General features: G+C 32.8%; 3 protein-coding genes across 6 annotated transcripts in view; 1 reads left to right on the forward strand and 2 right to left on the reverse strand.

Annotated features, from left to right (window-relative positions):
* Positions 1 to 8699: 8699 nt before the first annotated feature.
* LOC8286584 (5-methyltetrahydropteroyltriglutamate--homocysteine methyltransferase) lies at positions 8700 to 14513 on the reverse strand. Its single transcript, XM_002515806.4, has 12 exons — positions 14321 to 14513; positions 13081 to 13434; positions 12902 to 12989; positions 12406 to 12533; positions 11121 to 11512; positions 10880 to 11043; positions 10660 to 10740; positions 10396 to 10562; positions 10183 to 10288; positions 9834 to 10084; positions 9550 to 9751; positions 8700 to 9285 (listed from the first exon to the last, which is right to left on the reverse strand). Exons 1-12 carry the CDS (start codon positions 14464 to 14466, stop codon positions 8917 to 8919), a joined length of 2448 nt encoding a protein of 815 aa, XP_002515852.1. The 5' UTR covers positions 14467 to 14513; the 3' UTR covers positions 8700 to 8916.
* A 44027-nt stretch (positions 14514 to 58540) lies between these two features.
* LOC8286585 (importin subunit beta-1) lies at positions 58541 to 63667 on the forward strand. Of its 3 annotated transcripts, none has more exons than XM_015717286.2 (3): positions 58541 to 58763; positions 59862 to 62285; positions 62390 to 63667. In XM_015717286.2, the coding sequence occupies exons 2-3, from the start codon at positions 59869 to 59871 to the stop codon at positions 62586 to 62588; spliced, it is 2616 nt and encodes an 871-aa protein (XP_015572772.2). In that variant the 5' UTR covers positions 58541 to 58763; positions 59862 to 59868; the 3' UTR covers positions 62589 to 63667. The 3 variants fall into 3 exon arrangements, with proteins under 3 accessions (XP_015572772.2, XP_048234106.1, XP_048234105.1); XM_048378149.1 differs by lacking the exon at positions 58541 to 58763 and adding an exon at positions 58866 to 58884; XM_048378148.1 differs by lacking the exon at positions 58541 to 58763 and adding an exon at positions 58912 to 59627.
* A 1062-nt stretch (positions 63668 to 64729) lies between these two features.
* Positions 64730 to 72089, reverse strand: part of LOC8286586 (molybdopterin biosynthesis protein CNX1) — a 10236-nt gene continuing 2876 nt past the window's right edge. For both annotated transcript variants that reach the window (XM_025156772.2, XM_002515808.4), the window contains exons 6-13: positions 71371 to 71598; positions 71064 to 71251; positions 70834 to 70938; positions 70384 to 70692; positions 68754 to 68911; positions 68534 to 68640; positions 65653 to 65709; positions 64730 to 65175 (exon numbers count right to left, since the gene is read on the reverse strand). In XM_025156772.2, coding sequence (XP_025012540.2) covers positions 64957 to 65175; positions 65653 to 65709; positions 68534 to 68640; positions 68754 to 68911; positions 70384 to 70692; positions 70834 to 70938; positions 71064 to 71251; positions 71371 to 71598 — 1371 coding nt within the window. In that variant the 3' untranslated portion in view covers positions 64730 to 64956. The remainder of the gene's footprint in view (positions 65176 to 65652; positions 65710 to 68533; positions 68641 to 68753; positions 68912 to 70383; positions 70693 to 70833; positions 70939 to 71063; positions 71252 to 71370; positions 71599 to 72089) is intronic.

Below are 72089 nucleotides of genomic sequence, written 5' to 3' on the forward strand. Positions count from 1 at the left end.
AACTCATCCCCCTCCAGATGTGAGATCTTTACTGCACCCTTGGGCAGAATCTTCTTTACTAAGTACGAGCCTTCCTAGTTTGGCCTAAACTTCCCTTTCAAATCGACTGCAGTAGGTCTTGTATGATTGAATACTAGATCACTAGCTCTTATCTTTTCTAACTTTACTTTCTTATTGAATGACCTGGCTCTCCTTTTTTAATGTAATTGCATGTGGTACAGGGCTTTCATTCTTTTCTCATCAACCAAAGTCAATTACTAGTATGTTTGCTTATTCATTGGTACTCTGGTGTTTCAGCCTCTAATATAATTCTCAAAGATTTCAACTCTAACTCAACTAGCAAAACTGCTTCAGTCCTAATAAACTTTGGAGTATGGTGTTTGCCTAGTCGATGTTTGCTTGGTTGTCCGATATCTCCAAAGTGCAAACAGTAAAAGAAATTACCAGTCCTTGTAACATTGTCGAGAGTATATTCTTCAGGTTCTTGTTGGTTGCTTCTACTGCTCCATTTTCTTGAGGTCTATACGAAGAAGACCTGTGATGCTCAATCTTGCATATCACTGGCAGATTCATTGTCTCACCCATGAACTGTACTACATTATTCATCATGACATGATGTGGGACACCGTATCTACAGATCAAGTTCCTTTCTATAAATATGGCCATTTTCCTTGCCCCATGGTGACGAATGACTTGGCTTCAACCCATTCCGAGAAGTAGTCAATTGCTACAACTATGAACCTATGACCATTCAAAGGAGGTTTTATTTCTCCAATGATGTCGATCCCCCAAGCTGCAAAAGGCCAAGGACACATTAAGTTGTGCAGCTCGGTTGGAGGTACGTGACTCAGGTGGCTTTATAGTTGGCATTCACGACATTTCCTTACCAACGCTATGCAACCTTTTTCCATTGTTAACCAGTAATAACCTTGTCGCATGATCTTCTTAGTTAACACTATGTCGTTTATATGAGGCCTGCATACTCCTTTATGCATTTTCTCCATCACTACTTGAGCTTATGCTTTAGTCACACATTGAAGTCGTACAGCCAATATCATTCTTCTATGTAGGACTCCCTCGTGGCTGAAGTAGTTCCTGGCTTGAATCTGTAGTGCGTATCTTTCCTTAGCGATTACTTCATCTAAATACTCCCTACTTTCTATGAACTTTTTCAGATCGTAGAACCATGGCTTCTCTTTTGGTCCCATTTGAACTTACATTATCTGATCTCCTTGATAACAAGGCATACCCGATTTCACGATCACCAAAGGCAACATTGAAATCCATGAAGGATTGACCCACATAGACGACAAATTAACTAGCGCATCTGCCATCTAATTCTCATCCTGAGGCAAGTGTACAAAGGAACACTTAGAGAAGTTGCACACTAAAGCTCTGAGATAATTGATGTACGACTTCAATCTCTCTTATTTTACTTCCCATTCCTCGAACGCTTGTTGGATTTACTAGCATAGAGTCCCCATAGACCATCAAATGCTTAGTTCCTGCTACCACAGCCGCTTCTAATCCAAATAAACATGCTTCATACTTTGTCATGTTATCGGTCACTTTAAAGTCTAATCTTTTGGCCATTGGTAGCATCTCCCCTTCTGGCATGATCAAAGCTACTCCCAATCCTGCCCCTCTTGCATTCACAGTTCTATCAAAGTACATCTTCCATTCCTGAATCATGATTGCCCCAAAAATCTCATTAAAAAACTCTAGATCCCAAGGCTCGTCTCCTTCGATAGCATTTTGAGCTAGAAACTAAGCTACAGCCCTACCCTTGACTACCTTCTTAGTGATGTACTTAATATAGAATTCTGTCAGGAGCACTAACCATATAGTCAGCTTCCCTATAAGAGATGGAGCTTCAAATAAGTATTTTAGAGGTTCTATTTTTAAAATTGCTTACACCTTATAAGACTAAAAGTAGTGCCTCAACTTCCTTGTAGCGCACATCATGACCATGCATGTCTTTTCCACGAGGTTATACTTTAACTCGTAAGGCAGCAACTTCTTACGAAGATAATAGACCGCATGCTTTACATTGTTGGGTTCGCACTGTGCTACCATTTCCCCCATGACTTCCTCTTCTAAAGCTAATTATAGGATCAACAGCTTGTCATCCTTAGTGGCTTGAGTACCGACAGCTTCATTAGGCACTCTTTGATTCTATTAAAGGTCCTCTAACAGTGTTTATCTTACACAACGAACTGATGTTTTCTTAAAAGCTTAAAGATAAGAGCATAGACTATTATGAGCTTGGAAATGAACCTATTGATATATTGTAATCATCCTAGGAAACCTTTGACTTCTTTCTCTATCTTTGGCATCAACATCTCTTGAATAGCCTTGACCTTGTCTAGATCGATCTCTATGGCTCGCTGACTTACTATGTGCCCTAACAGCTTCCTTGATGTAACCCTAAATGTGCTCTTCTTTTGGTTAAGTCTCAAGTTCTACATTCCATTTATCTTAAGAACTTATCAAGAGCTTGAAAGTGTGCTTCCCTTGTTTCAGACTTTACCATCATGTCATCAACGTACATCTCAACCTCCTTGTGCATCATGTCGTGAAACAAGATAGTGGTTACTATCTAATAAGTTGCCCCCACATTCTTTAGTCTAAAAGGCATAACCTTATAGCAGTACATTCCCCACTCAGTGATGAATGATGTCTTCAGCTTGTCCACTATTGTCATCATGATCTGATTGTACATAAAGAACCCGTCTATAAAGGAGTACATCGCATTCGAAGCAGTACTTTCGACTATTACATCTATATGGTGAAGAGAAAACTTGTCCTTTAGGCATGCCTTATTCAAGTCCCGATAATCTATGCAAATTCAGACCTTACCATCCTTCTTTAGGACTGGAACAATATTTTCCAACCATTTGGGGTAGTCAACCACCTCGAGAAAAATTGGCCTTAACCTACTTGGCAACCTCTTCTCGTATTTTCTCTGCTATTCTAGCCTTAATTTTCTCATCTTCTACTTGACCGGCTTGATATGCATATGAGTTAGGATATGGTGCTCTGTTATTTTTCTGTTTAGACCTAGCATGTTGTCATAGGACCAAACAAATACTGCTTTTCTTTTTTCTATTATTTTCTCAAATTATTTCCTCCCTTCAAGAGTTATATCATGAGCTATCAAAATGTTTCTTGGATTTGCATATGTGCCTAAATTAAATGAATCAATTTGTATGGAATTGATGTCAAATATGCACATATTATGGTTATCAAAATGCACACTAGCATCAAAAAAGACATCACACAATTAAGCAAAATTATTTATGTCATTGATTTTAAAGAGAAAAGAAACATCATCCTCATAATTGTCAGACTTTATTACATCATCATCATAAGAAGCATCAATGATATTATTTTTTTATAAGAGCAGCCAGTTCCTATTAGCTTATCTTCTCTAGTTGAGAGGCAAACTCTTCTAGCTTTAGTTCTTTTATCTTAATGGTGACCTTCTCTCGGACTTCCTTGATACTTAGCTCGACCATCCTATCGACAATTAGGTTCTTAAAAATCTTGAACTCTGTTACCTCAGTCCCAACTACACTAATAGGTTCGGGCTTCCTAGAGTAAGGCTTGTACTCTTGGACGAACACGTCTTTTAAAATCTTGCCCTTCAATTTGCCCTCATTTTTTTCTTTAGAATATCCCAAACCTCGTCGAGTCATCTGACCTTTGAAGTCTGGCAGCTTTGCAATACTCTACTGATTCTTTTCCAGCCCCATTCTAGGCATGAAGTTCATTCTCTTGAACAAGCTGGCTACTTTAGAATCCATGTATTCCTTATAAAGAATCGCCACTTGGGATCCAATTAGGACTGAGCATGGATCTCGGTGATTCCCGTCCGAACCGAATAACCGTACCGAAAAGTACCAGAACCGAAAAAACCAAAAGTTTTTATAACCGAATTGAACCGATCCGAATTTTGTTACTATTACGGTATGGTACCGGTTCTTTAGTAAAAACTGCATCGTACGAACCGATCCGTCTTGTACCGATCCCGGACCAAACCGTAGAACCGAATTTTTACATATATTTATAAATAATTATTTATATTATATAAATAATACATATATTAAAAAAATAATACATATACTCTATAAAAAATTATTTTATATTTATCATTTATATAATTCAAGCAATTGTTATCAAAATACAAAAATAATACATATTAAAAATAACTATAATATTATAATATACTTTATACTCTATAAAAATATAAATTATATATATTAATATGTCACATAGTATATTGATACTAGTAATCTAGTATACATACTATAATACTAGATTTAAAATTTATTTACTATCTAGAAATTTTTGACAAGTTAATTAAAAATTACTTAATTTAATAAAAAGTTATATAAATTAGTAAAAATTATAAAAGATATTATTATATAAATATAATATTATTTACACTATATTTATTAATAAATTAATTTTTAATTATATAATATTTTTATTTTAAGAATAATAATATTAATTATACTAAAAGTATTAATTTATATAAATATTAAAATTAAGAAATAAATATTTTAAAAATAATTTTTATATTATTATACTAATAAAACTTAAAAATTAAATATTTAGAAATAATTAATTTATTAACTTTTAAAATATTATAAATTAATATTAAAATATAAAAAATATTAAATTATATTTATAAATTTAGTTTTTTTTGAAAATGATCAAACAAAACTTGAGAAAAATTGTCAAAACATCTTTTAACAATATACAAGTTCTTTACTTCCTACAACAACGGAAGTCCTCATTTGTTGTCAAGATTGGCTTATAAGTTCAAATAAACCTATCCAACTAGAAGAATCAATAGAGGATATTGAAAGCATAGAGTCAGGTAACATTTCTTTACTTCTTACATATGTTTGTTTATTGTTGATGCTGTTAAGTCTTATTGACGTAATTTTTTACTTTTATTGTAGAAATTATTCAAGATCCTGAGATTGATAAGTCCCTTATGCCAAGATTAAATGTGGAGTGTTAATTTTGAGAGGAGGTAATAACATTCCTTTGCTAATTTTGGACATGTATTTTAGTGCTACATAAAGTTTGTAAATTTATTTATTTTAATGATTGCCATCTATAAAATATTTTTATGCTAGCAGTAATATATATTTTAATGGTTTGTATTTGAATATTGAATGAATTATTGTATTTGTAAGTGATTGAATTGCGAAACAGGTTGTTCAAGAATGTGATTGCAATTTTAATTCAGATTTTCATGCTACTTTTTTTAGGTTGGTAATCATATTTTCTCTAAATGTATTTGATTAAAGATGAGATTAAAGTTGTATTTTTTAAATTTTTTAGAACCGAAAATAGCACCGAACCGAACTGTATTGAACCGTAAAATTGGTACAATACGGTATTGAATCCTTTTATGTTTGGTACGGTACTGGTACCTTCAATTTTAAAATAACCGAGGTTTGGTATGGTACTGGTGATTTATAAATAACCGAATTGGACCGATCCGTGCTCAGCCCTAGATCCAATAGGGGCATCTATCTCTTTCACAGCTTTTTGGATTGCTGAGACAACCTTACTACCTTCGACGTTGATGGTGACAATCTCACCTTCATGCGGGAATTTCACTCTCTGATATACCGTAGAAGGGACTCCTCCTAGGGTATGGAACCATGGCCTTCCTAATAACAGTGCAAAAGTTACAGGGATGTCCAGAACGGTGAAATCTACTACCTAAGATTCAATAGGATCCATCTTAACCAGTGTTGAAAAGGTCCTTTCCACATCTCTTTTCGCCTCATCATAGGCCCTTATAACCATGTCTGATGGTTTTAGGTCCTTTATAGTCATCTCCAATTTAGGGAGTATGTGAGAAGGACACACGTTGATAGCTGACCCGTCATCTACCATCACACATAGGGTTCTCTTCCCTTTTACTCTACTGCTATGTACAAGGCCTTATTGTGGTCTCTTCCCTCAAGCGGTAGGCCTTCATCTAAGAAGGTGATCATCCCAATGGTCTTGTTAGTTACCGTTTTGATCATTTTCTCAGAGTAGCTATTGTGCTAACACTTATACCAAATAAGGTTTAAATCAGGGCCCTTCTGTGGTCCGATGAATGCATCAACAATTCCCTAACGTCGGCTGTCTTTTTTTCCTTCCTCTAACCTTTTAGCAATATGACATCCTTGTCTTCAGGTGCTTACTTCTCTTGCTTCAGCTCTTGTACCCCGACTTCCTTACCCTTACCCGTTAGCTCAATTTTGGAATCATTGTCTGCTCAGATGTCCTTGGCCTCAGCGTCTTGGACTTCACATTCATCCTTGGAGCTATACCAGATATCGATAGCCATGACTAACTTTTTTTCTCCTTCTTTCTAAACCTCCAGAAGACAAGGCTCACAAGTGGCTTGATTGTCATATGATTTCCAACCACTTGGCACAATATCCTTAATTCGAATATCGGCTGAGGGTGGCCTCGAATATCGGACCTTGAAGTCCTATTTTTTCGGGGGCTGCCCAAGCAGGTTTCACACTCATACTAAGGAAATTACTTAACCTCCTGTTCTCTAGAGTCGATTAAGTCTTGCACCTTGTGCCTGAGATAGTTGCAGTGGTCCGTCATATGCCCGAAGGATTAATAATACTCATAATACTGAGCATTGTGAGGCTTAGGACTATTTTTTAGCGATTGGAGCTTAAGATTCCCACTCCATTTTAAGTGTCAGAACACCATGGATAGTTGTGCCCCCAGCTCGATGAAGGTTCTTTATGGGCTATCTGGTATGGCTTCTAGCTCAGGTTAGGGTAGGTCTACGAAAAATTTCATAATCTCCTCTTCCTTGAAATCAGGGTTGATCAAGGACACTTGGTTTGTGGGTGGTGTGTTATTGTAGTTTGGCAAGGGGTTTCTTCTAGTGTTAGGTTGGTCAGGGTCAGTAAGCTTTCTGGCATCAATAAGGTCCTAGATTTCGTGTTTTAGCCAAATGCAGTTGTTAGGGGTGCTTGGTGGAATTTACAGTAGGGTTGGGTTTATGTCCGTGGTGTGTTTGGCTTCGGTGGGTTCATTACGGTGGTAGGTTGGAACATGTCATTCTGAACTAATCTCTCAAAAATCTTAGAGAGAGGTTGCTTGAAGTTGGAGAACTTCCTTAGTTATTGCACTGCACTTACATCCAGTGTCCTACTCCCTCCAACATGGTAGTTTGCTCTTTACCAGTTCTCACGGTTTGTCTTTTATCATTCTGTATCTCCTTAACCTATAGCCTATCATCGTATGGATCCATAAAGGTTTTAGGATTCATCATCTGCAACCTTTTAACCCATCATGGAAGAACGTTTTGGACCACCATACGAACTTGGTCCTTTTTAGAGAGCTTGTTCTTCATCACTCTCGCCTTATTCCTCATATGATTAGGAAATCAGAGAAAGACTCATTTGGCTTCTCTTTAATGGATTCAAGATCCCTGATTGATACTTCGAAATGAGTGTTATAGTCATACTGCTTGATAAAAGAATTACATAAATCATGCATTCAGCTTTGGCGAATTTTTCCAGATCATAGTACCATTTGACGACGGATCCTTTAAGTGACAACACAAACAGCTTGACAATCTAGGTCATGTTCAGCTGAGTAGTTCCCATGATAGTTACATACTACTTTAGATGAACCATTGAGTCACCAGTCCCGTTGAACTTGTTCATCTTGGGCATTTTGAGCTTCATAGGCAGCTTATCTTCTCTCATCAAGCTCTTCAAAATCATAGATTAGGTCCAAACCTTTGAATTCCAACATACCTTGCATTTTGTCAAGCCGGGGGCTCAGACCACTCATAGCTTTGTTGGTGGCAAGGGCAGTCTCCCTCTTAGCCTGGTATAGCATGAATTCATCGAATTCCCAAAAATTCCGAGGCGTTCCCCTTATAACTAGGTCCTTAGCATTAGCATTGGTCAGTAGCAACCGCAGCCTCAACGACAACCACACAGAATAGGGAGTTAACCCATGAATGGGAGCAAAGCAGATGACCATCAGGATCCCACTCTTTGAGCATAAGTAAGATAGTATTAACACACCAAGACTCTTACACTATCATCCTAATTTTATCAAGAATCTCTTGGAAAGAGAAAACAAAAAGGTTTTGGACATTCTATAAACCGACCTAGAATCTTTCCAAAAAGGAACAAAAAGGTATTTGGACATTCTACGAATTGGCCTAGAACTTTGGAGGATTCATTTGAGATTCCAAGGCAACATTTCCTTATCCAAAAGGAGGTTACCTACCAACTTGAGTTTATTTAACTCCGCTCCTACTTTAGGTTTAGTAAAGAGCTGAAGGGAATGTTCTTCACAATCCATATCCCTAGTATTATTAAGGAGCTCATTAATTTCCTGCTCCATTGATGCTTAGAGAGAGGAAGAAAGAAATTCAAGAGAAAAGTGAATAGAAAGAGGAAGAGGCAAAAGAAGAAGGCAAGGAGAGGAAATGGTCAAAGATTAATAGGGAACGCTAAATGAATTCAGAGACTTGTAGCATCTCTATCTTTTTAGAGATGTCCAAATCTACTTTCTCTTTTTCTCTTTATTATTATTATTATTATTATTCTTTTTCTTCGCCTAAAACAAGTTAATCAAACGAGCATTAGCATTCAATTCTTCAAGAGATTTTCCATTAGAAGCACAATAGGATATGAATGAAGAACATAAAATGGCTTCAAGAGCATAAAATTGAAGGGCAAAATCCGCATACAGCAGCAGATCCAGATACATAATATAATCACTCCCTACTAAAAAGAAAAAAAAAAATAACAACATTACTCATCTCACAAAAGGCCCTCTTATTGTTCGAGCTTTAATACATAATATCCCCTTCTCAATTTATGTGATCTTTGGAACACTCATATTGGCTCACTTGGCACTTGCAAGCTGAGTGCGGAGAATTTTGGTAGCAGCTACCATGTTGCTCAGTGCCGGTTTCACTTCAGAGTATTTACGGGTCTTCAGACCACAATCAGGGTTCACCCAGAGGATGTTGCTTTCCAGGACTGCAAGCATCTTATTGATGCGATCAGCGATTTCTTCTGTAGATGGGATCCTGGGTGAGTGGATGTCATAGACACCGGGGCCAATGCCTGCACCATATTTCACTCCCTCACGGAAGACTGAAAGAAGCTTCTCGTCTGATCTCGAGTTCTCAATGGTAATCACATCAGCATCCATGTTAATAATTGAGTGGATGATGTCATTGAAATTTGAGTAGCACATGTGGGTGTGAATCTGTCCAAGACATCAACAAGTTTAATATCATGCATGACGTTGAGTGTAATTATTCAGTATACATCCAGCCACAAAATGCCACAAGACAAATAGTTCCACTACTCCCACACACCAAACACAAAAAGATGAACCAATTGACACCAAAGTCAATGGATCATGCAGATATTTTCCCTTATCACGTATTTCTAAGAAAAATTATTTCAAACAAGACATGACGTGATTTTCTACTCAAGGACAAAGAGTTAGAAGGAAAGATGGACGAACCTGGGTTGTATCTTCGACTCCACAGTTAGTAATCCTGAAAGAGTGAACAGCCCAGTCCAAATAGAAAGCATGTTCTGACTTTCTAAGGGGCAAACCCTCTCTCAATGCAGCCTCATCAATCTGGATTACGGTGATCCCAGCCTTCTCAAGATCTTCAACCTCATCCTTGATGGCCAAAGCAATTTGATAGCATGTCTCGTGTCTTTAAATAACACAAAGAAATGTCAGAAACTATATAAAGTCAGCAATGAGTATTGTGATATCAGTTGCATTTTCTTTCTCACCTGGGTTGGTCATTTCTAACGAAGGACCAGTTGAGAATGGTAACGGGGCCAGTAAGCATTCCCTTCATGGGTCGGCTAGTCATGCTTTGAGCCATTGATGACCAGAAGACAGTCATGGCCTTGGGGCGACTTACATCACCATAGATGATAGGAGGCTTGACACAACGAGAACCGTATGACTGCACCCATCCATTTGCAGTGAAGGCAAAACCAGATAATTGCTCACCAAAGTACTCAACCATATCATTCCTCTGCATAGCAATGCAATATTGACAACCAATAAAATTTGGCAAGTGTGAAAGTAAAAAATAAAAGGAAACGAGCTATTTTCTTCAGGGGGATAGCATACTTCTGGTTCACCATGCACTAGAACATCAATGTCAAGCTCTTCCTGGATCTTCACAACTTTGCTAATTTCCTCTTTGATGGCTTTGACATAATCATCCTCGGAGATCCTGTATTTTGGTGTTTAAATGGAAAAAACAGAAAAAAGAAACATACTCAGTGAGCTAAACATAACTTAAACTTGATTTCACAATCTGAGCACTAACTATAATCTCACTTCTTAGCCTTGTATTCACGACGCACTCTCCTAAGATCAAGAGTCTGAGGGAAAGACCCAATTGTGGTTGTGGGAAGAATTGGAAGGTTCAACTTCTTCTGCTGAGCATCAAGCCTAGCACTCACATTTGTGGCTCGCCGATGGTCAGAACCCTTTAATGCAGCAGCCTGAGCAAGAAGGAGCAATAATCCAGAGTGAGTACAAATTAAAAAAACACAATAAGTCACTCATAAGACTAGATACAATTTCACAGAGATGACTTACAGCCTGCTGAACAGCCTCATTTGTCACTCTTGGGGAGGATTTTCTTGAAGCGTGAGCTAATGCATTGGAAGAGAAGAAGGCCTACATGTACAAGAAAAATGCAGAGAAGAATAAAACTGATTTAATTAGTCGTCTAAGAAATTTTATTTAAGAAATTTCTAATTACTGATGATAAACCACTTGATGAACAAGAATAAGTTCAGTTAACCCAAGCAAATACCTCATCCCTGTTTCCAGCAAGTGCCTTGGCCAAGGCATTTACTTCAAGTACTTTCTGTGCAGCAAATGCAAGCCACGATTTGATCTCCTTATCCAACTTGGGCTCATTAGCTAGATCAACTGCAGTGTGTAGAAGAGAGCAGGAAGTAGAGACCACAACCTTGTCTGCGGAGAAACATAAGATATATAACATCACTAAACTGCATATCCAAAATGAAACATTGCACTAAGAAAATTTATACCTTTGCCAACAGCAGACTCAAGTGCATGCAGTGTATCAAGGGAAGAAGCGAGATCATTAGCCCAGATGTTTCTTCCATCAACTACTCCAGCAAAGAGGAATTTTCCTGTAGGGAATCCACCCTTGATCAAATCAAGAGTCTTAGTTCCACGAACTAGGTCAAACCCAAATCCAGTAACACCCTTCAAAGATGTGAGGGTTTTGTATGCCTCAGCTGGAAGATCAGCAAAGTATGTCTCAACCACAACATGCACTCCAGATAAAGATGCCTCCAGCTCTGAGTATGCATTAGTAAATGCTTGCAATTCATGAGAATCAAGATCCATCACAAGCTTGGGCTCGTCAAACTGAATCCAGCGGGCACCAGCTGCCTTCAATTCAGCTATAACTTCCCTGAAAGAAACAAATCAATTGCACAAATGTCAATATGGAAATAGAAGGAACATGCCATATCAACAAAGGTATATGCTTCTAAAGGTTTATTCTTAGGGGTGGTGTTATTGATACACTATTTTGTTAAGGCCAACTAAAAATAAAAATATTTAGATTTAAAATACTGTTTCTTCCATAATAAAGTCAAGTCATCAATTCATACAAAATCAATGAAACACCAATATAAAAATATTTTTAAATTTAGTTTTATATTTATTGTATTAAACTTTCCTCATTAATTTTCTATTATTTCTGTGATTATTATTTTCATACTTCTTATTTGCTAATCCTTTGAATAATTTCTAGACATCTTTTGAAATAGCTATTATCAAAAAATAAAAATAAATTTCTAAATAATTTTAATTAAAATAGAAAAGAATAATTACTTTGTTTCTATCAAAACACATTAGCTTATAGAGTGGATTGAAAATATTACTTCATATTATAAATTATATTGAAAAGATAAAATAAAAATAAAAGATAATTAAAATATTCTAAAAGGATAATGTAAAATTCATATCGATATTTTATTGCATAAAATAAATATAGTTATTATTTTTTAATATCAAAAAATAACTTAAAGAAATAAAAAGTTTTTAAGGACAAACTCAAAGGTTATCTTTTTAATTAGAGAAAACATGAAAAATACTATAATTGGTTATGATAGAAAAATAATGTGTCCAATAATGTTTTTGTTGGCTTTATTTATGGATAAAATGGCCTTTTATGTTAAAAATAATTTTCTAGTTTGGCCTTAACAAAATAAAGTGTGGCAATAACACCACCCTATTCTTAGACCTAGTAATTTGCAAATCCACCCCTGAGAAAATTCAGGAAAAGCGTAAAACCCTTACTTGTAAATAGGAAGAATCCTGTCGATCAAAGAAAGAAGAGAAAAGGATTTCTCCACACCCTTTGCTGGTTTTGACAGCAATAAATAGGAAACAGGACCCACAAGGACAGGCACAGTCTCAACTCCAAGCTGCATAGCAGAACATAAAGAACACCAAATCCTCAAGGTGAACCAGTTATTCAAAAAACCACACCTTAAATATTAAAATGCACAAGAGACAATTGACAAGACACACATGCACCTTCTCATATATTAATGGTGCTATAGTAAATTTCATAGCAGCAGGATAGTAAATCTCATTGTCACATGTGTGTTTCATGCACATTTGTAAGGACATTCTTGCACTTTCTTTTAAATGCCCATAATTTGAAGTATTCAAATTAAATGCTCATTAAGAAGCAAGTACACTCCAAAATCAATAAACAGATGAAACAACTGATCTTTAATCCATGGCAAAGAAGATAAGTGAAATACAAGTAGTAAGATATGAAGCTTACAGCTTTGGCCTCCTTGTACTCGTCCACAGCTTTGTGAGATGCATAGGAGAACTTAACTTCTGGTCCAAGTTCAGGGACAATGTAATGGCTGCACAAAAAGAAAAGAAAAAAATAAAATCATTTTATACACAACTACAAAGAATAGCTCCAACCACGAAGCAAAATTGTTAGTCACTTACTAGTTGGTATCAAACCACTTGGTCATTTCCATAGCAGGAACAGAGGCATTACCTCTGGCCATGGAAAAGTAGACATCAAAACCAATCTCACCACCATCCCAACCATATCTAGGAGGTACAGCACCAAGCATTGCTGTGGTATCCAAAACTTGATCATAGTATGAAAAAGTGTTGCTTGGAATAAACTTTGTTCCAGCATCAGCCATCTGTTTCCAGATGGATGCCCTGAGTTCTGCCGCCACCTTCTGCAAATCCTCAGCACTGCTCTTTCCATCCCAGAATGATTCCAAAGCAAACTTGAGCTCTCTCTTGGGCCCCATTCGAGGGTATCCAGCAATGTGGGACGCCATTGCTCTGTTTCACCATAAACCAGAAAGCAAGAAATTCATTACAATCCATTACATGTGTTTACAGGAAACACCCAGAAAACATAAAATGCATGCACCACTCACCATACTAAATTCTAGAGGAATTAACTAGAACCGATAAATTGATGGGTGCCACTTGTGGGCCCCACAAATCATACGGCTCTGATTGATTCCTGTAGAATCAATTGTGATGTGTGGAATGGCATCGTTCAAACCAATTAATTATCGAAGAAGGGTATAGCAGCATATTCAATGCAAAGAAACACTGCTAATGCTAAATTGAAGAGCAAACAAGGCCACTGAAACCACCACAACAATATGGGAATACAAGGATCAGTTAACACACTGTAACGAATCATGACAGGTGCAATGGAACCAAATAGAATTCAATAAGAAAGGAGAACATAGTCAAAAGCCTCACTCACTATATAGTAAACCACAAACAACAGAAGTGGGTACAGTTAACTAAAAATCCAAGCTTAATGGAGAGTATAGATATGGATCCAAAGCGCCAATCTTTCTCAATTATCAGATCTGACTAAATTTTGGAACTCAACAGTCCAGATTCAATAACTTCCATATAAAATCCCAAAACTCAGGCAACGAAATGAGATCAGAATGTTGAATCTTTGAACGTCATAGATCAAAAACAAATAAAAGTCTGTAATTTAATCATTTTACATCAACAAAAAAGCACATTAAAATACATATGTCCATTGTTCAGTCAATAAAAGAAACACTGACACTTCCCAGTAACAAGGATGAGCAGATCAAAGAAATGGGCGAGTCAAAACAAGCAAAACGCAGTAACAATGATATTGTAAATCAGATCTATCAGAGAAATGAAGTGAAACATTAAAAGAAAAAAGTACCTAAAGGAAGTTGAAGATAAAGAAGGGAAATGGAAAGAGAAGGGAAGAAAGGAAAGAGAAGAAGGGTTCGTTGATGATGAGAAAGGAAGAGATATCACTCTAAAAGAAGTGAACGGCGCGAGTACGTTAAGAGAGACTTGCCTCATTTATAGTACCACCACCACTTCCTCTACCCTCTCTCTCTCTCTGGATCTAAATCTAATTATCTTTCATCTTTTTCTTCATATTAATCAATTTTTTTTAATTGTTATAATAAATAAAAAGATACCTTTAGCCTCTTTTTTCTACTCTTTTTTCCCCTTTTTTCTCCTTTTATACCTTAATTAATTTTTTTAATATAAATTAATGATATTTACACGCAAAAACTAATAAAATTATATATATTTATATTTTATAATCAAATTTATTGAATTATATAATAATTAACATAAGAGATTCTATAAATTACTCGAAATTTAATTTACTAGAAATTTTTAAATTTGTTAAATAAAATGTACTTAAGTGATGTTAAATTATTTTTGAAAACTTAATAAATAATTTAAACTCAAATTTATAATAGTAATTCAAAATTTATTTAAAATTTTATGAATTTAAAATTTAAAATTAGTGTGAACTATATTTTATATTAAAAATAATAAATAAAATATTACTGTTTTTAAAGTCATGACTAGTCCATAAGTTATTTTAAGAATTATTATTTTTTCTAAAAAAGACTGATTAAATTTTTTATTTATATAATTCTTGGTGAGTTAGATATTGTTACTCATTTAATATATACATATAAAATATTACTTCCTAAAAAAGCTTAAATCTACTAAAAATTTAAACGGTCTAAATTTGAGGATAATAAAATGTTAATGAGCAGTGCGCAGCTCATCAAGGAAATTAATCTCTATTAAGGAATTATAAAAGAAATATGCTATTCTATGTGCTCAATTATGTACACTAATTCGCCTTACTGGTTTTGTTGGACTCTATAGAAAAAAACTATTCAATTGCTTTTTTTATTCTTTTTTGAAATTTATATATAAGCATGTGATAGAAATAGGTTTTTGTTTTTTTTTTTTGTTTTTTATGTTTTTAACTTTATATGAATCTTTTATTTTGTTTTTTTTATTTACAGATGAATCTAGATTTAACTATAATAGGTATAATTATTTTCTTATATATTTATTATAAAATGATGAATTTTAGTAATCGTAATAATTCAAGTAAAGATAAATATGAATATTAAATTAAGTTATACTTAGATTGTTTTTTAATTAATCTTATTTATTTTTAAGTTCCAATGTCATAAATATTTTTCTCTTTTTTATAAAAGTTAGCTAAAACTCAAAAGAATTAAACTGAATTTTCTAATCTTTTTACTTGGTAAAAAATATTATATATTATTATTATTGTTGTTATAATAAACGACTAAAAAGTCGTTAATAATACAAACTTCCAACATGCTTTGATAACAAATAAAATAAATAAAGGTCCACCAACCACTAAGTCTTTTGGGCACGTTTAGTTAGTTGAATATGAGTCATCTTTGTAATTTATAAAAAGAAAATATCAAGAATACTAAAATCCAATTCTTCATATTTGATAACCATTTTATGTCATGTCAATGGGGTTGGTGGGTAAGTGGTGGTGGGTGGGTCAGTCATCTCGAGAATGCATTTTACTCCAACTTTTATTAACATTGATTATCATAACAAAACATAATTAGTCTTTCAAAGACCCTGTATGTGTTGCTTGCTTGAGTGGGTGGAGGGGGACTATTATCCACCAAAATTCATGTGAAAGCCTCCTTACCCTACAGTTAATTCATAATTATCTTTTTATCTGACAAAAGTATGTTGATTTTAACATATAATATGATATAATATAATAATTTTATAATATTATAATTTTATTATAAAAAATAATTAATTCTTATAATTTTATTTAAAATATATATATCATAACATATATAAATACACTAAGACAAGAATGATAATCAAATTTATTAAAAGAAATTTATTGATTATTTATTTAATTAAATTATTTATTAATTATTTATTAATTAATTTTATTAATAAATAGTGTTATTAATTGATTCAAACTTAATGTTGGGTTAAAATTTATAAAATTTATAAAATTTACTTATAAATTTAAAATTTATATAGTTAGAATAGAGTGATAGTTAGTTTGGTATACCTATGAAACCTATTTTTCAACCCCATGAGATTCCTGAACAACAATTAATTAAATTAAATGATAAAGATGATATTTTGAACCAAATAAATTTAAAATTAGCTAGTCTGTCCTTGGAAGATAAACCTTCACATTAGTGTACTTAATTCTGATAATCTTGAACAAAATAAAGTTAAAAATTTAGAGAGTCAATTTATTAACGATAAAATTGAAATAAATAAAATATACCATAATAAAGGTTTTGACAAACCTAGGACTAGACATTATTATCCTAGACCTACTCCTCCAGATGTCTTGTTTGAGGAAAGAGTTAGCTTTACTCAAGCAAAATATGATGGAGATTCACATTTATGAATGGAACTTAGATGGTCATCTGAATATCGGATTTTAAATATGTTACAAGAAATGACCATGGCACGTACTTGTCTGAGCCGGATCTGTAAATAATACCGATAAAAAAATAGCTCAGATGTTAATATCCGGCTTCAGGTCAATTAAAAGGATAGTGGGATAATTACACCTCCTTAGAAGATAAATCAAGGATTTTAAATGCTAGGAAAATAGTTATAAAAACTGAAAATCAAACATCTATTCAAACTGAAGAAGAAGATGCTGTTGCAACTTTACTTTTTGCTATTACAAAATGTTTTGTTGGTGAACCTAATCAATATCAAATTCGATCTTCTGAAATTCTTTCAAATCTAACTTGTCCTAAACTTCAAGATTTTCGTTGGTACAAAGATGTCTTTTTAACAAAAGTTTTCTCTAGAACCGATTGTAACCATAGTTTTTGGAAAGAAAGATTTATTCTTTGGTTTACCTAAATTATTCATTTGAAAAGTTAGAACAAGGATTAGAGATTTTTATGGAAATACTATTCCTTATGATACTTTAACCTATGGAGAAATTATTAATTTTATTAATAATGAAGGCTTAGCTTTGTGTCTTGATTTGAAATTAAAAGCCAAAATTAAAAATGAATTTTCACAATCTAGAAAGGAGTTAGGAGATTGTTTTCAATATGGCTATGAACGTAGTCGAGAAATAGTTTCTCCTTCTTTTCTTCTACTCTTTCCGATTTAAATTCGAAGAATTTATCTTGTTCAAGGGTCTAATATCTCGGAAATAGAAAATCAGTTACATAATTGGTCCATCCCTAAACAAAATGTTAATAGCATTTATCGAATTGGAACTTTTGATTTTGCACAAAATTATTCTATTAAACAAACTGAACAAACTATTGCTTTAAATAAATCTCATGAAAATTTACATTTACTTTCGTCTTCCGCATTGCATGAACATATTAAAAAGAAATTTAAATTTTTACATATAGGCATGGTTCAAATTCTTTGTTAAACCTTTATTTAGAATTGGATTGGACATACCTATTTTCCTTTGTTTAAGAGATGCTAGACATTTGAATTTTTCAAATTCACTTTTGGCTATGGTCGAATCAAATTTAGCCAATGGTCCTGTCTATTTTAATTGTTATCCAAATTTTTCAATTTCATTATTTGATTCAAATATTTTAGACACTTTAATTTTAACTCGTTAAAACAAAAAATATGGATTTTCTTTGAAATTCTAGATCTATACCGTCATTTATAGAATCTACTATAAAGTAATGACAACAACTATAGATCCTAGAGCAAGACATTCTTTAACAAGAAATGAAACGGTTTTATTTGAAGCTAATCCTTTACATTCTAAAATACAAGTCCCCAAAAGACTAAAATGGAATGAATTGTCATGTTTGGAACTTGGGATTTACAAGAAATTAATAAGCCTCGGTCTATAGAAAATAATTCTAGAGTTTCACAAATTTTAGAGCAATCAAATGGTTCTGTTCAAATAAGTTTTCACCTACTTTTGTACCTTCATCTAGATTGTCTACTTTTGAAAATTCTAGACCTTCCACACACACAACACGTTTTCCAAATTCTAATACAAATTTACAAGGAGTTGATTTTGAAAATAGGATTCCTCAACCTTTTTACACTGATTCTGTTAATATAGAACAAGATAAAAATTCTGATGAACCTGTTTTGTCACCTTCTAGATCAACTATGGAAAATTTTTCAACTTTAAATATGATTTTTACACCTTTTGAAATAGATAAACCTTTTTTACGATCCGATTATTACCATATAAGAAATCGTGAAAAAGTTTTATGGTTTCAAAATCATTTTTCAAAGGGGGAGAGAGACTATTCAAGAGAAATTTTATGAATATTTGAATTCTGTTAAGGTAAATGTTCCGTTTTTTATCTGGTTCGAAATTTATTGTAACAATAATGATATAGAATTTCCTTTTAAAAATATTTTTACAAATGATAGAGTTTCTAAAACTTGGAATACAACCGTAGGAAATAAACAAATTATTTCGTTCATCCACCTTTAGAAGAAGTTAAAATAAACGCGTTTATAATCGGGGAAATAATTGCTTCACCCTTTAAAAGGATAAGCTCTGAGAATGACGACAAACTCCCTTTACTAAAAGATATTAGAAATGTTCAAAATCAAAATAATTATACAAATCAAATTCTTTTTACAATTGCTTCACAACTTGATAGGATAGAGACATCTAGCCTAAATAATCAAGCACCTAGGCCAGGTGGTATACCTATGAAACCTATTTTTCAACCCCATGAGATTCCTGAACAACAATTAATTAAATTAAATGATAAAGATGATATTTTGAACCAAATCAATTTAAAATTAGCTAGTCTGTCCTTGAAAGATAAACCTTCTGTTAGTGTACTTAATTCTGATAATCTTGAACAAAATAAAGTTAAAAATTTAGAGAGTCAATTTATTAACGATAAAATTGAAATAAATAAAATATACCATAATAAAGGTTTTGACAAACCTAGGACTAGACATTATTATCCTAGACCTACTCCTCCAGATGTCTTGTTTGAGGAAAGAGTTAGCTTTACTCAAGCAAAATATGATGGAGATTCACATTTATGAATGGAACTTAGATGGTCATACGAATATCGGATTTTAAATATGTTACAAGAGAAATGACCATGGCATGTACTTCGTACAGAGCCGATCTGTAAATAATACTGATAAAAAAATAGCTCAGATGTTAATATCTGGCTTCACTGGTCAATTAAAAGGATGGTGGGATAATTACACCTCCTTAGAAGATAAATCAAGGATTTTAAATGCTAGGAAAATAGTTATAAAAACTGAAAATCAAACATCTATTCAAACTGAAGAAGAAGATGCTGTTGCAACTTTACTTTTTGCTATTACAAAATGTTTTGTTGGTGAACCTAATCAATATCAAATTCGATCTTCTGAAATTCTTTCAAATCTAACTTGTCCTAAACTTCAAGATTTTCGTTGGTACAAAGATGTCTTTTTAACAAAAGTTTTCTCTAGAACTGATTGTAACCATAGTTTTTGGAAAGAAAGATTTATTCTTTGGTTTACCTAAATTATTCATTTGAAAAAGTTAGAACAAGGATTAGAGATTTTTATGGAAATACTATTCCTTATGATACTTTAACCTATGGAGAAATTATTAATTTTATTAATAATGAAGGCTTAGCTTTGTGTACTGATTTGAAATTAAAAGCCAAAATTAAAAATGAATTTTCACAATCTAGAAAGGAGTTAGGAGATTGCATTTTCAATATGGCTATGAACGTAGTCGAGAAATAGTTTCTCCTTCTTTTCTTCTACTCTTTCCGATTTAAATTCGAAGAATTTAATTGCCCAAGGGTCTAATATCTCGGAAATAGAAAATCAGTTACATAATTGGTCCATCCCTAAACAAAATGTTAATAGCATTTATCGAATTGGAACTTTTGATTTTGCACAAAATTATTCTATTAAACAAACTGAACAAACTATTGCTTTAAATAAATCTCATGAAAATTTACATTTACTTTCGTCTTCGCATTGCATGAACATATTAAAAAGAAATTTAAATTTTTACATATAGGCATGGTTCAAATTCTTTGTTAAACCTTTATTTAGAATTGGATTGGACATACCTATTTTCCTTTGTTTAAGAGATGCTAGACATTTGAATTTTTCAAATTCACTTTTGGCTATGGCTGAATCAAATTTAGCCAATGGTCCTGTCTATTTTAATTGTTATCCAAATTTTTCAATTTCATTATTTGATTCAAATATTTTAGACACTTTAATTTTAACTCGCTAAAACAAAAAATATGGATTTTGCTTTGAAAATTCTAGATCTATACCGTCATTTATAGAATCTACTATAAAGTAATGACAACAACTATAGATCCTAGAGCAAGACATTCTTTAACAAGAAATGAAACGGTTTTATTTGAAGCTAATCCTTTACATTCTAAAATACAAGTCCCCAAAAGACTAAAATGGAATGAATTGTCACAAGCTGGAACTTGGGATTTACAAGAAATTAATAAGCCTCAGTCTATAGAAAATAATTCTAGAGTTTCACAAATTTTAGAGCAATCAAATGGTTCTGTTCAAATAAGTTTTTCACCTACTTTTGTACCTTCATCTAAATTGTCTACTTTTGAAAATTCTAGACCTTCCACACACACAACACGTTTTCCAAATTCTAATACAAATTTACAAGGAGTTGATTTTGAAAATAGGATTCCTCAACCTTTTTACACTGATTCTGTTAATATAGAACAAGATAAAAATTCTGATGAACCTGTTTTGTCACCTTCTAGATCAACTATGGAAAATTTTTCAACTTTAAATATGATTTTTACACCTTTTGAAATAGATAAACCTTTTTTACGATCCGATTATTACCATATAAGAAATCGTGAAAAAGTTTTATGGTTTCAAAATCATTTTTCAAAGGGGGAGAGAGAGACTATTCAAGAGAAATTTTATGAATATTTGAATTCTGTTAAGGTAAATGTTCCGTTTTTTATCTGGTTTGAAATTTATTGTAACAATAATGATATAGAATTTCCTTTTAAAAATATTTTTACAAATGATAGAGTTTCTAAAACTTGGAATACAACCGTAGGAAATAAACAAATTATTTCTGTTCATCCACCTTTAGAAGAAGTTAAAATAAACGTTTATAATCAGGAAATAATTGCTTCACCCTTTAAAAGGATAAGCTCTGAGAATGACGACAAACTCCCTTTACTAAAAGATATTAGAAATGTTCAAAATCAAAATAATTATACAAATCAAATTCTTTTTACAATTGCTTCACAACTTGATAGGATAGAGACATCTAGCCTAAATAATCAAGCACCTAGGCCAGGTGGTATACCTATGAAACCTATTTTTCAACCCCATGAGATTCCTGAACAACAATTAATTAAATTAAATGATAAAGATGATATTTTGAACCAAATCAATTTAAAATTAGCTAGTCTGTCCTTGAAAGATAAACCTTCTGTTAGTGTACTTAATTCTGATAATCTTGAACAAAATAAAGTTAAAAATTTAGAGAGTCAATTTATTAACGATAAAATTGAAATAAATAAAATATACCATAATAAAGGTTTTGACAAACCTAGGACTAGACATTATTATCCTAGACCTACTCCTCCAGATGTCTTGTTTGAGGAAAGAGTTAGCTTTACTCAAGCAAAATATGATGGAGATTCACATTTATGAATGGAACTTAGATGGTCCTGTCCGAATATCGGATTTTAAATATGTTACAAGAAATGACCATGGCACATGCGAGCCGGATCTGTAAATAATCGATAAAAAAATAGCTCGGATGTTAATATCGGCTTCACCGGTCAATTAAAAGGATGGTGGGATAATTACACCTCCTTAGAAGATAAATCAAGGATTTTAAATGCTAGGAAAATAGTTATAAAAACTGAAAATCAAACATCTATTCAAACCGAAGAAGAAGATCTTTGTTGCAACTTTACTTTTGCTATTACAAAATGTTTTGTTGGTGAACCTAATCAATATCAAATTCGATCTTCTGAAATTCTTTCAAATCTAACTTGTCCTAAACTTCAAGATTTTCGTTGGTACAAAGATGTCTTTTTAACAAAAGTTTTCTCTAGAACTGATTGTAACCATAGTTTTTGGAAAGAAAGATTTATTGCTGGTTTACCTAAATTATTCGCTGAAAAAGTTAGAACAAGGATTAGAGATTTTTATGGAAATACTATTCCTTATGATACTTTAACCTATGGAGAAATTATTAATTTTATTAATAATGAAGGCTTAGCTTTGTGTACTGATTTGAAATTAAAAGCCAAAATTAAAAATGAATTTTCACAATCTAGAAAGGAGTTAGGAGATTTCTGTTTTCAATATGGCTATGAACGTAGTCGAGAAATAGTTTCTCCTTCTTCTTCTTCTACTCTTTCTGATTTAAATTCTGAAGAATTTACTGTTCAAGGGTCTAATATCTCAGAAATAGAAAATCAGTTACATAATTGGTCCATCCCTAAACAAAATGTTAATAGCATTTATCGAATTGGAACTTTTGATTTTGCACAAAATTATTCTATTAAACAAACTGAACAAACTATTGCTTTAAATAAATCTCATGAAAATTTACATTTACTTTCGTCTTCTGCATTGCATGAACATATTAAAAAGAAATTTAAATTTTTACATATAGGCATGGTTCAAATTAACATTAAACCTTTATTTAGAATTGGATTGGACATACCTATTTTCCTTTGTTTAAGAGATGCTAGACATTTGAATTTTTCAAATTCACTTTTGGCTATGGTCGAATCAAATTTAGCCAATGGTCCTGCTCTATTTTAATTGTTATCCAAATTTTCAATTTCATTATTTGATTCAAATATTTTAGACACTTTAATTTTAACTGTTAAAACAAAAATATGGATTTTGCTTTGAAATTCTAGATCTATACCGTCATTTATAGAATCTACTATAAAGTAATGACAACAACTATAGATCCTAGAGCAAGACATTCTTTAACAAGAAATGAAACGGTTTTATTTGAAGCTAATCCTTTACATTCTAAAATACAAGTCCCCAAAAGACTAAAATGGAATGAATTGTCACAAGCTGGAACTTGGGATTTACAAGAAATTAATAAGCCTCAGTCTATAGAAAATAATTCTAGAGTTTCACAAATTTTAGAGCAATCAAATGGTTCTGTTCAAATAAGTTTTTCACCTACTTTTGTACCTTCATCTAAATTGTCTACTTTTGAAAATTCTAGACCTTCCACACACACAACACGTTTTCCAAATTCTAATACAAATTTACAAGGAGTTGATTTTGAAAATAGGATTCCTCAACCTTTTACATGATTACATTAATATAGAACAAGATAAAAATTCCGATGAACTGTTTTGTCACCTTCTAGATCAACTATGGAAAATTTTTCAACTTTAAATATGATTTTTACACCTTTTGGAATAGATAAACCTTTTTACGATCCGATTATTACCATATAAGAAATCGTGAAAAAGTTTTATGGTTTCAAAATCATTTTTCAAAGGGGGAGAGAGAGACTATTCAAGAGAAATTTTATGAATATTTGAATTCTGTTAAGGTAAATGTTCCGTTTTTTATCTGGTTTGAAATTTATTGTAACAATAATGATATAGAATTTCCTTTTAAAAATATTTTTACAAATGATAGAGTTTCTAAAACTTGGAATACAACCGTAGGAAATAAACAAATTATTTCTGTTCATCCACCTTTAGAAGAAGTTAAAATAAACGCGTTTATAATCGGGGAAATAATTGCTTCACCCTTTAAAAGGATAAGCTCTGAGAATGACGACAAACTCCCTTTACTAAAAGATATTAGAAATGTTCAAAATCAAAATAATTATACAAATCAAATTCTTTTTACAATTGCTTCACAACTTGATAGGATAGAGACATCTAGCCTAAATAATCAAGCACCTAGGCCAGGTGGTATACCTATGAAACCTATTTTTCAACCCCATGAGATTCCTGAACAACAATTAATTAAATTAAATGATAAAGATGATATTTTGAACCAAATCAATTTAAAATTAGCTAGTCTGTCCTTGAAAGATAAACCTTCACATTAGTGTACTTAATTCCGATAATCTTGAACAAAATAAAGTTAAAAATTTAGAGAGTCAATTTATTAACGATAAAATTGAAATAAATAAAATATACCATAATAAAGGTTTTGACAAACCTAGGACTAGACATTATTATCCTAGACCTACTCCTCCGGGATGTCTTGTTTGAGGAAAGAGTTAGCTTTACTCAAGCAAAATATGATGGAGATTCACATTTATGAATGGAACTTAGATGGTCCGGTCTGAATATCGGATTTTAAATATGTTACAAGAAATGACCATGGCACATGCGTGAGCCGGATCTGTAAATAATATCGATAAAAAAATAGCTCGGATGTTAATATCCGGCTTCACTGGTCAATTAAAAGGATGGTGGGATAATTACACCTCCTTAGAAGATAAATCAAGGATTTTAAATGCTAGGAAAATAGTTATAAAAACTGAAAATCAAACATCTATTCAAACTCAAGAAGAAGATCTTTGTTGCAACTTTACTTTTGCTATTACAAAATGTTTTGTTGGTGAACCTAATCAATATCAAATTCGATCTTCCGAAATTCTTTCAAATCTAACTTGTCCTAAACTTCAAGATTTTCGTTGGTACAAAGATGTCTTTTTAACAAAAGTTTTCTCTAGAACTGATTGTAACCATAGTTTTGGAAAGAAAGATTTATTCTTTGGTTTACCTAAATTATTCATTTGAAAAGTTAGAACAAGGATTAGAGATTTTTATGGAAATACTATTCCTTATGATACTTTAACCTATGGAGAAATTATTAATTTTATTAATAATGAAGGCTTAGCTTTGTGTCTTGATTTGAAATTAAAAGCCAAAATTAAAAATGAATTTTCACAATCTAGAAAGGAGTTAGGAGATTTCACATTTTCAATATGGCTATGAACGTATTCAAGCCCCTTCCTCAAAAACTAAAAAATATCCGAAAGAAAATCTTCTAATAAAAATTATAGAAAAATACTTGAATTTTCAAAACCTTCTTCATCCAAAAATATTTCTCAAAATAAAAATAAAAATAATAAAAAGAAAGGTCCTCCTTCACATTACAAATGTGGTCGTGTTGGTCATTTTAAATCCCAAATGTAGGATGAAAGAAAAAATTAATAAATTAGACATCTCTGATAAACTTAAAGATCAAATGCTTAATCTTTTACTATCTGATACAGATCCTGAAAATTCTGATTTAAGTGATTTTGAAGAAAATGATTTAAATATTCTAAGTGATTCATCTTCTACAAATACCGATTTTGGAAACATGTGAAGGTCCTGGAATTTGTACAGGTCCTTGTTGTAATTCAACTTTAAATGTTTTAACAAAAGAAACCCTTTCTGATCTTTTTGAATTAATTGACAAAATTAATGACCCTTCTGATAGAGAAAAATACTTTTTAAAATTAAGAGATATTGTTTTGCATAACGAAATTCAAAAAACTGAACCTATTCCTTATAACTTAAAAGAAATTTTTCAAAGATTTGACTCAAAATCTTCTAGAAATTCTACACCTAATATTCAAGATTTACAAGAAGAAATTAAAAATATAAAACAAGAAATTAATAATTTAAAAAATAAAAATTTAGATTTCAAAGAAAGAATTTTAAAATTAGAACTAAATAGAAAAAATAAAGATATTGCTGAGTCCTCTGAAAATACGAATGATTCTCATATTAATGAATTTTTAGCTCATATTACCAGAGTAAATTTTCATAAATGGTTTATTTTTGTTAGAATTCTTATAAATGATTTTAAAATTGAGACAATTGCTTTAGTTGATTCTGGAGCAGACCAAAATTGTATACAAGAAGGAATTGTACCTACACAGTTTTTTGAAAAAACAACTGAAAAATTACATACTGCTGATGGTTCAAGAATGCAAATAAATTATAAACTTTCTAAAGTTAAAATTTGTAATGATGGATTGTGTTTTACACTTCTTTTATTCTAATAAAAATCTATCACACTGTTATTCTTGGAACTCCGTTTTTAGCATTACTTTATCCTTTCACAGTTGACACACATGGTATCAAAACTAGATTATTAGGAAAGAAATTTGTTTTAAATTCATCTTCTCTGAGCAAGAAAAGGACATAAATGTTTTGAAGAAAAATTGCGTTTTTAATGATCTTATTAGTCAAAAGAAAAAACAAATCGCTTTTTTAAACAAAGAAATCTTATCTTTAAAGATTAAAGAAGAGTTAGACCTTGATGTGACAAAAGCCAAAATAAAAGATATCGAGAATCTCTTTATTAAAGACTTATGTGCACTGTCCCAAATGCTTTTGGAATAGGAAAAACATGTGATATCTTTACCTTATGTTAAAGATTTTTCTGAAAATAACATACCAACAAAATCACATGCTATACATATGAACACGGAACTTGAAAATCATTGTAAGAAAGAAATAGATGAATTATTAAAAAAGGGGTTAATTCGTAATTCTAGTTCTCCTTGGAGTACGCTCGCTTTCTATGTCTATAATGCAATTTGAGAAGGAACGTGGTGTACCCAGACTTGTCATAAATTATAAACCTTTAAATAAAGTTTTAGAATGGATTAGATACCCTTTACCTAACAAAGAGATTTGTTGAAAAAACTTTATGATTCAAAAATTTATTCTAAGTTTGACATGAAATCCGGTTTTGGCAAATCCAAATAGATGAAAAGGATCGTTATAAAACTGGTTTTAATGTTCCTTTCGGTCATTATGAATGGAATGTCATGCCATTTGGATTAAAAATGCACCATCCGAATTCCGGAGAATTATGAATGACATTTTCATGATCATCAATCATTTACCATTGTTTACATTGATGATGTGTTAGTCTTTTCAAATTCATTAGCACAACATTTTTCTCATTTGCATAAGTTTTACAATATAATTAAACAAAATGGTTTAGTAGTTTCTGCACCTAAAATGAAACTATGTCAAACAAAATTAGATTTCTTGGACATGAAATTTTTGAAAATAATGTTTCACCTATTTCAAGAGTTTTGGAATTTACTTCCAAATTTCCTGATGAAATTAAGGACAAAAATCAACTTCAAAGATTTTTGGGATGCCTTAATTATGTATCTGATTTCTTTAAGGATATTAGAATCCTCTGTAAACCTTTGTTCAATCGTCTTAGAAAAATCCAAAACCTGGACCCATGAACACACTCGAGTCGTACAAACTATTAAACGGAAAATTCGTCATTTACCTTGTCTATCCATACCACATCCCAATGCCTTTCTCATAGTAGAAACAGATGCCTCTGATTTAGGTTTTGGAGGTATTCTCAAACAGAGGTTACCTGATCAAAATACAGAGTCTTTGGTTAGATTTCACTCTGGAGCATGGAATGAAACCCAATCTAAATACTCTACTATTAAAAAGAGCTTTTATCAATTGTTTTGTGTATTACAAAATTTGAAGATGATTTAGTTGGAAAACATTTTTACTACGTATTGATTGTAGTCTTGCAAAAATATTTTGGAAAAGGATGTTAAAAATTTTATTTCAAAACAAGTCTTTGCCAGATGGCAAGCACTATTAGGAATATTTGATTTTGATATTGAGTATATTAAAGGTTCTTCAAATTCTTTGCCTGATTTTTTGACAAGAGAATTTTTGCAGGGAAATAAATCAAGCTAATTCTTATGGGCACTCCCATAAAGAAAAAATTATCTCCGGCCGATTTTGCGGCAAAAAAGTCTGGACAATCTTCGTTGGTTTCTACCAACATATTTGAAATACTTGACAAAACTCCTTCTACCCCACCTAAACCATCCAACTTTTTACAAGCTGTTACAAAACCAGGTTCTTCTAAAACCGAACCACCCAAATATTTCACAAAACCTCAACACCAAATTGTAACTATTCTTGAAAGCGAAATATTCAATGGAAATTTGGAAAATCCCAATTACCAACAATTATTCCAACATATTTTTCCCTCTGGACAATTTTTCATTCCTGAAAGTTCGTACAAACTAAAAATTTTTTACGAACTTATCCTTTTGGACACTCAATAATTTAAACTTTTATTGAGTAAAGAAGATTTTACAAAGAGATAGTAGGGAAGATAGTTCAAGCATTCAAGTGATGCCTTGCTTCATTTAATTTACATCTATATATAATAAGAAGTAGGACACTATTCGGACTTCAAACAAGCTTGAGTCTGTTACATTATTACAAATAATTAAACTACTTTGTTAAAAAGAAAAGATTCTTGTCTGCCACTTTGTCCAATAATTACACCATTTTGTCAAAAAGAAAATATTCTTGTCTGCCACTTTGTCCATTCTTATCATCTTCTTTTGTCCGTTTTCTTTCATTTGTAAAAAGGAAAAGATTCTTTGTCCATTTAGTCAAAAATAATGTCATAATTGTCGAGTCCATAGCAATCATCTTCATTTTGAGGAGTAAGACTTGGTCCACTAGTTCTTCCAGAGTCTTCATTGTCACTATCTCCAGAGACTTGTGACAAAGCTTGTTCCAAGGCTGCTTTGAATTCCTTCTTTGTTGTATTTCCAGATAATTTTGCTAAAATTTTACTTTTGTCCGATAAAAAGTTAAATTGTTCTATAGATTGGCTTGTGCCGGCTATCATGGGATTTTTTCCCGCAAAATGTTTCAAAACAGTTTCTTTATTGGCTTGAATGTCTTTGCAGTTTGTCCACCATTTGACGCTATATTCTCGAACTAAGCAGGCAATAGAATTTACATTTGGAGAGGGTTTATAAGGTTTCACCTTGAATTGCCAAGAAAATATCCAAGGTAGGTTAAAAGTTTCAGAAAAAATAATCAATTTGTCATGTTTAAGAATGGGTAATTTTTCTTTAAAGATAGTAAATCCTTCCATAATTTTAGTAGGTAGAATTTCTGGGCATAATCCAAAATAGGTCCACCAATCAGAAAACCAATTGGGAAAGGTTTTCGAGTTGGTTTTGTGAAACATAAAGAACCAAGAATGGTTCCAATTTCGAAGATAAAAGGTATAGTACCAGGCTTTCTTGTAATCAAAATAATTGAAACAAGGAGGTGTAAAGGTAACAGAAATTTTTTTGGCAGTATAAGGATTTTGGTTCCAGTCGGTTAGGGTAAGGACTTTCAAAATTCTACATTTTGAATAGGAAATTTTTTCAGGAACGTCTTTATCAAAGGAATGTTCAATTTCTATTGAGTGAGTGTCCAAAAGGATAAGTTCGTAAAAAATTTTTAGTTTGTACGAACTTTCAGGAATGAAAAATTGTCCAGGGGGAAAAATATGTTGGAATAATTGTTGGTAATTGGGATTTTCCAAATTTCCATTGAATATTTCGCTTTCAAGAATAGTTACAATTTGGTGTTGAGGTTTTGTGAAATATTTGGGTGGTTCGGTTTTAGAAGAACCTGGTTTTGTAACAGCTTGTAAAAAGTTGGATGGTTTAGGTGGGGTAGAAGGAGTTTTGTCAAGTATTTCAAATATGTTGGTAGAAACCAACGAAGATTGTCCAGACTTTTTTTGCCGCAAAATCGGCCGGAGATAATTTTTTCTTTATGGGAGTGCCCATAAGAATTAGCTTGATTTATTTCCCTGCAAAAATTCTCTTGTCAAAAAATCAGGCAAAGAATTTGAAGAACCTTTAATATACTCAATATCAAAATCAAATATTCCTAATAGTGCTTGCCATCTGGCAAAGACTTGTTTTGAAATAAAATTTTTAACATCCTTTTCCAAAATATTTTTTGCAGCACTACAATCAATACGTAGTAAAAAATGTTTTCCAACTAAATCATCTTCAAATTTTGTAATACACAAAACAATTGATAAAAGCTCTTTTTTAATAGTAGAGTATTTAGATTGGGTTTCATTCCATGCTCCAGAGTGAAATCTAACCAAAGACTCTGTATTTTGATCAGGTAACCTCTGTTTGAGAATACCTCCAAAACCTAAATCAGAGGCATCTGTTTCTACTATGAGAAAGGCATTGGGATGTGGTATGGATAGACAAGGTAAATGACGAATTTTCTGTTTAATAGTTTGTACGACTCGAGTGTGTTCATGGGTCCAGGGTTTTGGATTTTTTCTAAGACGATTGAACAAAGGTTTACAGAGGATTCTAATATCCTTAAAGAAATCAGATACATAATTAAGGCATCCCAAAAATCTTTGAAGTTGATTTTTGTCCTTAATTTCATCAGGAAATTTGGAAGTAAATTCCAAAACTCTTGAAATAGGTGAAACATTATTTTCAAAAATTTCATGTCCAAGAAATCTAATTTTGTTTGACATAGTTTCATTTTAGGTGCAGAAACTACTAAACCATTTTGTTTAATTATATTGTAAAACTTATGCAAATGAGAAAAATGTTGTGCTAATGAATTTGAAAAGACTAACACATCATCAATGTAAACAATGGTAAATGATTGATGATCATGAAAATGTCATTCATAATTCTCCGGAATTCGGATGGTGCATTTTTAATCCAAATGGCATGACATTCCATTCATAATGACCGAAAGGAACATTAAAACCAGTTTTATAACGATCCTTTTCATCTATTTGGATTTGCCAAAACCGGATTTCATGTCAAACTTAGAATAAATTTTGAATCATAAAGTTTTTCAACAAATCTCTTTGTTAGGTAAAGGGTATCTAATCCATTCTAAAACTTTATTTAAAGGTTTATAATTTATGACAAGTCTGGGTACACCACGTTCCTTCTCACCGCATTATAGACATAGAAAGCGAGCTCCAAGGAGAACTAGAATTACGAATTAACCCCTTTTTAATAATTCATCTATTTCTTTCTTACAATGATTTTCAAGTTCCGTGTTCATATGTATAGCATGTGATTTTGTTGGTATGTTATTTCGGAAAAATCTTTAACATAAGGTAAAGATATCACATGTTTTTCCTATTCCAAAAGCATTTGGGACAGTGCACATAAGTCTTTAATAAAGAGATTCTCGATATCTTTTATTTTGGCTTTTGTCACATCAAGGTCTAACTCTTCTTTAATCTTTAAAGATAAGATTTCTTTGTTTAAAAAGCGATTTGTTTTTTCTTTTGACTAATAAGATCATTAAAAACGCAATTTTTCTTCAAAACATTTATGTCCTTTTCTTGCTCGGAGAAGATGAATTTAAAACAAATTTCTTTCCTAATAATCTAGTTTTGATACCATGTGTGTCAACTGTGAAAGGATAAAGTAATGCTAAAAACGGAGTTCCAAGAATAACAGTGAGATAGATTTTTTATTAGAATAAAAGAAGTGTAAAACACAATCCATCATTACAAATTTTAACTTTAGAAAGTTTATAATTTATTTGCATTCTTGAACCATCGAAGGTATGTAATTTTTCGGTTTGTTTTTCAAAAAACTGTAGGTACAATTCCTTCTTGTATACAATTTTGGTCCGCTCCAGAATCAACTAGAGCAATTGTCTCAATTTTAAAATCATTTATAAGAATTCTAACAAAAATAAACCATTTATGAAAATTTACTCTGGTAATATGAGCTAAAAATTCATTAATATGAGAATCATTCGTATTTTCAGAGGACTCAGCAATATCTTTATTTTTTCTATTTAGTTCTAATTTTAAAATTCTTTCTTTGAAATCTAAATTTTCATTTTTTAAATTATTAATTTCTTGTTTTATATTTTTAATTTCTTCTTGTAAATCTTGAATATTAGGTGTAGAATTTCTAGAAGATTTTGAGTCAAATCTTTGAAAAATTTCTTTTAAGTTATAAGGAATAGGTTCAGTTTTTTGAATTTCGTTATGCAAAACAATATCTCTTAATTTTAAAAAGTATTTTTCTCTTCGAAATTGGAACCATTCTTGGTTCTTTATGTTTCACAAAACCAACTCGAAAACCTTTCCTCGAGACTGACAGTCTCAGTTGTAATTTTTTTCAGGTGACAGTTAAAGACTTTCGCCTTCGCACATTCGACAGTCCGACTTCTTCTTTTTCGGACTTTTGTAATTATCTTGTACTTGTATACTTGTCATTTTTACTCTAGAGTATCCGCAGTAGGAAATTTTAAAATTTGTATAACTATTCTGACTCTTGTTGGTAGTTTGATGATGTATTATGCAAGACAATTATGACTATTTTATATTTGGTTAATTGTATATTTGGATTTGCGGGTTGGTAAGGCTTACTACGGGTTTCGGTGGCCTTAAGCCTACCCATTCCCTAGTGCCGGTCACGGGCCCCAGAGTGGGTCGTGACAAAGTTGTTAAAATTTATAAAATTTATAAAATTTACTTATAAATTTAAAATTTATATAGTTAGAATAGAGTGATAGTTAGTTTAATATTTTAAAATTGTGTGGAATTAGTAGCTAAATTAAATTTTAATAAAATAAATAAAATTTTTAAATAAATTTTATATTAATAAATTAAAATATTTATAATATTAAAATATTTTTTTTAAGTCTATCTATTTTATTTTTTTCATATTTTTTTGAATACAAAATAATTTTTTTTATAAATTTCAACTAAATATATTATAAGAACTTTACATTAATTATATATTTGAAGTTTTAAACTATTAAAAATATTTTGTAAAACTAAAGCTTTCCCGTTATGTTTTTTTTTTTTTTTTTTTTTGAGAAAAGCCTTGCCGTTCTTAATTGTACACAAAGAGCAAGACATGATTCTTTCGCTTTGGCTCTTATTGCTCCACATTCATGGAGGAGCAACCTTTTTATAATGCTATAACATTTTGATTGCTTGATATAGTAAACAACTCTTGTATTTTGATTGGAGATCAAAATAGAGTAAATGTTTATTATATTTAAGTAAGATGATTCATCTATACCCAAAATTCATTTAAAAGAAATGCTCAAAATCAATTAAAACCAAAGTTACCACATAGCTTCTTTGCTATTAATTTTTCTAAATTTAACATTGAATCCACATATTTAGGGAAATAAATTATTAATATTGCTGACATTACTAATGTCAAAAATCAATTTAAACATTTTATTTTTAATAACCACATCAATAAAAATAACTCAAGAATTTAAAAATCTTTAATTAAAACCGAAATAAAAATAATGCTGCAAAAATAAAATATCACTACTCATTAGATATAGACCAAATTATCATTTTATATATATTATTTTTTCATTACAATATTGTGTTTTGTCTTTGTTAATACCCTTAATGCGATCCGCCCTCTTAAATGTCAATAAAACCCTTTGCATTTATTTCTATCATAGTTTGTAAATTTAGATGCATTAAATATCATATTGTAATAATAATGATGATAATAGCAGTAGTTTTATTCTAATTGAATTGTATTCGTCTCATGTTAATGTAATGCTAACTTTAATTTATATATAATTTAAAATTATAAAAACTATTCAAGTATTTATTTTCCAATTAAAATATATAGTATAAATTCATTATTATAGTTGAAATAATTATTTTAAGAACTATGAAATTCCTATATATTTTGTTTGTCATTCTTTGCCTTTTGTTTTACAATTTATAACAATAGTATTATTTTTTTAATTAAATAATAGTTTTTTATTATGTGAGTAATAATGATTCTTGTTGACTTAAGGTGCAATTAATCTATATTTTGATCTTAACGCCCAAATTGAACATTGTTAATCCTTTAATGTCTAAGTATTTATATGACAGAGCACCAAAGGAACCAACCAAAGATCAAGCATTTTTAAGCTTTAAAGGAGTCTTGTAAAAAGATCCAAAAAGCGCGAGGGTGCTTTCAAGGCGCAAAGACGCTTTTCATATGATCTTAGAGATTATAGTGGAATATTCAAGTGTGATCTTAAAGAATGGATGTAGGGAGAATTGTTCCCAAATTACTATAAACATTTGTGTTCATCTTCTCTAACTCTTAGTCTCCTTAAATTATCCTTAATCTTTTTTAATCTCTTGTATTTTTACTAAAACTGTTAACTTCTGCAAATTGAGATCACCAATTCAATTTCCCTTCTTAGTTCTAAGGGGCAACAAGTGGTATCGGAGCTTGCTCACTCATATCAAGCTTAATTGTGAGTGTAAAAATCATGGCAACCAATGAAGGAGCCCAACACCTCAAGTCATTCTTCGACAGATCCGACTATACTTTTTAGAAATTCTGCATGAAAATCTACTTGGATTCCTATTGTATTAAAGTGGGACTACGTGGTGAATGAATGGAAAGCTCTCGCCGAAATAAGGAATTATGAAGAGAGAATCCTTCCTAGAGAAGAATAGGTGGATGCCCACAAGAAACACAACCACAAGAACAAGCAAACAATGGCTATACTTATGAGTTGCCTCTCTAGAGAAGAATATAGGAGAGTGCAACATTGCACTATGGCTCATCAAATTTGGACTACCTTAGAAAACTATTATGAGGGCACAAAGCAAGTAAAATCAAGGAAGATCTAAATGTACGTCATCGAGTATGAGATGTTTAAGATGATACCAAATGAGTCTGTCACTGATATGACAAATAGACTTCTCACCATCATTAACAACATGAGAACGCTTGGAAAGCATTATGAGCTAGTGGACATCAACAACAAAATCTTTAGGAGCCTTCCTTTGAATAAATATGGAGCTAGAGTAGCTAGCATTGAAGAAGCAAATGAAGACCTAGGGAAGATTCCTATGAATGTTCTCATCGATAAACTTCTAACCCATGAGATGTCTCTTGTTAGGGATGAAGTTGATAGAGATAGTGGGAAGAAGAACGCCCTAACACTCAAGGTTAGCACAAGAGCTCAAAATGCAATTAGTATCCTAAGTGATGATGAAGATCAAGGTGAAGCCCTAAGTGAGAGTGATGATGTGGCTCTCATCACCAAGCAATAAAGAGAATATTTAAAGCCAAAAGGAAAAGAAGCAACAAGCCTTTTGCTAGCAAGAAATACTTCTCTAAATCAAGAACAAGGACAAGAAGGAGAAAGTCATTTGCTACGAATATGGAAAGCAAAGACATAGCAAGCCGGATTGTTCCAAATACTTGAAAAAGAAAAAGGCAGATAAAGAAAAGAAAAAGGGCTTGAAAGCTACTTGGAGTGATACATCTTCATCCTCCAACAATGAAAGCAAAAGAGAAGAGGAGACAAATCCTTATTTCATGGCAAATATGGCAGACTCCCATGAGGTATGTTCCACTTCTCATTCATGCAATTCTTCTTCTTCTTGTTTATCTTCACATTCTTTTGATGATGACTTGTTGGATGATGAGAATGAGCTCTTACAAAACATGATTTCGAAACTAAATTTTCACCAAAATAAATGTTCTAGTTTGGAGGAAGACCTTAAGATTTTAAGAAGAAAATTGCCTCCTTAATTACTTTCAATGACGACTTAAGAAAATCATTGGATGGTATTTCAAAAAAAAAATAAAAGAGAATAATTCTTTGAAAAATAAATTTAAAGTGGGAAAAAGTCTATTGACACTCTAGTTGTGTCTCAAAGACCTCCCCTTATGAGATATGAACTTGGATTCAATGGAGTTTCATCATCCTCATCTCACAATATAATTTTTTGCCAAAGCCTCTAAATCACAAGCATTTGAGAGAAATTTAAATGGAGTTTCAAAGAGCAATACACACACTAGACCTCCCATTCAAAAGAAAGGGAAATGTACATAAGTTCCAAAGGTTAAGCCAAGAGGAACAAAGCATGCATTCATGTATAAAAATACAAATATTATTAAATCTTATTCATGCATGTGTAAAGACAATCATGTGAGGTCCAAACCAAGCAAAAGTAATTAAGAAGACCAATTCAAATTCTAAGATCACTTGTCACTGTTGTATGAGAATTGGATATCAATGTAAAATGCAAAATAAGGAAAATGCACCTTTCATGAATGAATTTTTCAATGCTAACCCCAAAGGACCCAACGTTGTTTGTGTACCTAAAATTAAGTGAATTAACTTCTTCTTATAGGTGTGTCTTAAATCCACAGGCACAAATCTTTGGTATGTTGATAGTGGATGTTCAAGGCACATGACGAGTGACAAAAGCCTCTTTGTAATGTCAAGAACTATAACAGAGGCAAAGTAATATTTGAAAATGATGCCAAGGGCAAGGTAATTGGCATGGGCTCCATGGGTAAGGATGGTATATCTTTCATTGATGATGTTTTACTAGTTGATGGTTTGAAACATAATTTATTGAGTGTAAGTCAATTGTGTGACAAAGGGAACAAAATCACTTTTGACTCCAATGGATGTTTTGTCAACTCTTTAGTGGATGAAAAAATGATATTCAAAGGAGAAAGAAGTATCAACACTTATACAATTGATCTACACAAAGTTGCTAATCAATCTTTCAAGTGTCTTGTATCTATTAGTGATGAATCTTGGCTATGGCATAGAAGACTTGGACATGCAAGCATGGAGCTTCTATACAAGTTAGCCAAAGAAGAGATAGTTAATGGACTTAGTAAAATTAAGTTCATCAAAGATAAGCCTTGTGAACTATATCAAATGGAAAAATAATATCTATCATTCTTTAAATTCAAAACTATTGTAAGTACTTCTAAACCACTTCAACTATTACATATGGATTTGTTTTGACCTACTAGAGTAGCTAGTTTGGGTGGAAAGTCATGTGCATTTGTGATTGTTAATGATTCTTCTAGATTTACTTGGATCAATTTTCTTGCTCATAAGAATGAAGCATTCAATATTTTCAGATCTTTTACAAAACGTGTTCAAAATAAAAAGGAATATTTAATTTCATCTATAAGAAGTGATCATGGAAAAGAATTTAAAAATTATCTTTTTGAAAAACTTTGTAAAGAATTTGGAATTTCTCACAAATTTTCATCTCTTAGAACACCATAACAAAATGGAGTTATGGAAAAGAAAAATAGAACACTAGTGGAAATGGCTAGGACAATGTTCAATGTATATAAACTTTCTTCTTACTTTTGGGCAGAAGCCGTCAACACTAGTTGTTATGTTGCAAATAGAGTTTTCAAAATACCTTTACTAAATAAAACTTCTTATGAATTTCGGAAAGGAAGAAAACCTAAGGTCTCATATTTTAGAGTTTTTTGGATGCAAATGCTACACCTTAAGTACCAAGAACAACCTTGAAAAATTTGATGTCAAAACCGATATAGGAATCTTCCTAGGCAAAGCTTATAGAGTCTTTAACAAACATACTTTAGTAGTTGAAGAGTCTATGTACGTAGTCTTTGATGAATCAAAAAGCTTGATCTTGGAAAAGGTGTTTGTGTAAATAATCTTATAGGTGCACTTGAGGAATTCAAAGTGAATGTTGATGATCCCTCAAAAGCAGTGGGTGAATCTATTGAGGAAATTCAAGAAGACTAATAAAACCAAGCTGCAACTCAAGATCCCCAAGAGATGGACTCCTCCCAAAATCTTTCCAAGGAATGGAACTTCAAAAAGGACCATCCTCCTACTCAAGTCATTGGAGATTTATTAGAAGGTGTAATTACTTCTCTAAACTAGCAGCTTTAAATAATCTAGCCTTTGTTTCTCAAATTGAGCTAAGGACCATTGATGAGGCTTTAAATTATGAGAATTGGGTGATTGCTATGCAAGATGAACTCAACCAATTTGAGAGAAATAAAGTGTGGGAACTTGTTCTTAAGCCCAAGGATAACCAAATTATTAGTTGCAAATGAGTATTTAGAAACAAGTTAGATGAGCAAGGCTCTATCACTAGAAACACAGCTAGATTGGTTGTAAAAAGTTACAACCAAGAGGAAGGCATTGATTATGATGAGACCTTTGTTCTGATTACTAGATTAGAAGTTATTAGGATGCTTTTAGCTTATGCATGTCACATGAACTTTAAATTATTTCAAATGGATATGAAAAGTGCCTTTTTGAATGGTTTTATTGAGGAGAAAGTCTATGTTGAACAACCTCCCAATTTGAAAATCATAAATTTTCCAATCATATTTTTAAACTTTCTAAAGCCTTGTATGGGTTGAAACAAGCTCCTAGAGCTTGGTATGAAAGGCTTCATTCATAGACTACTTTGAATTTGGACCTTTAAACTTTAATAAACTACTTTGAATTCAAACCTTTAAACTTTAATAGACTACTTTTTATGATAAGACCTAACTAAGTGATCTTAAATCTAATGAGGCCCAATTAGTTTAATTTTAAAATATGGTAAAGTCCACTAAGTCTATATTGATTTTAAATTTAAGAATATGCCATTTTATTAACCTAATAGGCTACAGTTTTTATGCCACGTTCTATGTCTAGTTTTAATTAAGCAATCACACAACAGATATTAGGCATCCATCCAAAATAAAGCAAAAATAAAATAAAATAGAGTAGTAAATCTAACTATTACAACCCTTCCTACAACTAATAAACTTGCGAAAAAATGACTAAACTAAGTTATAGCGTACAAAAATTCGAAAATTGGGCCAAAATTAGTGCAGAGCCAAATCAGTACTACATAAAACCAATCAGCTCTGCACTAAGCCGAATTGGCATTGTACAGAGCCAATCAGCTTTAGGGCTTGGCAACAGCCGGTTTTACATCTTTTTTCAATCCTCTCTCGCCTAAAAGCTAATTTAATATGCATAAGAGATAAAAAAAACATGATTAAAACTTAAAAAATTGAAGCGAGAATCATAATAAAACAAATCAAATTAAGCCATAAATCATAAAAATAATACAAACCCTAAAAAACAAAGAAAACTGATAGAAGGCAAATGAAACTTCACACGGCAAATCCTAGATTTCAATTATGCAACCTTAGCAATTCAATATGATCATATATTCAAAAGAATAAATCTAACATATCACTTAATTATTCCATTCATCATATTCAAAATCCAATAGAAAATATATATTATCATATTCAAAATCTAATATGTCCATATTATCATATTCAAAATCTAATAAAAATCAAAACATATTAATTCAAGAGAAACCCTAATCTAATCATGTGAATCATACAGTAATAACTAAAAAACCATTTATAATCGTGTTTCTAAAAGATAAAGTAAAAGAACTAGTTTTGAAGATAGGAATGCTAATGATATTAGATTTAGGTAACACTTAGGTTGTCGCCATTGAATTTTGATCTACGAGTCTCTAGAGAGGATGAGGTGGTTGAATTGAATATTAGATGAAAATCTAGTGTTGTCTAAGGTTTAGAAAATCTTCTATTGTTCTAAAGATACTTTTCTAGTTTAAAGCTCTTTCTTAATGACTTGCTCTTTTTGTTTCCTAAAACTCTCTACTTTAAGGAACATATGTGAATTCTCCTAGGTTACTAGTCTATTGCTTAATGGATGTAGCTAACCCTAGACCTAGGGCATATTCTTATATTTATAACAGTAGGGTTAAGAAATCCTAGATGTATTAGATAAGTGTTAATTATTTAAAATAAAAATCATCGATTACCTTTCTCTTTTATCAGATTAATATCTAATAAAATGAAATAAAATCTTTTATATTCAAATAATTTTTACTAAAAATATTCAATAATTATCACAAATCACTTCTAGAAACTTTTTTTCTTCAATTTCAGTGTTTTAAGACAAAAACATGCATAAGACAACATTGAATTTCAAAAATTAGCCAATCAACACTGTGTAGAGCCGATTCGGCTCTATTCTAAGTCGATTGGTTATGTGTAGAGCCAATTTAGCTGTATGTAGAGCTTATTGGCTTTGTAGGCAAAAAATTTAGAAAATTTTGGTGATTTAGTCCTTGAACTTACAAAATCTTCCGTTTTACCCCTAAAGGTTAAATATTTTTATGACGATTGAGTCTAAATTGATTCTAGAAAAATGATTTTAATGCAATTATTTTCAACTGTAACTTGGAGTTGCCTATCATCAATCTCCCGAAACTCAAGAAAGGCAGTAACTTTCATTACAGGACTTTCCGTAATTCCTTGATATTTGGATTTAGAAAATGGGTGCTGACACTAAGCAAAAGCCCACATGGAGTAGTAAGGTAAGCTCCTAAGAGCTTGGAGCTTTTACGGGGCTTTTCTTCACAAAATACTACTTTTAAACTTAATGCAGACATAAATATAATAAAACACAACTAAATATATGTTTAAACATATTTAATCTGGAGTTTTGGCCCTTAGTATGATAACTTTTAATGAAATAGGTAAAAGTGATGGCTTCGAGAGTGAGAAAGGTTTTGTAAGCTTCTTAACACTAAGAGGGACTTCAAATGCTCTTGGAATATATGAAGTAATCTTGCAGAATAACAAAACCGTGAAAAATAACGAGTTAAGTGTTTTGATAATGAATGAAGGAAAAGGTAAGAAGGGTTAAATATAGGTGTTTAGGCTAAAAAGATGGATGATTTAAAGGTTGTAAAATGGGTACAAGTTGCTGGAAAACTTGAAAGAGAGGTGTGCAATGGAGTTTTTCGCTTCTAAGTGAGAAAGTTGATGATTAAGGGTTATGGGTATAGGGGTATGTAAGAAAGATTAAGAAGAAGGAGACCTTGGAGGCTCTTGAAAAAGGAAAACAAATTTTCTCCCTTTTTTCTCTTATTTAAAGAGTGTATATTCAAATTTTTATGGCTAGGGTTTATGGGTAAGAATATGATGATTTTATATTTTAGGATTTCTTTAGGATGGTGTATTTGTTATTTTTGGATTGGTTTGAGTAATGTAGGGTAAAGAATTAATTTTATTACTTTTAAGAAGGGTCTAAATAGAGATACATGTCCCTAGGAAGGGAATATACCTCATAGGTACGAATCCCTATGTAGATTGCCTTCTAAACCCTTAGCCCATATGGAGTAATTGCTTAACCCACATGGGCTTAGCACAAGGTTTAGCCCCCACAGACCTATACCCCACATGGTTTAGGCCTTAGCCGAGTGATATAAGGTGGCTTTTTAAAGTGGTTTAGGGGTTTTGAGGCCTTAGTTAGGTTTATTAGGGTTATAGGGTCTCGGTCAGGGTTTTCGGGGTTATAGGGTTTTGGCCAGGATTTCCTCAGCCCCTTCTAGAGCTTCTGGGCCTCATTTGTTGTCTTTCAAAGCCTTTTTCCTTACTATATCAAAGCTCACTCCATCAGACTTATCCTAGTTTCGTCATCGGGCTTATATAACATATGCCAGAAGTTAAGTAATAATAGTTTGCCCCTACTTTGGAAAATCAATTCTTTTGAAAATTGGTTTTGCATGCAAAATCAATTTTGAACGAATGAGTTTGAATAAAAGCAAATATGATTAGATGTCACTTGATTGACTTGATTTTCTTCTAAAGTTGTGTTTGTTCGAGGAAGACACCATCTTGCCTCTACATATCCTTTTGAAGGATTTGTCTTTATTATATGAGACACTATCTCGCCAATACACTAGATTTGTGAAGCAGAAGGCACTGCCTTGCTGCTTAAATACTCTTTAAAAGACACCATCTCGGCGATTTTGTTGAAGTTGTAGGAGACACCATCTTGCCTCTAGGATAGGAGGTACCACCTTATTATTTACTCAGATTATGGGAGACGTCATCTCACCGATTTTATTAAGGTTATAGGAGACACCATCTCGCTACTAAATTTTATATAAGAAAGACACTATCTTACTCTTATCATAGGAGGCACCGCCTTTCTACTCTTATACCATTTGGGAGACACCATCTCGCCATTGTTTAGTTCTTTTTTATTTTCGTATAATGATTTTGTCTATAGCGCAGGCAACTTTGTCCCCTTACTTTAGAGAATAAGCATTGTGGGTTTGAACAAAGCAATTATCAATAAAGAAAAACATGTCTCAAGACTAGCGTCACAGGCTAAGGTTATTAGGAACAATCAAATTTTTATATATTGGAACTAAATTGTGTGTGAATGTAAGGGATAATGGTAAATTTGCCTCAGTTTATTAATTTGGGTTCAAAAGAACCCTAATTTTGCCTTTATTTGGGCTTACCCCATGTGGGCTAAGGCTTAGTCCATGTGGGCTATGGTAAGGCCACATGAGCTAAACTTAAGCCTATATGGGCTTAGACTGAATTTTGGCCTATAAAGAGGTCAAGCAAAACCATATGACATCACATGCCTTATTCTTTTACTTTTGGTTGAACTTGTGAGTGAAAGAAATGCCAATAGGTGTCTGAGACTTATCAATTTAGAACTCCGCCAAAACTTACACCTTTGCACTACTTTAAAGACCTTGATGGTTCATCAGAGAGTAGGCATTCCGAGAGTCCTAGTGCAACTTCCTAGATGGATAGTTATGATTGATTGTTTGATTCACTATGTAATGATAGGGGAGGAGTACGACACGCCCCTTCTTACATAGCCGGCTACCCATCATGCTTTTTATCAGCATGTCGAGGTTGGTGATTCTAACTTTCCTTTTTATTATTACTTTAATTATTACTTTGCCTTTTATTTTATGATGATTATTATTTTTGCTTTATTATTATATTTTTTATCTATTTATTTATTTATTTTTTACATGTTAGAGAATATATGAATAAGAATAAATTGAATTAAATGATGCTTATAGAATTAGAAAACTGCACAACTTGAATATTATAAATAAATGTAGTGCAAAGTAAAAGGAAGAGACTTAGCTTAGTGTCAGTAGCCATTTTTGGGATTTATATATCAAGGGAATTAAGAAAAATCTGATAATAAAAGTTATTGCCTTTCTCGAGTCTTGGGAGGTTGAGGACGGGTAAGTTCTAATTAGAGTTATGAGTAATAGAATCAAAATTATTTTTTGACTCACCCAGGCGATACTGGCTTTTGTTGGATTTTGGCTACACTTCCATCGGTTACTAGGAGGATGGACCACACCTCTTATATACTCTAGTTAGTGATTTGATATTATCTCTATAACGATCCGGAACCAAATCATATGAGATATTGTCTGCTTTGGCCCCACTAGCCTCACGGTTTTGGCCCTTTGGCGGGTTCGAGAACTTTCTAGGAGGTCCACCATCCTGGAATTTCTCTGAACTAAGCACGTTTAACTTTGGAATTCCTACAACTCCACAGCCAAACAACCAAAAGGCACCCCATGTGATTAGTTCTAACTCTTTACATAAATGTTATCAATCATTCCCTGCCCCATTTCAATGTGTAATTCGATTCATTCATGTACCCCCATACCTTAGAGTGCTGCCATCCTAGAAGCCTGCTAGAAGCCGCTCCTTGTCCGAGCATCCTATCTTTGCCCTGGCATCCACTTCCCGCCCTCATCGGACCGCTTCTCTAGGTCAAGCTATCACAATCTCCTCTCTCTTTTGCTGCTACCACAAGGATCGACTTCATAGGTACCATGTGTTCTTCGATGACGCGATTCACAACTAGTGTTCCAATATCTGGGAGCACTATATTATAGATTTACTCGGATTCTTGCCAACATGCAAGAACATTCGCCGCATTGCTTACTAGAGCATTATTCTCCACTGTAGAGACTTCATGCCTCAGAATGCTCAAGAGCTGGATCAGATGGTCCGAGCCTTTCTGTGGCTCTCGCTCACTTGTATCGCTAGATGGAAATCACCAACGGTAGGAGTAAGAGGATTTGTGGCTTTTGGCATGCTATACATGTAAGTTCTTCCTTTCTTTCTTTATTTCTACTCTCTTTGCAATATAACCATTGACTTTTGTTTTGCAATTCTAAGCCTTGCAGATTATACTCTTAGTGGGCTCACAGCCCATCAGCACTTCTTGGGGTTTCCTACACTTAAGCCGCTAGGACTCGAGTAAGAGCATCTTTTTGGAGTGGGCGTAGCCATGTGCATCCCATGTGGATCAACTCCCTAACCTAAGATAAGGTAAAAATAAAATTTATTAGTTATTTGTGTATTTTATATTTTCTAGTTACTCATCTTTACAATCTGCAGATTTATAATGACTGGCTAGGCGAGTGTCGCCATTGGGATCCCTACATGCTCTTTGTAGCTGACCTCTAGCATAGGAGGATTATGTTGGCCGAACTTGCCTGTCAGGCATGGTACTTAGGCGAGAGGATCTATGGATGGGAGCGGGGGCCTAACGGACGTTGAGTCTTCCTGTCTCCACACCTCTCTATATTTTAGACAACGGATAATGAGAACCCATGTAGCACAAGGAATCCTACTTCAACAAAGAATCCTAATTCCACTAAAGATCCTAATCCAGCAAGGAGTCCTGATAACATTAGGAGTTCAAGCGACAAAAGAAATCCTATTTCTAATGATGAGAACCCATGTAGCACAAGAAATCCTACTTCAACAAAGAATCATAATTCCACTAAAGATCCTAACCTAGCAAGGAGTCCTAATGACATTAGGAGTTCAAGAAACAAAAGAAATCATATTTCCACTAGGAATCCTAATCCAACTAGGAGTCCTACTGAGATTCAAAGTCTAAGTGAGATTGGGGTTAATCAAAATAATGGGCCTCAAGATACTCTTATCAAATTAATCCAACATATGGAGGCATGATCAAAGACAAGATAAGCCTAAGATAATCAAGTCAAGCTATTTGGAGTCCAATACTTAAGAATAGACCGCTTCTCATATATTACTTAAACCCAATTGTCATTTTTATCATATAGGGTTAGGTTGGACGAATTTTAGGAATTATTTGTTTCCTTGATGATTTAGGAGTCTTGGCTATATCTTATCTCCTTTTTTAAAGGACTTATTTGTTTCCTAATTGATTTAGGAGTCTTGGCCGCATATCCTAGTCATTCTAGGATTAGGATTATTTTGTTTTAAACTCTATAAATAGAGTCTTATGTATTTCAGCCAAGAACATATATGTTTTATTGAATGAATTTTTCTTTTGCTTTACAAAAACCTAGTGCGTTGTACTTTAATTCTAAAGGTGTTCCTTTTGAATTGCTTGAAATTAAATTGATTTGATTAGTTTGATCTCACATCTACTTGTTTATACAATCTTTTAGCTTATTAGTTTCAAGGTTGCTAAACAATTCATCTTATTATAATTATTGATCATAGTTCATCTATAGCTAAGGGTAATAATTCCATTTAATTGCAAACTACGAGTTGATCTTTGGGGCGTTAAATCTAACTTATAGGTAAAGGTGCGTTCTAAAGGGGCGTGATCTTGTTTGTTTGATTTACTTCCATCATCAATAAGGGTTTGAATGTATCCTTCTAGTTCAGGTTCGTATCATTTGGTATCAGAGCTTTGGCTCATCAATCAAGTACGTATCTTTCATTGTTTTTGTTGATTTGTTTCCTTTAGTGCCAAAAATAAATTATCAATCCATTAATTTCTTCTTCTTTGTGATTCGTTTTCTTGTCTAGAGTGTTTCTCGTTCAATTTGTCTTCTTTGTTATTCTTAGAGTCTAATTCATTCGTTTCTTTTGTTTCTTAAGTGTTAAATACGTGAAATCTCAATCTTATTAAAGCCCATTCAATTTACAATTTTGAGATCAATGCTTTGATTAAAGGAAAACAAACTCATCTTTCTCATTTGAAACAAGACATGGGTTTGAAAAGAATCCAAGATCAAATGCAAAATGATCTTGTCCAAAGAAAAATCTCTGATTTATAAAAGAAGATTAAAAATGAACTCTGTTTTGATCTTCCAAATGCTTTTTGGAAAAGAAAACAACATATGGTAGATTTACCATATGAAAAAGATTTTTCTGATAAGCAGATCCCTACAAAAGCTAGACCCATTCAAATGAATGAGACCCTAGAAAGCCATTGTAGGTTAGGAATCAAAGACCTAGAACAGAAAGGTTTGATTACAAAGTCTAGATCCCATTGGTCTTGTGCAGCTTTCTATGTCAATAAGAATAGTGAAATAGAAAGAGGAACTCCTAGGTTGGTGATCAATTACAAGCCCTTGAATAAAGCCCTAAAGTGGATTAGGTATCCAATTCCAAACAAAAAGGATCTTCTTCAAAAGCTTCATTCTGCATTCATTTTTTCAAAGTTTGATATGAAATCAGGATTTTGGCAAATCCAGATTCATCCAAAAGACAGATACAAAACTGCTTTTACAGTTCCATTTGGCCAGTACAAATGGAATGTGATGCCATTCGGATTGAAAAATGCTCCTTCTAAATTTCAAAAAATCATGAATGACATTTTTAATCCTTATTCAAAGTTTTGCATTGTCTACATTGATGATGTGTTACTCTTTTCAAATTCCATAGAACAACATTTCAAATACTTAGAAACATTTTTCTACGTTGTTAAAAAGAGTGGTTTAGTGGTTTCAAAATCCAAGATATCTCTATTTCAAACAATTTTTTTTTTGAAAGCATTTGGACGGTAGGAAGAGGGTTTTTCAGCTTTTTCCCTTTATCCAAAATCATAGTAAGATCATAAGTATTCCTACTAGAAGAAGGGACAAGGGTTTCAGTTTTTAAAATCTCTTTCAAAACCTGTTTTTGGATTTAAGGATCATTAATATGCTTGACGGCTTCAAGAAGGGCTTCCTGTTGCCTAGTGAGCATATTAATATTCTTTGAAATACTTTCAGAATCTGTCTCAGAATAATCGGATGAGGTTTTGATTTCATCAATTTGAAATTCTTCCTCACTATTCGAAAATTCTGATTTATAGGAATCAATAAGAAGAGCAGAAATTTTTGTTAAAACTTCTTCTTCTATTTGAAGCTCATGGAGTTTTTTGGAAAACTTGCAATACTTTGAAGTATGGCCCTTTTTGCCACATTTATAGCAAGTAATTTTGCTAAAATCTCTTTTAGAATTTTGTTTTGGAAATTTGGAAGAATATGGCTTTTTGTAGAAATTCTCCTTATTTTTAGGAGTCTTTCTATTTTTGAAAAATCGTTTTTTCTTAAAAGATTTGGAAAAATCTTCTTTGCATTTCCCTTTGCAGGTAGTAGAGGGCTCTATGGGATTATACTCAAATTGGTTGCAAAAACTACATAGTTCTTGCCTAGTCTTTTTCATCTCCCATTTGAGCTGTCTTTGGAGCTTAAGGTCATGGCATATCTTTAATCCTTCTTTCTGGGTGAGGCTGACTAATTCACCATAAGTGTAGAAATCATAAGGGATCTAGCCATTATGGGCTTCTCTTATGGTATTCCTAACTCTTTCACCTAGAATCTTAGGTAAACCAGCTAAGAACTTCTCTTTCTAGAAAGGTTGGCTTGAATCTTCTCTAAGCATGACTCTGGTTAGGAAGGTGTCTCTGTAGGTTTGGAAATTGCTAAGCTTTTTGCAGGTAAGATTGATGAGGAGCTCAGCATTCTTATCTTTCAGAAGAGAAGGGTCTCCTATGAAGTGAAGGGAAATCGTGAGGATTAAGGTTGACACTGCATCCTCAATTGGATTTCCTAATTCATCTAAGATGGGAGTTCCTTCTATTGTGGTTTGGATAGCACCTAGGATTTGGGTACATTGAGCTTGAGTGAGATGGTAATCCCACCATCCTTTAAGCGGCACGAAAACCCGGTATGAGGAGTTCGTGAATAGCTCTATCAGAGGTACCGCTTTGGGTTTTGTAAGCATTGGCTGCCATGGTCATCTGCTGTAAGGGACCAAGGATATTGTATTCTGACATTCCATCTATATTCCATTCATAGATAGAGGAGGCATTGAATCTAGATTGGGTCAGGATATTATTCCTATTTTCTATTCCTAGATCTGGGGCCGTATTCCTAGGAGTATGTCAGGTCAATCTAGGGGCTTGCCATCCCAATCTGTTGATGTTGGAGGGTTTGTCAATGACCCTTTCAAGCTCTGAATCATTGGATTCATCGCATTGGGCTTGATCTATAGTACTGATATTCCTACTGCTTTGAGGAGTATCTAGCACTAGATTTTTTGACGACTCAGAGGTTGCTAATTTGCTAAGCTGTTCTCTGATTATTCTAGCAAACTCAGTTTGCTTTTGAAATTGATCTTGGCTAGGCTTTGAGATTTGGTAGGGTTTGAATACTGGATTTTTGAGCTTTTCTGACTGGTTTGTCTCTTTTGGATGCTCAGTGCTAGGAATTGGAGAGGTGAAGACTATAGGAGGTTTTTGGATCTGGCTTTCTATCCTAACAAGCTGCTTTCCTATTGTGTTAAGGTAGGTGTTCGAGAAATTGTTCTATTGAACAATATTCTTGACATTCTTTTCAAGATCTTCTCCTACCAGTTTGTAAGGTGTAGCCTCTATTTCATTCTCTCTATAAGGAATGGTTATTTTCCTAAGGGGAGGATGTTCAGACTGGATAGTTAGGTTTTCTCCTACCTTCCACTCTGGAGTCTTATTCCTTATTGTGACAGGACTAATGAGCTTTTCTTTGAAAGGATAAAGGATACCATTTTCTTTGCAATAAATTTGAAACCAATCAAAAAATTTGATTTGGACTTTGTTTTGGATGCAAAATTGATAGTATTTTTCTTGAATACTATCTTTTTCTTTCAAAAAATTCTTGAAAAACCGAAGTTTTTTAGAATGGTATTTCTTTGAATAGAAATCTTCATGCAAAAGCTTTTTATCAATTTGAAAATCTTTTGAAATCATGTTGATCTCTGCTTCTAGATTTTGTGTTATTGCAGATGGTGATGGTGAAGAGGGGGTAGAGACGATCTCTATATCCTCATCTTCTTTCTTTGGTTCATTGTAAACTGGTCTGGGGATATTGCTTTGGTAATCAACATTCTGTAGTATATTGCTTGAGCTTGGTATATCAGATGTTGAAAATCTGGGTTGTGTTTGAGATGGAGTTGGTTCTTTGTAAGGAGCATAAATAATAGAAGGTATTTTTGATACCCTTCCAATATCTATGGTCGATGTTGAAGAATCATCATCAGAAAATCTAGAAGAGGTTGATTTCTTATTGAATGTAAGCTTTACTTTTCCATCTGGGAATTGGGTTATATTTTTGAGATTTGTATTTGGTTCTGTTTGCTTTGGGGATTCAGGTTGGGTTGCACCTTCAAGGATCCATTCTTCTGGAAGAGTGATGTCTTTCCATTGAATGGTTTTTGGAATTGTTGCGTTGGATTTTGAGAGATCTGTTTGTAGGAATAAGGTTTCTCCTTTTGGTCAATGGAGCTTGTGTTTTGAACCAAAAACAGAAATCATGGCTTTGTAATGTATTTTGAAAATCAATGCTATCGGAATAGATCCTTCAAGCATTTTGTAGTTATGTGTCTTTATTTGAAGAACAATGCTTTTTAAAACATTTTTATCATTTAATAATATTGTAATGTTTGGAAAACAGTTGAAAGAAATTGGTCCTTTATTGAGGCTCGACTCAACAGTACCTAATAAAGAATCATAAAAAATTTGTAAACCTAGCATCTCTAAGGACTGCTAAGATGGAAGTATCTAAACCTTCTCTGGTAAGGGGCTTTATTCCTATCTGGACAAGGCCTATATGGATATACTTATAATCTTTTTCTTTATGTTTCTGGAGGGTCTTTGAATTTAAAAGATAAATTTCTTCAAAAGGCTTTGAAATCTGAATATCTCTTTCTTCAGTTTTGATAGTAAAATCAGTTTTGAAGAGATGAAACTTTGAAAATTCATAAATTTGTTTCTTTTGGACTTTGGGTATTTCCCAATCATCAATATGCTTTGTAAAATCTTCAATAGTGATTTCTTCACTATTTACTAAACCTTTGTACCTTGAGGACTCAGAGGTAGAAGAGTTTGAAAAAGAAGAAGATCTACAAAAAAATGGTTCTAAATTCATTTTAAAATAAACCAAAATAACTTTCTAAATAAACATGAACCAAGCCACCAGTTTTACTGCCCTTACACCTGACGGGACTTACTACTGTGCATAAATGAACAGTGTTTGTTTATCAGTAATATGATGCAGATTAAAATGAGTTTAAAATCTTCTTTATGCAGATAATGCTTCTTTCCCGGAACCCAATTGGCTCTGATACCAAATTATGTAGAAAACAGAAACAGATCAACAAGTTTCTGGTGTGCAGGATCCTCAGATGAGGCAAGCACAGAGCATACAAAAGAGACAAACCAGAATAGCGATTCTGATTCTGGAGGGGAAAATGATTTTCAAAATCTTGAAGTTTCTGAAAATGTCCCAGAAAACTTTATCAATATTTTGAAAGAAATTACTTCAAGAAAATATTTGATCCAAATCAAACTGATTTTCCCCGGTGATTTCCAGATAGAAACCATTGCTTTGTTTGATACAGGAGCAGACCTCAACTGTATCAATTGTGAGCTGGTTCCTAAAAGGTATCATCAAGAAACCAAAGAAAGGCTTACTTCAGCTAATAGTTCAAAGATTAAGATTGCGGGTAAAACTGAAGCCGCAATTCTTAATAATAACATTGCTTTAAAAATATTTTTATTCTTACAAAAGATCTTCAGCAAACAGTTATTTTGGGAACTCCTTTTATCAATTTGATTACTCCCTTCAAAGTAACTACTGCTGGAATTAGTTTCAAAGCTAAAGATTCAAAAATTATTTTCCCTTTTATCGAAAAACCCAAAAAGAGAAATCTCAATCTTATTAAAGCCCATTCAATTTACAATTTTGAGATCAATGCTTTGATTAAAAGAAAACAAACTCATCTTTCTCATTTGAAACAAGACATGGGTTTGAAAAGAATCCAAGGTCAATTACAAAATGATTTTATTCAAAGAAAAATTTCTGATTTACAAAAAAAAAATTAAAAATGAACTTTGTTCTGATCTTCCCAATGCTTTTTGGAATCGAAAACATCATATGGTAGATTTACCATATGAAGAAGAATTTTCTGATAAGCAAATGCCTACCAAAGCCAGACCCATTCAAATGAATGAAGTCTTAGAAAGCCATTGTAGATTAGAAATCAAAGAACTAGAGTAGAAAGGTTTGATTTCCAAGTCTAGATCCCCCTGGTCATGTGCAGCTTTCTATGTCAATAAGAATAGTGAGATAGAAAGAGGAACTCCTAGGTTGGTGATCAATTACAAGCCTTTGAATAAAGCCCTAAAGTGGATTAGGTATCCAATTTCAAATAAAAAAGATCTTCTTCAAAAGCTTCATTCTGCATTTATCTTTTCAAAGTTTGATATGAAATCAGGATTTTGGCAAATCCAGATTCATCCAAAAGACCGTTACAAAACTGTTTTCACAGTTCCATTTGGCCAGTACGAATGGAATGTAATGCCCTTCGGATTGAAAAATGCTCCTTCAGAATTTCAAAAAATCATGAATGACATTTTTAATCTTTATTCAAAGTTTTGCATTGTCTATATTGATGATGTCTTGATATTTTCCAATTCCATAGAACAACATTTCAAACACTTAGAAACATTTTTCTACGTTGTTAAAAGGAATGGTTTAGTGGTTTCAAAATCCAAGATATCTCTATTTCAAACAAAAATTAGATTTCTTGGACACTATATCTTCCGGGGAACTATCACCCCAATTGAAAGATCTCTTGCATTCAATTCAAAGTTTCCAGATAGAATTTTGGAAAAAATGCAATTACAAAGATTTCTTGATAGTTTAAATTACGTTATGGATTTTTATCCGAATTTAAACTGTCTTGCAAAGCCCCTCCATGATAGGCTAAGAAAAAATCCCCCTGCATGGACCAATGAGCATACAAAGATTGTTCAAAGCATAAAAAAGTAAGTTTTAGAAATTCCATGTTTACACCTTGCTGATCCATCTGCATTCAAAATTGTTGAAACTGATGCATCAAACTTGGGTTATGGTGGGATTCTTAAACAAGTCCAAAATAACAAAGAATGTATTGTCCAGTTCACTTCTGCACACTGGAATGATACACAAAAGAATTACTCAACTATCAAAAAAGAAATTCTTTCGATAGTTTTGTGTATTTCAAAATTTCAAAGCGATATTTTAAATCAAAAATTCCTTTTGAGGATTGATTGCAAATCTGCTAAAGAAGTTTTACAGAAAGACGTTCAAAATATAGCTTCCAAACAGATTTTTGCTAGATGGCAAGCTATTCTTTCTGTTTTTGATTTTGAAATCGAATATATCAGATGAGATTCGAATTTTATCCCAGACTTTCTAACCAGAGAGTTTCTTCAAAAACAGGAGTGAAAAAATACCGAGAAAATCCAAATCAAAAGAAGAAAAATCGACAGCCAGTTCAAAGCCTGTCCAAAGCCCAAAGAAGGAAATTTTGCCTTCTTCTTCAAAGCCCATCAGAACCTGGACCGAAATCATCCAGGAAGAAATTGATCAATGCAAAGCTGATCCAGTCCAACAACAAGTCCAAATTCAGGAATGGCTTGCACAACAAGACCCTGAATTCCTAAAAAGGGTTGAAGAATATTCAAAGCAAATGATTCAATCTCAACCCGAAGCATCTCCAAAGTCATCCTCTTCCTCCAACAAGGGTAAAGGTATACTCTCTATCCCTTTTTAAAAAACTGAGATAGAAATTTTCCCCCAAAGCCTATCTCAAAATTCAAAAAGTATTTCAAAGCCAAACTCTTAAGAAATTGTTTTGTCGCAAACAAAACGTTTTAAATCCAACGAATATTTAGAAAAACAAAGTTTTCAAAACATTTTAACGGTTGAGGAAGGATTACGCGAAAGCCCTCAAGCTGATTTTAAAGATTTTCCTCCAGGGATAGTATTTCAAACCTGGAATATTTCAAAGTCTGATCCTACTACGATCCTTGAGATAGCTGGTTACCTTAAGTCAAACATTTCAAAATATAAAGACCATAAAGACCCTGCATACTCTACATGCACTATTCGAAGAATCCTTCACCCTACGGATTGGGAATGGATTTACACTCTCGAGTCTTTCCAACTTCCTTCAAGAACCTACCCTTGAACCTCAATACTTCCTTGACTCTGGGATTACGAAGCTGGTTTAATACCTTTCTTCTCCAAAGCGAAGGACAAAGCCACTCTTGGCTTTTCTACTTCGATACAAGCTTGATTCAAACTTCAAAGATCCCTTATTGGTTTAAATAATGGTGGAATTATTATGGAAATGTTCCTGAAACTATAATTCCAGAAGTCCTACCTTTGTTCAACCTTTTCAAAGCCAACTACAAGCAAAATAAAATAGAAAGACGTTTTCCCTCGTTATTTCTATTTTGTTCAAACTTTTTCCTCCCTTAGGTATGTGTCTGGTATTTCCATTTCAACCAATCACCAGATGGAGAAATCATTCTTACCCGTAGATTCAAAGTTAAATGGTGGGATAAATTTAACCACCAAGATAAGTTATCTTTAAAATCAGTCCAAAACTTCCTTTCAAAAAATAGCTTCTTGCCACCTCCAAAAGAATAAACCACTTTCCTGGCACAGAAGTCCTTTATAATTCCAAAGCTTGCAGCAGCTCAAATAGAAGAGGATTTCTTACAATTAATCAAACAATTGTCGGAAACCGCTTCTTCCAAAGGAAAATCAAAAGCTTCATCTTCCTCATAAATTTCGTATCGACCTAGATGGTGATTCAAATGAGGATGATTGTTTTGGGATTTTCAAGCCCATAAAGTAACATCCCTGCAAAGCCCATGGGTTGAAAACCAGAAATGGCAGCCCAAAATATTTTGTAATTGGTCAAAAGCCCAACAAAAGAAAAACAAATTATGTAGAAAACAGAAACAGATCAACAAGTTTCTAGTGTGCAGGATCCTCAGATGAGGCAAGCACAGATCATACGCTTGTTAAATCTTAAAAGGTAGATAAAGAAGATAAACTTTATTGATAATCACAAACTTTAAACATAAACTTTGAAACAAATATACAAACTTTGAATGTAACTTTGAAAGCTTTAAACTAGAGAAATATAACTTACAAGAGGAAGAAAAGAATACAAGAGGGAAAGTATTTCTGCTCACTATCTCTCTTACTCTATTTTCTCTCTTTTCTCACTACATTTCTTCTTCTTTGTACGACTTGAAGAATACAAGAGGTTCTTCTTTATATTTTTCAGTCTGCCTGCTTCTAAGGAGAACTCCTCTTTATATAGAGATCTTCAAGCTTTGGATGCCTTCATTTGAGCTTTGGATACTCTTTTAGTGGAGTGAAGATGGATCCACTCGTCTTTGTATTCTTGTAATGATGCTTTACGCCTTTTCAGAAAGTTGTCGGTCATGCTTTGAAAGAATCTTTTGCTTTTCTTCTTTTTCTTTTTCTTTTTTCTTCTTTTTTTTTGGGCTTTTGACCCATTACAAAATGTTTTGGGCTGCCATTTCTGGTTTTTGGGCTTTGCAGGGATGTTACTTTATGGGCTTGAAAATCCCAAAACAATCATCCTCATTTGAATCACCATCTAGGTCGATTGCCGCCGAGCTAGTGCTGGAGGAGGAAGATGAAGCTTTTGATTTTTCTTTGGAAGAAGCGGTTTCCAACAATTGTTTGATTAATTGTAAGAAATCCTCTTCTGTTTGAGCTGCTGCAAGCTTTGGAATTATAAAGGACTTCTGTGCCAGGAAAGTGGTTTGTTCTTTTGGAGGTGGCAAGAAGCTATTTTTAAAAAGGAAGTTTTTGACTGATTTTAAAGATAACTTATCTTGGTGGTTAAATTTATCCCACCATTTAACTTTGAATCTATGGGTAAGAATGATTTCTCCATCTGGTGATTGATTGAAATGGAAATACCAGACACATACCCAAGAGAGGAAAAAGTTTGAACAAAATAGAAGTAACGGGGGAAAACGTCTTTCTATTTTGTTTGGCTTGTAGTTGGCTTTGAAAAGGTTGAACAAAGGTAGGACTTCTGGAATTATAGTTTCAGGAACATTTCCAAAATAATTCCACCATTGTTTAAACCAATAGGGGATCTTTGAAGTTTGAATCAAGCTTGTATCGAAGTAGAAAAGCCAAGAGTGGCTTTGTCCTTCGTTTTGGAGAAGAAAGGTATTAAACCAGGCTTGCTGGTAATTCCAGTAGTTGAAGGAAGTATTGAGGTTTGAAGGGTAGGTTCTTTGAAGGGAAGTTGGGAAAGACCTTGGAGAGTTTAAATCCATTTCCCAATCTGTAGGGTGAAGGATTTTTTGAATAGTGCATGTAGAGTATGCAAGGTCTTTATGGTCTTTATGTTTTTTGAAATGTTTGAATTTGGCAGAACTAGTTATCTCAAGGATAGACTGGTAGTAGGATTGAGACTTTGAAATATTCCAAGGTTTGAAATACCATCCTGGAGGGAAAATCTTTGAAATCAGTTTTGAGGGGCTTTCTGTGCAGAATCTTACAAGGCTTTATCTAGTCTAGCCCAATTATGAATTATACTTTGATTTCAACCTTTAAGGCTAAATGAACTACTTTTATGCAGAGGACCAATTATATGATTTTAAATCTAACATGGCCTAATTAATTCATTTAAAGCATGAGAAAGCCTATAAGCTCTGTATTGATTTTAAATTTAGCCCAATTACCATCTTATTAACCTATTGGACTACAATTTTCATGTTGCGTCCAATTTTTAGTCTAAGGTTTATTTCCAATTTTAATTATGCAATTACATTACAGCTATTTGGCATATATCAAGCATAAAATAAAAATAAAAGTGCAGAAAATTAAATTTAACTATTACAACCGTTCCTACAACTAGAAAATGAAAGGAAAACACCTACAAACTAAGAACAATACATAAAAAATCTCCAAAATACATTAAAAATCTAAAAATCAGGGCCAAAAGTATGCATAGCTGATTGGCTCAGGGCGTAGAGTTGATCGGCTTAACATAGAGCCGAATCGGCTTTGCACTAAGCCGATCGACTCTAAGGCTTCAGATGGTCTATCTGCAATTTTTTCTTCAATTTCTCACACTCAGAAGCCAATTTCACATGCATAGAAGATAGAGAATGAATTAAAATGTGTGAAATAAAGCAAGAAACATAAAAAGAACATGAGATTTAATAAAGAAAGCCTAATAAACATGCAAATCCTAGAATTCAAAACTGACAGTAGGTAAATATGATATTTTAAAATAGAATCCAAATTTTAATCATTTAACCCTAAAAATCTAATTCAATTCCATAGAAATACAAATTAATTATGTTTACCTACTCATTTGACTAATCAAATTCAAAATCCAATAAATGACATATTATCATATTCAAAATCCTACATGCTCATATTACCATATTCAAATCCCAGCAAATCATAACATGTTAATTTACAAGAAAAACACATTCTAATCATATAAAACATATGAAATAATAACAAAACATCCTAAATATGTTTCTAGATTTATAAAAGCAAAAAAGCCAATTAAGAGGGAAAAGTGATCCTGATGATGTGGATGTAGGGAGAACCCTCGGGTTGTCACTGTTGTTGTTCTGCAAATCTCAGGAGAAGATGAAACAGTTGAATCAAAGGTTGGTTGAGGATTTAATTCTGTTTGAGATCTATAAAGAACTATTATCGTTCCAAAAAAGTTTTCTAATTTAGGGTTCTTTCTTAGTGACTTCCTAAAAGAAAACTCTATGTTTTGAACGTAGAGTTTTCTTTTTAAGAAAATTCTCTATGTTTTAAACATAGAGTTTTCTCTCTAACTCAAAATCTCTCTTAACTACTAAAAATGATAATTTGTCTACTCGATCAATGCAATTAACCCTAGACCTAGGGCATAATGATGCTTATACAGAGTTAGGGTTTGAAGACCCTAAAGGAGTAGAACAATAAGCTTCAATCATTTTCTTTTTTTATTTTTAAAAGAAAAAGATTTTTTTATTAGTCAGTAATATTCAATAAAAATCTTAATAATTATCACAAAAACTTTTTAGAAACTTATTTTTTTTAAGCATTTTAAAGTCAAATACGCATAAAACGACATCGAATCTCGAAAAATAGTTAATCAGCACCTTGTAGAAACTACCATTTTATCCGTCATAGTTTTTTTTTTTCTAACAATTGAGTCTAAATTGATTCTAGAAAAGTGATTTTGATTCAATTATTCTCAATCCTAACTTGGATTTGCCTGTACTCAATCTCTCAAGACTCGAGAAAGGCAATAACTTTCATCAGAGTGGTCTATAATTTCTTCAATATCTAGATCTGGAAAATAGATGTTGACATATATATAAGGATGAAGAAGAATGAAATTTTAAAATCATTAGAATACTCTTAGAATTTGTCAATAATTACTAATTTTATCTTATCTTAATTTTATATGTAACTAATTTAGTTTTTTAATCAAGTAGAATTAATTAGTTAGTAATCTAATTCAATTTTAATCCTATAACTCAATACAATTTTCATAAAAATTAAAAATAAAAAGTAAAAAAATATAATACTTTTAATTTTATTTTATTAATATATTAATTAATGTGTCCATTATTATTATTATTATAATATTTTATTAATAGAATTATTATAAGTGAATTACTTCATATTGTCAAAATATTTTTATATACTAAAATAATTATCCATCAAATTTTGTTAATGTCTCGCTTATTTCTATAAAAAAATTTACAAATTTATTTATTCCTATATATTTTCTTACTATTTTTTTATAAAAATATAAATTCTATTTCTATTTAATTATAATAATATTACAATTAAAATATTATAATAAAATTAAATATTAAATAAATTATTAAGAATAAAATACTAAGATCCATTTAATATTTTTTATCAATATGAGATTTTATTTTAGTACTTTTTATTATCATTAAAATAACGTAATTAAATTTTCTAACAAAATAAAAAATAACAGTTCGACTAAAATAAATGAGTTTTTAAAATAATTTTAAAAATATTATTAGACAAAATAAATATATAAAATTAATATCAATATCGAATTATTAATGATAAAATAAAATATTAATATAATATATAATAATATATACATTTATTTAAAATTTAATTATTTATTAAATTTAGAAAAATAATAATATATAAAATTTCATTAAAAAATATATCTAATAAATATTATATTATATATTAATTTATTAAATATTTCTATTTTATAATTTTTATAATAATTATTTACGCCTATATTGTGAACCACCAACAGTAGTAGTAGATATATAGATATAGATACAGATTGGCCGAAATAGTTAATCTGAAAATCAAAAGCTGACTCTTGTAATATAAGAAAGCTCGTAAAAGATTAATTAATTTTTTTTGGTTTAATATTTGAATCAACCGCTCTAGAATAACCTGTGTTCGTCCAACACTTATAGACAAAAGGTGGTATCGACAAAAAGTGGGACCCTGCAAATAAATTTATACTGTATAGAACGCGTAGTAGCCAAATAATGCCCATCATAATAAAAAAAATTAAATAAAGGTTAAATTTGTGTCAATTCAAGTGCAGCTTCACGTCCGCTTCTCTTCTTCTTCTTTTTTCTTTTTCGTTCAGTTTATTCGTTCCCTCCTTTTACTACCTTTTGCTAGGGTTATTATAGCGCCGCCGTTTCATACTTCCCGATCTGTCGTTTTACTTTCTTCATTAAATTTTATACGCCTATGTAAGTGCTTATTATTATTTATTTTTATTTTTATTTTTATTTCTGTTAATTCTTAGGGTTTCTCTGTTTCATTTGGTTCATTGCTCCTCCGATTTTTTTTGCTGCGATTTCTATTATCATCGTATGATAATCGATCTGTTGTTTATATTTGCTTTTGATAATTGATCGGATTTTTTGTTTGTATGTTTGTTTTATGCGATTTGGTGTTTATACACATACACACAAAAAGAGACACGCAAATATTTATTAAATGGAATGCTCAATTGGCAGTGTTAGTGGCTTTGATATATTCTTTTTATTTTTTTTTTCCCAAAACTCTTGAGAGTAATAACATTTTGTTTGGACATCATAATAACTGCATTTGTCAGTTATTATTTTCTTAAATATCTATGTTGTACCTTCAAATGTAGATGGGAAGCTTAAGTGTAGTGTGTCTATTGTGTTTTGATGTCACAAAGGCCCTTTTTGCTACGTTTTAGAATTGGGAATAGAATCTTATTTCTGAAATGGGGTTCCAAGTTCTTGTTTGGTAAACAAAGAATCCAAAAATTTAATATGTTGAATTGGTTGATTGTTGGTAAAATTAATATCTGTCTTTGTTTATACTTTTCTTTGGATAAAATGAATAAAGGAACAACACATCGTGGGAATTCCCTGGCTTTAACATCACTTATCATTCTCATTTGTTCCCCAAGGTTTACTAAACGTGCCAAAAAGTTTTACACAAAATCCGCATGTACATCTCTAGTTTTTCACGTTAATTTTGGAAGAAGCAAGGAAGAGCACAATTAAAGCAAAGGACAAGTTTGCTGAATAAACTCAGTATTAGGGCACCCTTCTTGGAGTCCTGGGGTTGGCTTGGAGGTACCAAAATAAAATAGTTGACAGAAATTAAAGCGTCCTGACTTATCCCCTTTTAACCTACCCTTTTCTTTTGAAATCTGTAGAGCTGCTTCATCTCTTTATTCTATATTTCTCTATTTTGTTTTTGTGGGTCAATGTATTTTACATTTCTTTGATTGATTTGCTGTTAGCTTGAGTTTGGGGATTATATTTTAGATAGACCTATCTGACTATTGTATATTTCAATAATTTCAGATACGCCATGGCAATGGAGGTTACCCAGGCTCTTTTGAATGCACAATCAGTAGATGGTAATGTGCGGAAGCATGCAGAGGAAAGCTTAAAACAGTTTCAGGAGCAAAATCTACCTGGTTTTCTGTTATCGCTATCTGGGGAGCTAGCTAATGATGATAAGCCCGTTGACAGCCGAAAACTAGCTGGTTTGATACTGAAGAATGCCTTGGATGCCAAGGAACAACATAGAAAATATGAGCTTGTTCAGAGATGGTTGTCATTGGATGCTGCTGCAAAAAGCCAGATAAAGACATGCTTGCTAAAGACTCTCTCTTCTTTGGTATCTGATGCCCGATCAACTGCTTCTCAAGTAATTGCTAAGATTGCTGGCATTGAGCTACCACAGAAACAATGGCCTGAGTTGATAGGATCACTTTTGTCTAATATTCACCAGCTACCTGCTCATGTCAAGCAAGCAACATTAGAGACTCTTGGATATTTGTGTGAGGAAGTCTCTCCTGATGTGGTGGATCAAGATCAAGTTAATAAAATTCTTACTGCTGTAGTTCAAGGTATGAATGCATCTGAAGCTAGCATTGATGTTAGGCTTGCTGCTACCCGAGCACTATATAATGCTCTGGGCTTTGCTCAAGCAAATTTTAGCAATGATATGGAGCGTGATTATATCATGAGGGTTGTATGCGAGGCAACTTTGTCTCCAGAAGTAAAGATGAGGCAAGCAGCTTTTGAATGTTTGGTCTCTATTTCATCAATATACTATGAGAAATTAGTTCCTTATATGCAAGACATCTTTACAATCACAGCAAAGGCTGTGAGGGAAGATGAGGAACCTGTGGCTCTTCAGGCAATTGAGTTTTGGAGTTCAATTTGTGATGAGGAAATAGACATCTTGGAAGAATACCGGGGTGATTTCACAGGGGATTCAGATATCCCTTGCTTTTATTTCATCAAACAGGCTCTCCCTGCTCTTGTCCCCATGTTGTTGGAGACCCTTCTTAAGCAAGAAGAGGATCAGGATCAGGACGAAGGTGCTTGGAACATTGCTATGGCAGGTGGAACATGCCTAGGCTTGGTTGCACGAACTGTGGGAGATGATATTGTTCCACTTGTTATGCCATTCATTGAAGAAAATATTACAAAACCAGATTGGAGGCAGAGGGAGGCAGCCACATATGCGTTTGGCTCAATCTTGGAGGGTCCATCACCTGACAAGTTGATACCTCTTGTTAATGTTGCTTTAAATTTCATGCTTACTGCTTTAACAAATGACCCAAATAATCATGTAAAAGACACCACTGCTTGGACCTTGGGACGAATCTTTGAATTCCTTCATGGATCTACTATTGATACACCCATAATTACTCAAGCGAATTGCCAACAGATCATCACAGTATTGCTTCAGAGCATGGGAGATGCTCCAAATGTGGCTGAAAAGGCATGTGGTGCCCTCTATTTTCTTGCCCAAGGTTATGAGGAGGCAGGTCCATCATCTCCCTTGACACCTTATTTCCAGGAAATTGTGCATGCCCTTCTGACTGTTACTCACAGAGAAGATGCTGGGGAGTCTCGGTTGAGGACTGCTGCTTATGAAACACTGAATGAAGTTGTGAGGTGTTCAACTGATGAAACAGCACCAATGGTATTGCAGCTGGTACCTGTCATTATGACTGAGCTTCACAAGACTCTTGAAGGATTGAAGCTAGCATCTGATGAGAGAGAGAAGCAGAGTGAGTTGCAAGGCCTTCTTTGCGGATGTTTACAAGTCATCATTCAGAAATTAGGTTCATCAGAACCTACAAAGATTGTGTTCATGCAATATGCAGACCAGATAATGGGGCTTTTCTTGAGGGTTTTTGCTTGCAGAAATGCAACTGTTCATGAGGAGGCAATGCTTGCAATTGGAGCCCTTGCCTATGCAACTGGTCCAGATTTTGTGAAATACATGTCAGAGTTTTATAAATACTTGGAAATGGGTCTTCAGAATTTTGAGGAGTACCAAGTTTGTGCTGTTACAGTTGGTGTTGTGGGGGATATCTGCAGGGCATTGGAGGATAAAATTTTGCCATATTGTGATGGGATTATGACACAACTTCTCAAGGATTTATCCAGCAATCAGTTACATCGATCTGTCAAGCCTCCCATATTCTCATGTTTTGGTGACATTGCCTTAGCAATAGGAGAAAATGTTGAGAAGTACTTGATGTACGCCATGCCCATGCTCCAAAGTGCTGCAGAATTGTCTGCCCATACAGCTGGGGCTGATGATGAAATGATTGAATATACGAATTCACTGAGAAATGGAATTTTGGAGGCTTATTCAGGAATTCTTCAAGGGTTTAAGAACTCTCCCAAGACCCAACTCTTGATTCCTTATGCTCCTCACATCCTCCAGTTCCTGGATAGCATCTACATGGAAAAAGACATGTGAGTTCTATCATAAATGGTTACTTTTCTTTTCTTTTCTGTTTTCCATCTAAAGTTTTTGCAGGCTGTTGTTTATGACTTATATAATTTGTATCTTGCTGCAGGGATGATTTGGTCATGAAAACTGCTATAGGAGTCCTTGGAGATTTAGCAGATACACTGGGAAGTAATGCTGGTTCTTTGATACAACAATCTCTTTCTGTCAAAGACTTTTTAAATGAATGTTTGTCTTCTGAAGATCATATGATTAAGGAATCTGCTGAATGGGCCAAGTTGGCCGTAAGTCGTGCCATTTCTATTTGAGGTTATTGGTACTCAGCATTTTTTTTTCTTTACAAGTCCCTGCATGCATTTGGGTCTATTGAGTCCAGGTCTGGGTTGCATTCGAGTCAGGTCATCTGCCATTTTCAGATAACTGAAGTTATCGATCTTCAGGTTGTCACTAACTCTTGCATCAGCATCATGTTTCTGTCAGAGGCATTGGGCAGTGATTGCGTTGCAGATATGCGTTAAGGCATCCATAAAAAGCTTTAAAAAATTGTTGGCCATAGAATACTGAATTGGTGCAAGTGAGGGAGAGGTTACACTGATTTGCTGAATAGATACAGGTTCGGCAGCATCTTGTCAGTTGTTTGTTGGTCCTTGTAATGGTTGAGACCTCTTCTTACCAGATTACCCATGCTGTCTTGGTGGTTGTTTCTGAAGTACCTCCAGGTTGTGGGAGTGGAGGACTGCAGTGTCGGTTGAAGTTTTGTGACACTTGAAGACCACCCAAGTGCCACATTTTAGAAGACCCTCAAGTCAATACTGATTTCACCCCTTGTGATTTTTCATTTGTTAATGTCTGTATTAGTTCATCATTATGTCTGTCATGGTCAGGTTGTATTTTAACTATTGTTTTCCTTTGGCATACTCAGTTGAGGGTCTATAACATATTATTGAGGGTGTTGCATCCTGCATTGCATTATTCATTTTTCCTTAATTGTTTTTATAGATCTCAAGTCATTTACTTTGCATTCATTAGATCACATAATCTGCCTTTTTTCCCCAATTTTCTCAGATGCTAGTCTCTTTCTTTCTTTCTTTCTTCTTTTTTCCCAGAACATATATTTGGTTAATTTTGGGTTGTAGAGAATGGTTGTATTAAGATGTCATGAGTTAATGCATTATAAATGATTGCATGAGCATTTGAGTCTCACATGCAGCAAAAGGCAATGCAATTTTATTTGTTCTCATGCTTCATCTATGAAGCACTCGAAGTTCTTTGTCCATCTTTGAGTATTTTGGCTTATCTTGGTTTGTAGAGAATGGTTAATTTAAACTGTCGTGAACAATGATTACATTACAAGTGATTGAATGAAGATTGAGTCACATTATAGTTATCATGCTTCATTGATAGAAGATTTTTCTTCATATGATGCTTGTTGATCGGGCAAAATTGTTGCACTCTGCTGGGATTTGAGTCCATGTGACTATGTTGATGCCACTTGGGTTTTTCATTATTGCCCTTTTATTTTTGGTTTCTGGAAAGCAGTTGATCCCTTTTTTTCCTTACATTCTTGGCTCGATAGTGTTCAATCACATTACAGGGCAACCAGCCATCAGCAAAACCTTGTTTGCACGAGCAACTAATACATTTATCAAGAGGCTGTAACCAGTTTGTATTTGTTCTCATGCTTCAACTTCATCTATGGAGCATTAGTAGAAGTATTTTCTTTGTCATCAGATAATGTGGTTTATCTCGGATTATAGGGAATGGTTAAAAAATTTCATGAACTATGGTCACAGTGAAGAATTGAATGAAGCTCGGTAGTGTCCCATTGTATTTTGTTGTCATGCTTCACCTATAGAGCAGTGATAGAAGATTTTTTTTTTACGTGGTGCTTATTAAATTTGGCAACTGTTTGCACGTGAACTGGGGTCTGAGGCTGTCTTATCATTTGATCTATTGTAAAAAGCAGCTGCTCCTTTTGTTTTCACATTTTTGGCAAGTGTTCCACTGCATAAATGGCAATCGGCCATTAGGAAAGCAAGCTAAAGACTTCTTACTACAACTGGGTAAGCATAAGCTGTGGATTTTCCATTTCAAGCTCCAAATTTTAGCGTCCACTGAACTGTTCAAATCACTTGCCTGTGGCAGCCTTGCAGGGATAGGTATCTTTTTTTTTTTTCTCTTTTGAGAATTCTTGCAGAGATAGATATCGAATGACCAACTCAAAAGTGTTTTGAGGGGAAGTGGTATCAATGTGAGGCTCGGTTGAGCAAGTATCAGCTGCTGTAATTGTCGACTCTGTTGGAATATGGAAAATTACCTTGTCTGGGTGCTAATTCTTTTGGGGTTGTAGTGCAACTAGTAGTTTAAGTTTTCTGAAGGCTTAAAAATTAATTTCGCTTTGACATTTTCTAGGACCCTGTTTGAAATTGCTTTTAGGGGTTCCAAAAGATTTCCTTAGGCCAACGATTTTCAATCTGGCCATTGATTCTTATTTTGAACGTTCATCGTCTAACAATCTAGATGATACAACAGAAATCAAATAGCCATCAATGGCCAAAGCAGAAGATAAGAGTAATGTGAGACGACCAACATAACATTCATACAGAACCAAAATCTGAGAAAACAGCGCCCATATAATAAATGCATAAAGTTCGCACATTTGGCTCCCATGACATTTCAATGAGAACAAGAACAAGAAGGTTCAGGGGAGACGCGAGAGGCCAACTTATAGCTGCGTTCCCATGTATCCACAGTTGCTGCTTGTGCATGAGGAATATGACGAGGATGTTTCTCTCTCTTGTCTCCTTTAATCTGCTTCAGTGCATGCTTAAGAGCAGGCAGCAGAGCTTCCATACATTCAGCAGCCGCATTAGGATTGCCAGGCATATTGATAATCTGCATATGCAATGACAGATATCTCAAATCAATGACATACTGACATTACTGCCAAGGAAGCACTGCAATAGTGACATGATTTTGTACTGTCATAGCCTGTCAGCTTATGTCAAGATATGCTGTTTTTCTTTCCATGCATGTTCCGGAGGATGGGACCTCATGAGATAAAAGTGATATAATTAGCAAATTCCAACTACGGTGCAGTCGAGCAAATTCCAACTACGGTGCAGTCGAGCAAATTCAATATACATTTTATTCAGAGCTTCCAATTTATCAACATCAAATTTGTGTTCAAATGACGAACTTCCTTCTATTTTCAAGTCTCTCTTTGTTGGTGGAAGTTCTAGTAGACAAAGATTAATTCAATCCTGGATACGTACATGTGTGTGACAGAGAAAGCTAATTCATTCCAATAATGGACTATATGTAGCAGTTATCTGACCAAAATAAGGTGTGTATGTGTGTAGAGTGGCTTACCAATGTTGACCCTCTTATTCCTGCTGCAGAGCGAGACAGCATAGCAAATGGTGTCACCTGTTTTAGAAGAAGAGAATGGAGAGAATTCTTAGCAGAATGTCTTGTAACTTAGCAGGCAGCAGTTTGCATACAGTTGATTCCTTCAACAACTAACCTAGAAATTGAAGATTATTTGATATGCACATGGGTGAAAGACCTGTTGTATTCAAGACTCAGGTACTAAACAGAAATAAAATCCAAACAGTTTTTATGGTGGTATTTGCCAAAGCCCGTAATGTGGTTATTCAAACTCATTGTGTTTTTCCCTCCAACAAGATAGATAAATGTAGGGCTATAACCAAATTGAGACAGCTAAACTTTAGCTAGTTTAGGCTTGGCTTGTTTAATATTAAGTCGAACTCACTATATTAAATTATGGCTCATGAGCCTAAACAAGTTTAATCAAAATATTAAAAAATAAATATTTATAAAAATTATAAGGAAAAATAACAAAAATACCTTCTTTTTTTTATCAAATTTACAGTTTTAATTTTCTTTTCATATTTACTTGTTAAAATATAAAAAATATGGTTTTTTAACTTCTTTTTTTCAAAATCACAGTTTTATTTGTTTTTTGTTTTGTTTTTTTTTTGGTAAAACAACTGAAAAACAACCCAAAAAAAATTGAAAAACAGTTACGCCGTATTTTCTAAAAGAAATTTAAAACAATAGTATTTTTGAAAAAAAAAATTACACAGTAAAAACAATTTTTTTTTTTGTTGATTTTAGAGTATCTCTGAAAAGTTCCCAAATTATAACAGATATACTAAAATTTATGATTTTTTAGATATTTCCATAAGTAATAATATAACAGTTATAAATTAAATATCAAATTATCAAAATTATAATTCACAAACTAGCTCATGACCTAATAAGTTGAGTCTTGTCTATAGCTTAGGCTTGACTCATTTATTAAATAAGCTCAAGCAACAAGGTTTTATTATAACCAGACGTTCCATGGCCAGATAAATCTGCACTGGTGGTATTTTGGCTACACATCCATATGGTATTATTTCCGCAATATTCTATGAGAAAACATCCAGGTAGTGATTTTGTACAACGCAACAGACAACTCGACACTTCCAATTTCAATGATTCCTTGGTTAGCCATAAAACTGGTACAACTCTAAAGGTGTGTTTACTAATAGAAAATTATCTCAGTTTTTTAGAGAACTTTTCAAATAAAAACAAAAAATAGAATTTTATATTTATTTCTATTTTTCTAAAATGAAGGGGTAATTGCAAATGCCTTCCTGAGGTTTGACATAATCTGCACTTACGTCTCTAGTTTTTAAAAATATGCATTTTCATCCCTCCTTTTTGTATGTCGTTTATCGGAATAGTATTCCGTTAATAGTCTGTTAGTTCAATGAATTTTAAATTGGTCAAAATACTCATATATCATATTTTACTAACTTAAAAAGATATTTTTACCCTTAGACTACTCGGAGCTCGACTTGTAAAAGTTCGTCCGAGCTCATTAATAGAGATTCGTTAGCTTGCAAGCTAGCTCGTTACAGACTTATGAGCCTATTCGTGAGCTAACTCATTAATGGACTTGTGTTAAACTCATAAAAGATATACAATATTATTTTAATATCTTATTTTATATATATATATAAATATTTATCAATTTCTATAAACTAATGTGTAATATTTTTATTTTTATTATATAGTATAATTAAATTCTATTAAACATTTAATATTTAAAATCAATCGATTCAACATAATGAAATAAACTATATTGTTAAATAAATCAATAAAGTTAAAAAAATTTAAGTTAAAATTGATAAATAAGTTCTAAATAAATTTTAATCAGTCAAGCTCGAAATAAATTTGAGTTCGAGTTCATAATTATTGAATTCGAGCTCAGTTCGAGTTTGTGCAATGTAGTAACAAACCAAGCTCAAACTTATTAAAATTCGGCTCAGGTCGGTACGTTTACAGCCCTACTCTTATGTGAGTATATTAAACTGAAACTTATTTTAGAATGAAATAAAGATATTTTTCACTTAAATGCAACACTTTATTAAAAATGCAGCACTTCATTTTCTTTCATCTAAAAAAAATAAGATTTAATATTTAAAAAAAAAAAATACAGAGCTGAGCAAACTTTATAGCCCTTTTCCGTAATTTCACACTATACTAACTATTTAAATAGTCAGCAGTTAAAAGTGCATATTATTAAAAAATAAAGGATGTAGAGTAGGTTATGCCAAACCTCTGGAGGGTGTTTATAAATTTCTCTAAAATGAAAATAGAAAACATTTTTTCATATTTTGTATGTTTTTTATTATATAAGAAATCACTTGTTCTCAAATGAAAACAAGGAATTCACTTCATTTATTCCAAATTTACCCTTTAAGCTTAAAATATTACTCAAGCAAAAAATAAGAAGTTTTTTTATATAATAGCAAGTAAATATGTTTTATAGATTTTCTATGAAATGGGAAATTTTTATTTTTCTTATAAATTAGAAAATGAAAACAGAAAAACACTAAACAACGCCTAAGAGTTTATTTCCTGAAAAAATTTACATTGGATTGAAGTATTGACGTGCACTAGCTTCTTGTCATTAACCCTACTTAAAGTACCATTCCCAGATCCACTATGCATAAAAATCTGCACAAACTCGAGGATTCATACCTTGTTTAGATAACTTTCTTACTAGAGTGAACGTGAATGGATGTACTATTTTGTTTTAATTAAATTATATTTTATCATATATCAACTTCGAAAATCCTGCTGAAAAGTCAAAGATGTATGGATGTTATCAGGATGAGTTACCTAACCATATGAAAAAGTGTACAAACATGATAAAGGTGCATGACTTTGTTGGTACCTTTAGACTCTCTTGCATCATGGCATATAAAAGGCCAGGTGTTTCCTTTTGAATCACCTCCTTGGTTGCTTCAGGAGTCACATCTCTAGGGGTGAAGCCAGTGCCACCTTCGTGAAGAAATAAATTTGAGAAGGGAATAGTTCAAGACAACCAAAAACAAGAAGCAAAGTAATAAATTCAACTTCAGAAATACACAAATTACAGAATGCACTAAGCTCACCTAAGGTAAGGATAAGATCCATTCCATCAATATCACTCCATCTCCGCAGAACATCTTTGATTTTGCTTACGTCATCTGGGACAACAGCTGTTGAAACTACTCTTGCTCCTCCTAACTTTTCTGATGATGAATTTACAACTGATACTGCTCTAGGTCCGCTGCAAGTTCAAAAAGATTCCCATGTTTCCCACTAAATAAGGATCTCCAACTCCACAATATAGGTAAAAGAGCTGGCCAGTTAATTTCCCATGTTTTTAAAATGAAATTAGCTGCAAAGTTAGGATTTATAACAAGCTATATTCCCATCTTTCTAATATGCGACTTCAGGTAAAGCGAGTTGGAGAAATATATGTTATATTTACAGCATCACTTAATTGAACATGATTCAGGAAGATAAAAGAATATTGACAAGCTCAGCTGAAGAGGTTTGAGATTTGAGGTCAACATTTCAGGATATCAAGTGCCAAAGGTGAGAACAAGTTTAAGGCAATGAAAATTCATTAATGCAAGGCCACAGGCCAAGTAATAAAAGGAGATGCAAATCGAACTTAAGACCTACAGGAGGCCTCTTGCTAAAAGCCATCGGCAGGACCTGCCAGGTATTATCTAAATATTGTTGCAAAGCTTATAGTACTTCACATGTCTCGCTTAGACAACGAACAATATCAACTCTGCTCTTTCTTTTAGCATCTAATAAGTGACCTCTCTGAAATCATGATTCTAAGAGGTGTATCCAGATGCAGTAACTTAAAATTGTGATGACCTCTCTGAAAACTCTTCTAACTCGACTTCTTATTATTGAAGTACTTTTAAGTAAAATTAGTGAACATCATAAGTTAAAAAACCTATAATTTACACATTCAAGTTTGTCCTTGCAATTAACCATTACTCATATATTTATGTAAGGAAAACGTGCTGAAAAAGTACAGCAGATTCTGGGTGTAAAATATTGACTGTTAAAAGTCAAGGATTTCGTAATATAAAAGATATTAAGGAGGTTATTTCAAAAAGAGAGTTATGCAACACCCAGGAACATATTAGTCCATGACCAAGATACCTCATGAATGAAAGAGCACTACCATCCTATATTTTGCAGAGCTTTCACCATTTCCATATCTGACTGTGACAAGGAGGAACATCAACTCTGCTGCATTACTTTAGCATTCACAGAGTGACCCTTTGAGAACACTAAATCAAAGAGATGTATCGGGGTGCAACTTCTCTGAAAGAAAATACCTTCTAATTTTTTGATAAGAAATTTAAAATTGAAAAAGTATAAACCAATTAAAATAAGAGTTGCAATATAATGCATCATGTTAGAAACACAAAAGGTTCACATTTGAATCAACAGGCCTGTTTCTTTAAAATTTCAAGAAAATATGAGAAATAGTTTTTGCTATGTATAAACTTCTGAATCAAGGAATATACAATAAGCACTAATAATAACATAAACAAATGGTTAAACCACCAAATCTCAAATATTATTTTTGACAGTGTACAGCCATAAAATTTACTGAATTAGTTCATAAAAAAGGAAAGTGGCTGAAACCTTCTATCTACGAGTCTTAAATCAAAAGCAAAAGCAAAGACATTCATGAAATAATGAATGAAGCAGTATGAACTATCTTACCTTCGATCAGGGCCAGCCCCAGCTGCAACAGTATCACTGACTGTTAGAATAGCTACCCTGAACTCAATATGCTCAGACTCATGTATAGCTATCTTGTTAGATGTGTTTCTGTGTCTTGAGGAAGCTGAATCCAAAGATGAGCCACTCTCAGTAATAGCAGTACCGCTTAAATCAGAAATTAAGATGGCAGGGACAGAGGTTCCAGCAGGAATTACACTGCCTGTTGCTGGCAACTCCAACAAAACATTAGCTGATTTCATACTTAAAAGCCGGCTGCTCATCTGATGACCAGTGCTCTCGGCAACAAATCTGATGGGTACAAGTAAAACAATATTTTAAAACAATTAAGAGGTTCATGAAGTGGACAAAAAACAAAAAAGAAAATCCCAGGGGCGAAGTTTCTAGTAGAATTTATCTATGACCTATAAGGCAAGATCGATTAAAGCTTACCCAGGATTGCCTGATCCATCATTAAGCTTCCATTCAATAGTGGCACGGTGAAATTCTGGTCGGACTGGATCTGTCTTTATGGGCTGATGAAGGCGAGCATGCAATCTATATAAAAGAAAATACAAAAGAAACTAGAATGGGATTCAAATTTATGTGAATAAGTTTCAATTTAACATTGCAATTGAAATAGGTATCAGGAAGAGGTAACACGTTTTAGAAGTCTCAGCAACCTCTGAAGATAAGGATTTGCCCATCCAGCAAGTTGGCGGATGGCAGGGACTACAAAGAGATGGAAACAGACTAGACAGCTCACTGGATTTCCAGGTAAACCAAAAGCAAGTATTTTTTCTGATGCATTGTTCTGCGATTTTGAATCAATCTCTGCAAACATCAAAGGTTTTCCTGGTTTCATGAGAACCTGAAAAGCCAATCCATGAACCATCAAGATGAGAACTAACTAGTGAAGCTTAAACATATTGGTTCCAAATAAATTAAACAATTTGAATACTGTATCTCATAATAAAATGATTAGTTTACCTTGTTGAAGTTTACTGTCCCTTTCTTTTCAAACAATGGTTTAACAAAATCCTTGTCACCCATGGAAACACCCCCTGAAGTAAGAAGAATATGAATTCCAGCAGAAAAGGCTTTATTCAGTATCTTGTCAAGTTCTTCCTCATCATCTCTAGCAATTCCAAGATCAACAACCTTGCATTGCTGCTGTATTGCAGCTACAGATAACATAGCACGGTTGGAGTCTCTAATCTGCATAATATATGAACTGGATAATCTTCATATTTTAATAATATAAACCATAAATCTGAACTGGATAAGTCTTCATGTTTTAATAATATGAACCATAAAAAAATATTGTTAAGGGTAACCAAAGATCAAGATATTAATATTCATGAATTTTTTACGAGTTTTATTTGGTAGGTTTTGTACAGCAATGTTAATGTTTAGATATACACCACCTGTCTACAAAAGAAATTTAGTTATATATGATTATGATTCAACAAGAAACAAAGGCACTGTAACAACTATGAAACCCATGACTATATTTTCTGCACCCATCAAATAGGCTTATTTAAACCACAACCAAAAATGTTTCCACCCTTGGCAATGGAAACTTTTATATGCTGATATGGCACATGATCTTGCACGCTACTTAAGTCATTGATAACTTCAAGGTCTATGCCATATAGTTCAGAGTATTCAAAAGCTGCAAAAGCATGATAAGTTTGTTTGAGTAGCAC

Source organism: Ricinus communis, chromosome 8 (assembly GCF_019578655.1).
Source record: "Ricinus communis isolate WT05 ecotype wild-type chromosome 8, ASM1957865v1, whole genome shotgun sequence".
Taxonomy (NCBI): Eukaryota; Viridiplantae; Streptophyta; class Magnoliopsida; order Malpighiales; family Euphorbiaceae; genus Ricinus; species Ricinus communis.

Excerpts from the sequence above, each read along its gene's own strand:
- LOC8286585 (XM_015717286.2), top strand. The coding sequence starts at position 59,869 with ATGGCAATGGAGGTTACCCAGGCTCTTTTGAATGCACAATCAGTAGAT. Across the intron at positions 62,286-62,389 it reads ATCTACATGGAAAAAGACAT|GGATGATTTGGTCATGAAAA; the intron begins GTGAGTTCTATC and ends ATCTTGCTGCAG.
- LOC8286584 (XM_002515806.4), bottom strand. The coding sequence starts at position 14,466 with ATGAGGCAAGTCTCTCTTAACGTACTCGCGCCGTTCACTTCTTTTAGA. Across the intron at positions 13,435-14,320 it reads TTATCTTCAACTTCCTTTAG|AGCAATGGCGTCCCACATTG; the intron begins GTACTTTTTTCT and ends ATGGTGAAACAG. Across the intron at positions 9,752-9,833 it reads GTTAGAAATGACCAACCCAG|ACACGAGACATGCTATCAAA; the intron begins GTGAGAAAGAAA and ends TGTTATTTAAAG.